This window comes from Schistocerca cancellata, chromosome 1 (genome assembly GCF_023864275.1).
Source record: "Schistocerca cancellata isolate TAMUIC-IGC-003103 chromosome 1, iqSchCanc2.1, whole genome shotgun sequence".
NCBI lineage: Eukaryota > Metazoa > Arthropoda > Insecta > Orthoptera > Acrididae > Schistocerca > Schistocerca cancellata.
The window spans coordinates 1,050,203,884-1,050,275,972 of record NC_064626.1 but is presented as its reverse complement, the minus strand read 5'-3'; the positions used below and the strand labels follow the sequence as shown (position 1 = coordinate 1,050,275,972).

At 38.6% G+C, this 72,089-nt stretch overlaps 1 protein-coding gene across 1 annotated transcript; it reads left to right on the top strand.

Annotated features, from left to right (window-relative positions):
- Window positions 1-14,900: 14,900 nt before the first annotated feature.
- Window positions 14,901-61,393, top strand: LOC126090510 (replication factor C subunit 2). Its single transcript, XM_049906992.1, has 8 exons — window positions 14,901-15,121; window positions 17,493-17,604; window positions 23,018-23,226; window positions 47,059-47,254; window positions 47,343-47,471; window positions 48,656-48,736; window positions 60,893-61,006; window positions 61,148-61,393. Exons 1-8 carry the CDS (start codon window positions 15,015-15,017, stop codon window positions 61,250-61,252), a joined length of 1,053 nt encoding a protein of 350 aa, XP_049762949.1. The 5' UTR covers window positions 14,901-15,014; the 3' UTR covers window positions 61,253-61,393.
- Window positions 61,394-72,089: the final 10,696 nt, after the last annotated feature.

Below are 72,089 nucleotides of genomic sequence, written 5' to 3'. Positions count from 1 at the left end.
CGTTGTTCTCATGCACTAGTGATAAGATATATACGAAGTGCTCCGTAATTTAAAGTGAAATTGTGTTATATAGTGAAAGCAACTTATGAAACAATACGATTCTCTCATTTACGATACCATGGATCCCAGCTCCTCTAACTCTGGAAGATTATTGTTTTAATTTTGTATGGAGAATTTAGATGGAGGCGACGATGCCTATGACAGCGCTGCTCAACAATAGATGTACATGAGTGTGTTCATCTCTTTCCCTTCATGGCCGCCAATGACAATTTCAATATTTAGGTCATATTTTCCACAACATTCAGAACCTGCAAGCTTTCTTTTCATTTAATTATGAAGTCCGATTATTTTCTTTCCTAGATGAATAAATGCATTTTAGCTGCAACCTTTTACCCAGGCCACGGGAAATGATAGTACTTAGAACGTACGTGCCTCAACCCCAATCGTACGTTCACACACAACTGTGTGTGTACCGACGTAACTATACTTATTTCCCTTACAGTATTAATTCTACTTTGAATCACTCACTCGCGAATATACGTTGCCTCTTATTTTGTGTAGTCAGTCTGGTGTTTTCCTTAATAATGTTACTTATAATATTCAGTGGCTTAGTTTCCACTATTGACCTTTGCCTCTGTCACAACTCGCTTCACGCGAAATATTTATTAGGCGATATTCATACAAATCCGCATTCCAAAATTACGACACCGGCTGACTTCAGTTTCTAACAATTTAACAGGGCAGTTACAATAGCGTCCGAGTGCCATGACCTTTGCTTCACAAAAAATAGAACAAATTTTAAGCTGAAATATGTTTTTTCATCCATTATTGTGACTATAATAAATTGTTTCCATTGCATGTTACGCCAACTGCGTACCAGTAAGAAAATTATTACCGAAATCAGTCCATAAAATTCACAAATATTTATCCTAAGAATTCGGAAAAGAAGGACGTTTTGGAACGTTAAACGTTAAACCTACTACCAAGGAAACCGACCGGCAAAAGAAAATACGTAACGTAAGAGAAACAGCACTACTACGTTTTCGGTTGATCGTCAATGTAGGATAGAATTGCATTTTTGCGACAATCACTGCTTAGCACGCATTTTTTTCAAAATTTCTTTTTCAGATGGTTTTGCAGATTTCTGTAAATATATTATACGTGTATCAGGATGGCGTATCATTTTCGTTGATTGCTCCCGTAGAAGCCACTTATCAGTCTTCTGTTTCACCAGAGTCATATTTTACTATATTGAATTTCACGAACTAGCTCAACGTCATCTGTGATTTACGTGTAGTACGAGCCGGAATAGTAGAGACGTTCGGCTGCACGCTGATTTACGAATATATACAGCTATTGTGAGATTAAAATCGCAAACCAAAACGATGGATAATTCATCCGATGAGGAATCAGTTGCTCAACCCTATGCTTAACACGGAAGTAGAAAACATTGCAGATACTGATAATGCAGTTGCAGCGACGAGTGGTACTCAGTCGCAAGCGACAGACGACAATATGTCATCTTTGGAAACTGTTCCAGATGCGCAAATGTACAAGGTCCGGTAGAGCCAGACACTATGCAGATGTTTAGAGTAATGCAGACAGATTTGATGTCACAATTTGTAACTCAGATAACAGCTCAAATGAATACACAGATAGGAAATGTCACAGCACAGATAAGCAATATCACTACACAGATAGACAATGCCACAACACAGGCAGGGAATGTAACAGCCCAAGTGACTACACAGATAGGAAATATCACAGCACAGATAAGCAATGTCACTACACAGGTAGACAATGTCACAACACAATAAGGGAGTGTAAGCACTCAAATGAACAAGCTGAACAGTGATGTAAAAAAACCCTACTGATATGCACAAAACCTGGCAACACAACTAAAAAGAGAGGTAGCAGATCAGGTAATAGAAGTAGTACATGAAGATTTAAATCCCATGAATCAGGATATTGACAATTTGAAAACCACAGTTAAGGTTGTGCCAGATCAGATACGCATGTTAACTGAAAATTTCAATGACATGAGTGTACAGCAAACCGAGTTCAATACAAAAATGCAGGAAGCAGTAAATCAAGTTGAGGACATGACAAAACAGCAAAAACAGTAGTTTGAGGACTTTCTAGAAGAAAAAGACACACACATAGACTGTACTCTAGAAACAGAGCTACAAAAAGTAATAAGTAACATAATAAAGAAAGTACGCACTACACAAAACACACTGACATAGAGCACAGGACTTACCAGGCTGGCAGAATCAAAGAGTCGAGGAACTTAAGAGGAAACTTAGGACAGTGAAAGAATGACACCAAGACGCATGAGAAGAGCTTGACAACATACTCACAGGTAAGAGCTATAGTGCAATTAGTGACTATTCTACCCCGAATGTACATAATTATGAGATGTACGGTAACCAACAACACTATGATGATAGAGAGAAACACCAGATAGCTGAACCCACTTTGTCATCATTTTTGTTAGAAGAGGGTCTTATAAAACACTGGCCATTTCAAGTGTTTATACCTGAAAAGAAGTCTGTCCATCTGGTAATTTTTATAAAGTCATTGAAAAGTGTATTGCCTAAAACTGGGTCGGAACAGCAAAAGATACAGCATGTTATGGGTTACATCCAAGGCGATGGGGCGTTATGGGCGATGCAAATATCAGAAACTTGTCAAACATTAGAATAGCTTCAAAACGCGTTTCTTTCAAGGTACTGGTCACATGGCGTTCAAGAGAGATTAAGAAAAGCCCTTTTCAACAATAGACAATATAATCCAAAATCTGAATCATTGCGAAAGTATTTTGAGAAATATTTAAAGAAGCCGAGGTTCTGGGACGAGCCAGAGACACACACTAACGTCCTACGTATTCTGAAAGCGAAACTACCGCTTAATAATCGGGAAAAGCTAGTACAAGTACCCAAAAGCAATTTGGAGTATTTTCTATCTGTCTTGGACTCTATTGACTTAATTAATGAAGATGAAAGACAGAGCCACAACAATCAAAAAAATTCCTGTAGCGGTGGTGACAACCAACCTTTGCAGCGCCAGCCGCAGTACGGCGTCAACAATGTAGCCTGCTCGGCTGAGTCACGACCAGCAATTGTCGATCCCGCCGCAGCAGCGTATAAGCCAGGCCCGAATTCTGGAGGCAATTTTAGTAATAACTGTAAGCAAAATTTTAACCCAGGATATAAAAGGAAAAGAAAATATGGTGACAGAAACCACACTGGCTACTCCAGTAGCCGGAAACGAAGTTGGAATACAAACGATAACGAGCATCAGTGGGGTAAAGCTTACAGTAATTTTCAGCCTCAATTTAGCAACAACAACACAGCTGACCCACGAAATGTGCAGTGGCAGTACCCGATTAGTAATGAACCCTACCAGTCCCAAGGGCAAAGTAACTTTACACCTAAAAACTCAGGGCAGAATCATGATCAGAGTGCACAACAGAGGAACAACATGCCAGGAGTGAATATTATAGAAGTGACAAATAAAACATCTAGAAACAGTAATAATTGGACGTTAAACTAAACGTGGTCTCATTATGCTCCCCAGTGTTGACTATGGATAGTCATGGGGGGCGATCCTTGCTACCATGGTAGTAATTTGCTAAGGTATCAAGATGAAGCATCCCATATGTTCCAAGACAACTTGTAAATTTAAATGAAAGGGTAAGACAGGCATTGGTCTCTATTACGGAACAAGCTCAGCGCCATAAGAAACACTTGGACAAACAGCTACATGGTGTTACCAGATTTGTGGTTAGAGAAAAAGTATTACTTAAGCCCCATGTGAAATCTTCTCTGGTAGCCAAGAAAACCGCTAAGTGGCAAATAAGGTATATTGGCCTGTACATTATTGTATATATTATGCATGACGGATGTTATTTACTTGCATATACTCACAATGGTAAAATCAAAGGACTCTATGCACACAGAGACTTGAGGAAATTCTACCATGTTGAAGTATCACATTTCACATCTATCTATGCACACGAGTGAAATGAGTAACCTATGGTAAAAAGAAGGAATACGATTAGGGTAAAGTAAGTATATTTTATGCAGCTACATGAATCAGAGCATTTCACTACCTTTGTTTACATTTGTCAGTGAGTGGGACACGGTACACAAGCAAGCTAGGACATACACATCAATTGATGACTAGCAATGTTAGCACAGGGTGTACTTGGAAGGTTTGACTGAATAGTTAATTATCACAGTGATATTTTAGTTTTAAGTTAATGTATGAAAGATTCTGGAGCGAACAATTAGCACAGACCTCAGAACAAAGTAGCTGTAAATTATTTTAAGCCACTTGTGCATCAAGATTGTAACATACAGAGTAAGTTACAGAAAATATTGGACTCCCTACGGTACTGCATAAGTATATGGTCATACAAGTACATCCTAAGGTACTGCATAAGTATATGGTCACACAAGTACATGTCATGTTGCGGAGACAATATTCTATTTTCTGATGTATCCACACCACTAGGCATTATCTATGAATACATCGAGCAAAGCGATATTAATTTTTTTTATCTACTGCGATGATGGAATGATTTCTGGCTGCTTATGAAAGTTTAGCGTGCTATATAACATATGTATGACAACCTAATCTAAGTAAAGTGCATCTAAAGATATAACCTATGAATAAAAACTAGTGTGGTCTTACTGAAATACAGATAATTTGTCAACTTTATATACACATTGAAGTGCAAATACACTGTTGAGGTACGATTCATAAAAGTTATCTGAGGCAAACATAACAGTGTCTCTTATAACAAAAAAAAAGAAATATGTATGAGGTAAGTTACAGGGAACTGAACAGTAGAGAAATTAGATAATTCTGAAACAAACATAATTCTTGATAGGTGGCATTCATTGAGATGCTACGAGACTTCAGCCAGAGATCAGAAGCAACTAAGTTACACTAATATAACTATGATTTACAATCGACGCTATAAAATAAGATCACTGAGAAATACACTACTTGATGTTCAATAACACCAGAGATTTTTAATAATTTGTCTTTTCTTCGATGTGAAAGTACTAAAGAATCTATGTTGACTTTAGAGGAATACAGACACTGATTTCCTCTTACGTTTATAATATTTTATCCACGCGGAGTTGAAGATATTTTGTGGAAGAAGTAAAGTAAGGAGTGACTAAGGCCATGTTCAATAAAAAAAATGTGTACATACCAGTGACACAATGAACAACACACGGACATGAAAACGTGTATAAACACAGACACAGACATAGGAAGCAGTATCACAAACATCAGCCAAGCTTCATTATCAATCTGTTGTTCGTATCACCTAGCATTTTAATTTTCTATTTATGTGTGAATTTAAGTATAATGATTTGTTTATTTATGTGTTTTTATTTCATTCTACTTTTTTATGTGTGTACCATGCATTGTTAGAATGTTGGGTAAAGTAAAGATGAAATCCCCCCCCCACACACACACACACAGTAACTCACCCGTAGTTAATGCACGGATTTTACCTCATTTGGAGACAATTTCTATAAGCACTTTTGGTGCATTCATTTTTTTGTATAGTCGTTTCGATGTATAAGTGCATTTGTAGCCCGATCCTAAGTTAGGGAAGTGCTGTTGTTCTCAAAAACGTGTTCTTTTATGCCCTGTGAGATGTAAGATAGTATTGAAAACTACAGTACCAGAGGCATATATTGTCTGAGAACACATTCAACTACCAACTTGTGGTGTGAACTATTTTGAGCAGCATGTACGCAGATAAGGTTTTGAAAGAGAATACAGGAGCAAATAACAAACTTGGGCATAAATGAATAAAACCTAGCCAGTGGTCTCATGAGCTACAATTTTTTTAATGGTAAAAATGAATGGAACAGTGTATAGTTACCCAATGACTGATTTAGTCAGTGACAAGTGAGTTTTATGCATAGAGGCAAGTGAGTATAAGTTTTATACCATGAGCCTTCTACTAAGAAATAAAGGAGACTTGGTGAATCGAGGATACTGCTACGACATGGGTGCTTGTGCATTAGGACAGTGTGCTGTTGGCAAGCTAAATAATGAAGTGTAGTACTTACCTTCGTGCAGTGAACGTAGGAGGTGCCCTGTGGTCCTTTCACGTAGCAAAGGTATATGACGAGTTGAAGACGGTGCAGTAATTTCAAAATGCTGTGAATGCTGTACAAAACACTTCATACAAATGCACTGACCGACATGCGCTGCATCGCTACCCAGTGGTGGGTGCACAGCTATTGGACTCCAAACGGTGAGCAGCATGCTGCCAGATTAATTGTTGCGTATGTGGTTACTTGTAACTGACATATAACTGACTGACGGCGTGAAGCAGGAGGACAATTTGAATTGAAAGCAAAATCTATCTTCAAATGGGCACACGCAATAGTGCAAAGAGATGTAGAGACACGATTTCTAGACCCAATAAATAAAGTTTTACCACTGCAGCTCATGATCTACATCCCATGTTCGAAATAAAAATGACACCCATGTTCATTGAACTTGAGGCAGAACAGTGCCTATTTATGTATATGTTAGTGTTATGTTAGACTAAGTACTGATATTTTTGAATTTTATTTATTACACGCTTATATTCCCCATGATGAGACAACTATGAAATCCAGAAAGGAGATATTCTGGGGCGTTATCAAATAGATCCTGGTATAAAAGAGGGAGGCAGTGGGCAGCATAAGCAACTATAAGGAAGAATTTATCACACATACCACTCCAGATACCTTTGCTAATCCTACAGCCTGGATCGACACACGAAAATGTACATCGTTCTTGTGAAACTTTTTATATTTTCAGGAAAAATATAATTGTAGAAATGTAACTTTGTTGTCAACATGCTATTAAAAATGTTATTTGTATGCAGGAACAATGACGCAACAAACCAATCATAAAGAACTGAACTATGGACTTGTATAAAATGTAATATAATATTCATATATTTGATGCAGTAAGTTTTGTATGTAGCATGTAAGTTAATGTATATTTTGTGTAGCCTAGTGTATATGATTTGTTTTCATAGCTAAGTGCCAGAGCCAGCACCAGAACTATGTAAGCAAAGTGGTGAGATATCCCCTAAAAGACAAGAGCATTGCAATTCAAGTACATGTGTAAAGGAGTGAAAGAACTACCAGTGTGTAAAGTGGTTGGGCTCATTGTCTGGAATTTAACATTTCTTTGGACAAACGTCCAAGGTGGCAATATAATGAAAATTAATAATTTTTTCATCTTGATAAATGTATAGATAATAATTCGATTCTCATATCAAAGATTAAATTGAAAACTATTTAACACAGATGGAAAAAAGAAATTTCTGCTCCTCTTTTATTGGTTTTAGTAATTTTTACCCAGACCATGGGAAATGAAAGTACTTAGAATGTATGTGCCTCAACGCTGATTGTACGTTCTCATACAACTATGTGTGTACTGATGTAACTATACTTATGATCCATTTCCCTTACAGTATTAATTCTCATTTTGAACCACTCACTCGCGAATGTATGTTCCCTCTTATTTTATGCAGTCAGTCGGGTGTATTCCTTAATAACGTTACTTATAATATTCTGCGGCTTAGTTTCCACAATTGATCTTTGCTTCTGTCGCAATGCACTTCACATGTAATATTTATTATGTGACATTCATACAAACTCTCATTCCAAAATTACGACACTGGCTGACTAAGTTTCTAACAATTTAACAGGGCGGTTAAAAGATCACCAGTTTTGTACTGAAGGGAAGTGTGGGGAGGTGGTGGATGGGGGGGGGGGGAGTAAAAATCGTTGTTGGAGACCAAGAGATGAATCCAGAAAGGAGATTCAAAGAACGTAGGTTGCAGTGGTTATTTAGAAATGAAGAGCCTTGCAGAGGATAGAATAGCATGGAGAGCTGCATCAAAGCAGTCTTCGGTCTGAAGACCAAAACAACAACAATCTTTCTGTTATGCAACCAATAACTGTGTTCTGTTGAGGATATATTTTTCTTCATGAACTGTTTAGAAACCATGATGGACATGATCTTATCGAAAACATTTAAATCTCATACTGTGGGAAAACTATGACACATGAGATATTTTCAAGGATGATTCACACTGGACATCGCCCCATGTTATGGCATTGTCATGTGAGGGCACATTCACACTGTGCGTCAAGTCACATTACATCAGTTCGTTTAGCTCTGTACCAAACAGTAAAAGTGTGGTTGTGAACTATCATCCATTGTACAAACAGTATGAGTATAGTATAGGAATTGAGGAACTAACAACGATGAATTTTATTAATGGCGAAACCAAGCTTAGTAAAGTGTGTTATTGATCATTTTTGTATGGCAATATGCTGAGAAGTGAAACAACATTTCGAAACTTCCTTATCTATTACTTTTAATACATCACAAACCACTGTATTTTATCTCCTTCATTGGAACTGAATTTTTCACTTAAAAAGTTATTTAATGAAAATTGCTTAATCAACTTGTGTTCTTATTTATATATGGTGTGGGCATCAATGAAAAAAATATCCAAGTCGCCATGGAACATTTGCAATTTACAACAAAAACAAAACAGAGTTATTATTATTCAGGCATGGGCCCAATAGGACCATTCAAGGTACAATCAGTCAGTGTCACTTTTGGTGGTTGTCCTTTCTTTTTGTCCAAATTTGATTCATCCTTTCAGAATGAAATCTCTTTCTTTCATCAGACCACAGGGTTGCAGCCTATTTTCTAATTTCCCTCTGACCAACTTTGAAGTCAAATATCTTTTGTCTGAATGTTTTTCTATCTTTAACTTGTGCCTGACTTACACTGGCTACTTTAAGAGCCTCCTTAGTTGCAGCGATCCATGTAATTGGCATATTTGTGGCCTTACTTCTGTTTTCTTAGAATTCTACTATTTGTTTTGTCAACGTAGTGGGTACCATTCTCTTTAAAGTGGTCATAAAAGTCTGCGTTTCCTCATATCACCATGTATGTCTGTGTATCTTCTATTTCCTTATTACTTCTCAGCCTATAAGTTGCTCCCTCAGTTATTTTGGTGTCTAATATTTTCCTAATAATCTCTCAATTTCTTAAGTATCCATACTTCTATTTAAAACTGAAGTTTCAGCTCAATAAAGACATTCAAGTTTGATTACAGTGCTGTAGTACGTAAGTTAACTGAATTTAGAAAGTGATTTTTATTATAAATATTTTGTGTTAATCTGAATGCAATTGCCGTTTTTTGACAGAGAACTTCGTTTGCAGCTTTTTCCAAACCTTTCTATTGTGTGTTTTCCCCCAAGTATTTAAACTGAGAAACCCTTTTTATGTTTCCATATTTCGTTTTCAAAAAAATTTGTACTTGATTGTTGCATGTCATATATTCTGTTTTTTCAAATGATATTTGTAGTCCTACTTTTTCCACAACCTATTTAAGAATTTATATTTATTTTTGACGTGTGGTGATTTTCCTAGTTAAAACTGCCAGATCATTTGCAAAGGTGAGGCAATCTACTCTAATATTACATCGATTTAAGTTGATTGATTGATCTATATTTTGACTCTACCTTTGCTCTCGCCATTCTGCAAGTAACTTTTCCAAAACATAGTTAAACAGAAATGTGGAGAGTCCATCTCTCTGTCTTAACACATCTTTATACCAAATGGTTCAGAAATTTCTCCCATGAATTTAACTTTACGTTTAGAGTCAGTTAACGTTTCCTTAATCAGTGTTACAGTTTTACTGTGTAAACCTTTTTCCTTTAAAATAATATGTCATAACAATAATATAAAAAGTTAGAAGATACAAAAGTACTCAATCCAGCACGGCGAAAATAAGTGAATTTCCGTTGTTAGGTGACAGCAGCATCGTCAAAACTACTTCCCGAGAAATCTTCTTGACCTGACATGGCCTGTTGACTGTCTACATTTACATGCAACACATCTTCTGAAAGTTCGGAAATAGTTTTATGCTGTCGTGTTTATATGTTAAGGTCTGAAGCAGATTTGGTAGCCCAGTTAAATATGGCGTTTGGAAAACATCTGATCCACTTGCTGATTCAGTCAACATAATTCTTACTTCTTCTCACTTAAATGCTACAGGTAGACAGCTTAATGCTCAGCCTAATGTTTCTGCTTGCCCTTCACTCCACAAGAAGACCACATTGGCCGAATATTCTGAAAAAAAAAGACATAATATGACAACCCAAGATGTTTCAAAACCGCCTGTGTTTATGTGGAAGCGAAACTCGGTAGCGGAATTGAAAAGCCGGTAACTAAACTGTGTTCATCGATAAACCTGATGTAAACATGTGTAAACACTACATTATATTAATATTTGTTGCATAGATCACGAATACAGCATTTTGTAATGATGTGGAATTACGAATAATAATAATAATTTTTTTTACGGTCACTACTTCATATTCGAAAATGTGGAAGGAGTTGTCTCTCAGAAATTCTTTTAATTTGTTTTTAAATGTTAGTTGGCTATCTGTCATACTTTTAATACTATTTGGCAAATGACCAAAGATTTTTGCGACAGCATAACTCATCTCTTTCTGTGCCAAAGTCAGATATGACCCAGAGTAATGAAGATCATCCTTTCTTCTAGTTTTGTAGTTGTGCTCTTCGCTAATGTTTTTGAATTGGGATGGATTATTAACAACAAATTTCATAAGTAAATACATGTATTGTGAGGGCACTGTGTATATCCCAAGTTTCTTCAGTTAAAAATGTAGAGAAAACTATATTACAGCTCAAAAACAAAAATTCTGCTGGGTAGGATGTCATACCTACAAAAGTAGTTAAAGCAGCTGCCAGGATAACAGCTCACCCAATTTGCTCAATAATTAATAAATCACTTTAAGAGGGCCAGTTTCCAGATGTCCTAAAGTATGCGAAGGTAAAACCCTTGTATTAAAAAAGACTCAAGAGAAGATATGGGGAACTACCTCCTAATCTCTATTCTTCCGATTTTTTTCAAAAATATTGGAAAAAGTGGTGGTAACACATATTAAAAAATTTATAGAGAAATCAAACATAATTTCAGATAATTAATATGGCTTTCAAAAAGACAAGGGTACAATAGAGGCCATTAATGAGTTTGTTAAAAAAAGAAGTTCCTCCTTAAACAAGTTGAGAAAAGTTGCAGGATTATTCTGTGGCTTCACAAAAGCAATTGATTGAGTAAACCATCACTTGCTCCTGTATGAAATAGAAAGATGTGGAATTGGGGGTTGTGTTTTAGAGTGATTTAGGTAATGCCTCACGAACAGAAAACAGAGGGTAGTTAAAGGGAAATGGATGATTATTTCGCAAGGCGTTCCACAAGGCTCAATTCTGGGTCCAATTTAACTTAATCACTCTCAGTTTTATTCGATGAAGATACTTCTGTCCTTGTTGAAAGGAATGATCCTGAACAAATTCCTTCAACTTTCACAAAACTGTTAGACAGTTTGGAAAACTGATACCAACAAAATGGGTTAAAATTGATTATTGGGAAAACACATTTGCTGCCATTTGAAACTAAAAACTCTAAGGTAAGACAATTCCAATTAGTTGTAGAAACCAAGAACTGAAAGAAGCGGAATGCATTAAATTTTTGGGCATACATTTGGACCAAAATCTATCCTGGTCTTCACACATAAAGGATTTAGCAAGTAAATTAAACATACTGACATTTGTAATGACGATTCTATCATACTCAACTAGTAGGGAGACAAGAAAAATAGTTAACCACAGTTACTTTGAATCAGTTATAAGGTATTATTTCTTGGGGAAGCACAAGAAAAAGACTAGAATCATAAAGTCACAAAAATCAGTTTTTAGAAATATATCTAATGCAAAACCGAACATATCCTATGGCCCACTGTCAAGAAATTTAAAAATATTAACTGCTCCATATTTGTACATTTATGAACTGCTTTGTATGGAGTGTAGCCATGTATGGAAGTGAAACATGGACGAAAAATAGTTTGGACAAGAAGAGAATAGAAGCTTTTGAAATGTGATGCTACAGAAGAATGCTGAAGATTAGATGGGTAGATCACATAACTAATGAGGAGGTATAGAACTGAACTGGGGAGAAGAGGAGTTTGGGGCACAACTTGACTAGAAGAATGGATCAGTTGGTAGGTCATGTTCTGAGGCATCAAGGGATGACCAGTTTAGTATTGGAGGGCAGGGTGGAGGATAAACATCGTAGAGAGAGACCAAGAGACTGTAATAATTATTCTCTCTTTTTACAGTAATACTGTTGCTAGGCTAAACACTGTCTCTGTGAAATTAATAATTATTGTTTCAGTAATACACATACATTGTAATTGCAGTACTGACGAGTCCCATGTATACTAAACCTTGCAACTGAACTCTGTATGTTGTGGGACAATAAAAATTCTGATTCTGAAATGTCTACATGGTAATCTCGGGTGGGCTCCAGCTATTATTCGGAATACATTCTTTTGTGCAATGAATACTGTTTCTCGTAATGATAAATTACGCCATATTATGATGTCACATGAAAACAGTGAATGAAAATAGGCACAGTAGGCTAATTTACTGATCACCAAAATTTGCAACAACTCTTATAGCATAAGTAGCTGAACCTAACTGTTTCAGTAGATCAGCAATGTGTTTCTTCCAATTCAATTTCTAATCAATGCACTTATCCAGAAAGTTTGAATACTCTACCTTAGACTCCTGTTCAAAGTCTATATTTATCAAAGTGTTATGCCATTTACTGTACAGAATTGTATACACTGTGTTTTCTCAAAATTTAGTGAGGGTCCATTTGTAGAGACCCACTTAAAAATTTTCTGAAACACCATGTATTCTTTCGCGTTTGCTTTTGATCGTCATTAGATTTCATTTCACGTGGAGCTGAAGCCAAGCTGTGTCCACTACTCTCAAGTACGATCATAATGATACTTTTATACTGTGTTACACACACAGAGACTGAACAATAATGCAGGGCAACAGCCTTACCAGTGTATTTAACTTGCACACCACTGCCTAGCTAGATGGTCTGACTAACCTGCAATGATGTGAGCAGTTGCAGTTCAGATACAAAAAGAGACAAGCAGAGAAAAAGTATAGCCTCGAATGTCATTTAATTTTTAAAGAGAATGAAATAGTATTGGGCAAAACTCCAGCACTGCCACACACTTCTTTGTTCCTGAACGAGTATTCTAATTACAAATAAGAGTAATAAAAATTCCTAACTTAAACTCAGAGTAGCTTTCCTGAGCAAGCTATGTGTGATGCAGAAGCATACTGCAGGGATTTCAGTGTATTGTTGAATACTGGAACTAGTAATTACAGTAATCTTTTAGCTCATTCCTTATCTGAATCCGAAGAGAACATTTCAGTTCTGGAACTGTCCTCTGCTTCATTGATAACGAGTCGATCTACAACAAAATCCACGAAGCCACCCAAGTGCTGCATTTTCTCTTCTTTTATGATGCAAAAGCATATTGCAGGGATTCCAGCGTATTGTTGAATGCTGGAGCTAGTAATTACAGTAATATCTTAGCTCATTCCTTATCTGAATCTGAGTAGTACTTTTCAGTTCTGGAACTGTGCTCTGCTTCGTTGATAACGAGTCGATCAACAACAGAATCCACGAAGCCACCCAGGTGCTGCATTTTCTCCTCGTCTTTTATGACATGCTGTTGTATATTCCGCCAGTGTATGGCAGTGACATGTGAAAAAGCTGCGTACGTTAGTTCCAGTACGTCTGGAGGCTTAACAGTCTCGTTATTACTTGCAACAAATCGCTTAATGTGGTTCGTGATCAGTTTTGTTGGGTTCTTATTGCAATGGTACAGTGACAAATGTGAAAATTCAGCATTTGTATGGTGTGCTCGATTCTGTGAATATGACTGTTTTTCGTGTTTCTATGACACCTCCCTGGTTCGAGCGACACTAAGGACATAGTCTAAATAAAGAGAGTTTGATTTTTAATTTTTGTCTTAAAAATTAAATTGTTTTATTTTCTTAATTTAAGGAACCTTTATTAAAAATCTTTCATAAAATATCGATAATTAAGAATTTATACTTGAAACGAAAACAGGGATTTCGCGTGCAGTATGTAATTAGAAACAAGAAGATATGTGTTATTCATAAAAAAGATGATGAATTTTACAATTTCGAGATGTAGGTATTTCAAAGTGAAGGAAAAGGGGATGAATAAAATGAAAGTGAACTTCACAGTATCATCAATTTACTACGCTACCAATTCCGCTACACTTCCTGTGTGCACTTAGCCCTTAACTGTATCAAATATAGCTCCTTGGAAAACTTCAAAGCCGATTTTTTCTATAAATTTATAAACACATTAAGAATAACTTTTTAACTATGTTCCACACACGTGTTTCACTATTGAGTAATAATCAGCCTCAGCAATTTTCATACTCAGCGTGAGAATGAGAACACAGCAGTACATAGAGTGTGACTTCACGATTTTTCAAATTAAAACTACATAGCTAAAGCGTGATTAAGAAAAACGTTGATGACCATTAATGTATTAAAATATCTTAAAGTTTCATCTAACGTAATATAGGAATACGATATTTAATACATAAAGTACGCTCGAGTTCCAAGAGCGAAACAACACCTGTGGAAGTGTGCTACAGATTCTGACCAATCATCGCGTTTGTATTTGTATACAACAGGTTTAAAATATGATGAACAGAGTTTTTTTTATAGAAGCGGATTTCAAGAATCGATTTTGAAGTGTTTATATGGCCACCCAGAAGCAGTATTGGGAATTCGTTATACGAAATCCAGTTTTGGGAGTCCCATGTAAACGGGGTGATCATGGAATGTTATGAAGGGTTGTGATGTGACGTGACGTAACGTGACGGCCACTGTGAATTGGCGTATACGGAACTTATCTGGCAACACTGGTGATACCGTCATTTGTCAGTATAAACAGATGTAGTCAACAATTAGGCGGGAGAATTTTTGGCTGTGGATTATACTTGTATCGTGAGTTCGGAATGGCAGGTGACGAAGAAAACCCTGATATAGAAATAGAAGCGTCGACATCGAAGCCAGGTCCTGCTAATAAAAGTTCTAAGGGAAAATCTGCCCACCGGTTACCATGGTATGTTCCTAGTCTGTATCACAAGAAAAACAGTGTTCAAAGGAGATAATAACTTTGTTTACTAGAAGTCAGAAGCAGTTACTTTCACTTTTTATAATTGCGTTATTCGAACTGTGTAACCTGTTTCAGCGATTTTATTGCCTGGTACATAATTTTACGTTCCCAACTCTTCCATTTTTGTAATAGAATGTGAAACCACTTCATAAATTGTGTGCATTGCTGATGGATACAGGTACTTAGTAAATTGTATTGTCGTTATTGCCGCAAAATTTTCATTAAGCCACGATGAAATATTATTGCCTTTGAACCCGACCATAATTGTACACTTTGACAGATTAAAGTGGCGTTGTTATTTGGACATGTTTGTTATTGTATGCTGCAGACGTTTGAAGAAAGCAAAATCATCGTTACTGTGGTCTACTTACAAATATCAAAATGCTCGCTATTAAAATTGCGATTCAACAAGGATAGAAAATAACGAAACTTGATTTTTTTGTGCTTTTACAGCATTTTAGGAAGAATACATGATAAAGTGTGTAGGTGTTTTGAGGGGGGTTACAAGATGCGGAATGTAGTATCCCAGCTGCCACTTCTGACAGCAACAACATCTGTAACGTAGCTGGTCGCCAAGTTGTACTGAACTTGGATGACTGATAAGGTACATCATTCCTGTGCCAATGGTCATCAGTTGTGGTGGCTTATGAGTTGTGAAATGCCAGTCTCTCATTAACTCATGACCAGATGTTTTCAGTGGTTGAGATATCAGGGAAATTTTCTGACCAGGACTACAATCAAAACTGTGTGTATGGGGATTGGTCAGGAAAGCATAGGCAACATGCGGCCGTGCATTGTAATGTTGAAAGATAATAATAGAATAGAGAGAGAGTCCGCCGCTCGTGGTCTCGCGGTAGCGTTCTCGCTTCCCGAGCACGGGGTCCCGGGTTCGATTCCCGGCGGGGTCAGGGATTTTCACCTGCCTCGAGATGACTGGGTGTTTGTGTTGTCCTCATCATTTCATCATCATCCAGGAAAGTGGCGAAATTGGACTGAGCAAAGATTGGGTAATTGTACGGGCGCTGATAACCACGCAGTTGAGCGCCCCACAAACCAAACATCATCAGAATAGAGAGACCTTGAAGATAGGCCTCAGTCGCCAGCTTACATACATCCGAAATGTAATGGCTTCTGTCTAAATTATTAGCTATGTGAACCAGAGATAATAGTGTTTTGTACACAATGGCACTCCATGCCATCACACCTTTATGATGATAGGGAATGCAGTCTGGCAATGTTCATTCTCTTTGGAGCCTCCACACATGGATATATCCATCGTGATGCTGTACACAGAACAGGGACTCATCTGAAAAGGTGAGGTGGCATCACTGCTGTGCCCAGTTTTGTCGTTGGGCACATCACTGTTTTCGTGTCTCTCTCTGCTACTGTATGAAGGAAAACCAAAACAGTGGTTGCTGTGCTGACCATCAATGATCCTCTAGATGTCATCATATTGTCTGTTTGGATATTTGTTTTGCTGCAAACAAGTGTTCCTGGCTCAAGGTAATTGACGTGGCTGCATGATCCTGCATGGGTTAGTGAATAATACATCTGCCCTTGCTTGATTCTATTTGCTTGGGACCACTGACATCCAGCATGGCAGTGATTATGGCCCTCTTGAACTCGTCAAATCCAGTTTGCATGGCAGTCTTGGAATCACAAACAGTGTAAGCAGGAACACCACAGTATGTCAAACTGCAGTCTCGATTGGCCGTGACTCCCCTTCTGTTGAACTTAGATACATGTTGGTAGATGTTTCTCTTATTTTTTGCAAGTATGACACAGTCTTCTTGCAGAAAAGGGTAGTGTTTGAATTTGAAGATAATGAAGTCACAAATTGAGTTCTCATCTTCCTTTTTTTTTTCCTGTGTAGATGTTTTTTTTTATCCAGACTGTGGATGGTGTATCCCTCCCCGGCATGCCACTTTTATGCATTGAAGTTGTGTCATCTCTCTATTTTCTTTCTCAGCTGCTGACTAGAGCCATGAAATCCTGAAAACTTGTTTTGGCACCAAATGAATCGCTCCATTTTTTCCAGTTTACAGATTTGATTTGAGAATGTACCTCATGTTAGAAATTGAGCTCCTTCTCTTTGTTGATGTGCAGTAAATGCTTTTTTGGTATGAATTATCACTTTTTAAATGAAATGAGCTAATAGTTTGATTTTTAAATTTATTTTAGTTTCTTTAATCAGTCCAGGAAGACCATTTGTAAGATTGTACACAAACTGTAACCACATGTTTTTGTTTCCTCCATGTTACTGCATGAATAATGTTTTCATTTTTCTTGTATGTTAAACAGACTTTCATGTTGGCAGGATTGAGAAGTACCGCCCAATGAAATTTGAAGATATTGTAGGAAATGAAGAGGGTGTAGCCCGCTTAGGGCAGTTCGCAAAAACTGGGGAATGTCCAAATATCATAATTGCTGTAAGTATTTAGTACATCACACAAACAGGTATGTAATTTATGAAGCACAAGAGCAGACAGTCCTATTCTTGAGACTAATGAAATATGGGCTGATTGATTTGTGCAAGAATAACCAGTGATCAATAAATGATGAGTAGTAGTATTGGGACACGCCAGAAAGTTATTCGTTGTCTTATTAGCTACTCATACATTTAGAATTAATTTAGAAGTATCTGATATTTCATTATAAAGTTTTCTAAGTAAAAGCCTGTATTCAGAAATATTATATCCAGAACCAGTAGAAGTCGTAGTTACTAACGTGGTTACATTTTAGAATTAAGTGACAACTGAAATTCATAATATAGGCTATAACATGAAGAAGGAGTTGGGTAAGATGGAACCGATCCTCCATTAGTAATTTTTATTCAACTTAGCACAGTAGCTGCATCAACAACAGTGTTTTCTTTGCAGATATGAATTAGAAAAAGGTTGATATAAACTTTAATTATGGAGAGTAATTTACTACCTGGTTAAAGGTAAGCAGTTTAGACTGAATGTGTATTATATCAGTAGGGATTAAAATTCTAAGACAAGATGCGTGCATTTTATTATGTCGGTTGTGGGAACTACAAACTAGAAGGCTGTCACAGGGTGGAGGTGGCAATATACGTAAGATTGTGGGAGACAACTGGGACAGAAATATGATGATGAGAGGAGAGCATAAAAAGTGGAAAAGAAAATAATTTATGTACACAAGAAGTACGATGACAAAAGAGTGAGATAGGTCATACCACAAGGGGCTGAGAAGAGGAAAAGGAGAAAGTAATGCCACGTTAGAGACTAGCTAATGATGAGATCCAAGTATAGACTTAAGGAATGAGCTTGTTCAATACACTGATTTATTTGCAATGTAAGCAGTATATACACTCATTCCTACTTACCAAGAGCTTAATTGCTGCCATTTGCAGGACAAAACTTTCATAGCAATTGATAGAAAATGTACGAACCCTCACTCATTGTTCTGTTTGATTGTGTATGCTTTTGGTAACATTTGTTTGTTGCACCATGGTCCAGATTCCATGTTAAACTGTGGAAGTTATGCTAAAGGCATGCTTTGATGGTTTAACGTGGAGGAGGTAAATCCTGTGTCAACTGAAGTAAAACCATAGCTACTACAAACGAATATTCTTTGTCAAGCAGCAATTAGTTGTCTTACGTATTCCGCTGTTGGTACAAGGCCTGACATGGCATTCGCAGTGAACTGCGTGTCAAAATTTTTCGAGTATGCTCAAGAAAATCACAGGTCTTTGGTGAAAAAGATTCTAAAGTACAGGGTGATTATAATTTAAGTTAAACTTTCAAACCGCTGTAGAAATAATGCCACTGGTCAGAATAACGTCAAATTGTAGCAGAATATTAGAACGCATGGCAGAATTAAAAAAAAAATAGTTACAAAATGTAGCAATAGATGGCGCTGTAAGTATCATAATTTAATAGTGCTCAACTTCAAATAACAAATGAATCATACAATGCCTAAGGTGTGTGTTTGATGTTAAACAAACTGTACTACTCAGCATACATGGGTGTACAAGTGTGATACTGTTAGTTACGTAAGCCCATATCACATTAGATGGTAAAAATTGGCTTTTAATTGTCCTGAAGCCAAAAACTGCATAAAAAGCATCACTCACATCAGTTTTTAATTGTCCTGAGGCCAAAACCTGCATAAAAAGCATCAATCAAAATCAAATCGAATTATTAAGTTCCATGTGACTGGCTCAAAACATGTTCAATATGCTGTCCACCATTTTCTGCAACAACTTGATATCGAGAAACATCATGTTTCACAACTGATCAAAGTGTTTCCGGGGTCGCATTCAAAATGTATTGCACAGTGCGTGCCTTCAGTGCAGCTAAGTTTGCAATCGGAACACAACATCTTTCGGATAGCCCCACAGCCAGAGGTCATGCGGATTAAGATCAGGTGATTGGAACGACCAGGCTGTAAGGAAATGGTGACTGATCATTCTAACATTTCCAAAATGGTGCTTCACCAACTGCTTAACTGGATTTGTAATGTGTGGAGGTGTACCATCTTGCATAAAAATGATCACATCCATGCTGTTGGAGAGCTGGAATAACCTGGTTGCGCAAAAAATACTCATAGCGCTTACCAGTGATGGTACAAGTAACAGGACCGGAAGCACTTGTCTCTTCGAAAAAATATGGCCCTGCGATAAATGATTCTGTAAACCTGCACCACACAATGACCTTTTCAGGACAACGTGGTACTGGTTGATTTATGTGTGATTTCCCATTGCTCATATTCGACAATTCTGTGTATTGATATATCCTGTCAGATGGAAGTGGGCTTCATCTGTCCACAAAATCTTCCACGTCCAATCATTGTCCACTTCATTGCGAGCAAGAAATTCTAAACTGATGGTATCTCTTGCTGGCAGGTCAACAGGAAGCAACTCGTGCACATGGGTAATTCTGAATGGATAGCAAAGAAGGATGTTTCGTAGGATTTTGCGCACCGTGCTCACGGGTATGTCCACTGTTCAGGCAATTCTCTTTGCACTACATGTTTGTCCACCACCACTCGTATCCTCTTGCATTGTTGTGGCCACTGCTTCCACTGACATTGAATCAATTCGTTTCCTCTCTCTGAGGTTGCACACCAAAAGAATCCACCTTTCCCAATTTCCGAATCATTTTCTCCAGACCTGCGGCAGTATCAGACCGACGCCTTTTTTCAAATCCTTCAGTGCCCAGGACTTCTGCAGAGCGATGTGTGCACAGTCGTCATTCTTGTAATACAGCTTTACAAGTAAAACATGATCCTGCATTGAGACAGTCATGGCGAACGACACAGACTTGAAAGGAAGAAAAGCCATTTATCCGGCATGTTTATACCAACCTCAGTGGGTCGTGCGCATGACAGGTGTTTTCATTTATGTATGCTGAGACATATAACGACATCTATTGTTCAGTTATCACACTATTTTTTCCCCATACATTTTCCCCCTTCTCCGATAATATTGTGTCGCAATTTGCCGTCATTCTGACCAGTGGTGTTATTTCTACATCATTTTCAAAGTTTAACTTTCACTATAATCGCCTTGTGTGTAAAAGGTTGAGTGTCACTGTGTATAAAGTTCGAAGCTAGCCATGCAGATTTAAGACTTGAGAAACACACACTTATGCTGGCTATGCCGGTGTTCCAGCAACTCGATGCTCAGTAAGTGAGAAGGCTGCAAGAGTTTGCGGAGGAGCAGTTAAGAACAGGTAAGTGGCAACAATGTGTATTGTTTTCAACAGGCAGTGTGGCTATTCAAACCCTCTGAAGAAATTTTGCCAATAGCGTGTGTTCCAGTTCTTGTTAATGAAAAGATCCACGAGGCATTCGCATAACAAGTGTAGAGATTGTTTCTTTAAAACAGTTGAGGCATTCATAGCACCACAATATCACATGAAACTACCAATGTGGTGGCTCACAATTCAGCGTCTTGAAAGGTACATGAAGAACACCTTCCTGGGTGCCCAGAAGAAACTGCTACCTATAAATCACTGACTAGCCTGTTTGTTGTCACAAGGAGCAAAGCCTCGTGTACCACAGAACACTCAGCAAAATTTACCATTAGTGCCCTTGAAATTGCCTGATTTGTAGTATTTTCTACTTTGTTCTTAGATCAGATGTGTATATTTGCCTTTGGTATTGCTTGCTTCTGGCTCAATAAACAGGCCTTTTATTGATGTTAAGTGTACTCACTGTGAAGCACGAAAGACTTGAAAAATCACTTCAGAACATGAAAAGAAATTAAACTGATAGTGCAGTAGCTGATTGTCTAGTCCAAGGCAGTATCAAGTCTCTTTCTTGAAATTTGTCTGATAACTTGTGAGATATTTCAACTTCAGGTTGATACTGTTCATTGCAAAAATTTGTAGGCTGAGGGGGTGGGGGCAGCTGCACATTTGTTGTTATTTAAAGTGACTGAGATATCTTTTGATTGCATTATGTAGAGATATTTGGGTGTATATTGGAGTGAATGCTGTTATATTGTGAATAAAATAATCAGTTTGGAGATTTTGCTCCCTCTCAGTTGAATCCATACAAACAGTTATTTTTCGTCTTTGAGGCTTGTCTGTGGGTAGCAGATTATCAATATTCTATATGTTAACACTTGTGGGATAGTTATTTGGAAGCAAAAGTTGTGACTGATCAAACTTTTAAAACACTACACTTACAGGCATGCTCAGTATATGGATGGACATGCATTATTTTCAATCACAAATAAGAGAAAACTGCTGCAAAAATATAAAACAAACAGGAATTCTTGGTAAAACATCATCAGACCAGCAGAATTTGCAAGTGTATCACTAGCAGAATGGCAGCAGACATATAGATTCCTCAGGTACATAAAGTAGAATGTTCCACTTTCTTGCAAATATTGAGAGACTGCAAAACTGTTAAGCGAATCACCAGGTGTGACTGTTGAACATGTGTTTCCAAGCGTATACTGATTATTTGTATGAAAAAAAAGAAAGGGGGGGGGGGGCGGCAAATCATGCAAGGAATCAGATCAGTCTGTAGTCAGAAGGATACTGGAAAATTCTGAATGGAACACAAATTATGCATGGAGTAAAGGTAGAAAGCGTAACTTCCATTTCAGTGCCATTTACAGAAATGAACTGATAATTACATACACTGTAAGATTTCAATACTTTGCTTGACATCTCTTTAAAGTTCAAAATGATAACTGGTTTTTAGCAATACAGTATAAGGATGAATCTGTAAAATAGTTTTGTTGCTGTCTCTCAGTTTCTTGTTCCGGATTACTACTTGATTTATTTGTGGAGTTCTTTTTTGTGAAGAGTACTTCCTACTTTTTTGATGATTCAGTGGTAGGATTTACAGCATCTCTGTATAATTACTTAACTGGTATAGTCAGTTCATTAATATCATCCTCATTGTAGTGCGATAAAAGTAAATTTTGACAATTTTATGCAGAGTAATTGATAGTTAGGGCCTACTGTTGTTACCAAGTCCTCAGAACTGACTGGGGCTGGACACACCAGTTTACTGTTCATGGACGATATGGTAACACATACAAACTAAACGGTTGCAAGCATGCTGGAGACAACTGGCTCAGCAGCTGCATTGCTAGAGCAATGACATCATCTTAACTTCTATGACTCAAACATCAAAAGTTGCAACTTATATAAGGTTTTTATCCATTCTCAGTTTTCTTTTTTAAATCTGATAGTACATGATTCCCAGTTTCAGGTATGGTTGTTATGTAATGTATGTTTTATGTTAATGTATAAAAATGTTTATTATCCAAATTTCAACTTTTCTGGCCCCATATTTAAACACTAATCATTGCTCTTATGATGCACACAAATTATTGTCAGTTTTTTTTCCTTTCAGGGGCCACCAGGTGTTGGCAAAACCACCACTATTTTGTGCCTTGCAAGAGTCTTACTAGGAGATGCAGTCAACTCAGCTGTTCTTGAACTGAATGCATCAAATGACAGAGGTCTGGATGTTGTTAGAAATAAGATTAAGATGTTTGCTCAGCAGAAGGTTACATTACCACCAGGCAAGCACAAAATTGTGATACTTGATGAAGCTGACAGGTAAGCCTCCTCTATACGTATATCTTGATATTCAATTTGCCTGGACTACTTTGTAGGTACAATGAAAGTTTTCGAGCCAATTAATAAAATTTGCAACTATAATACATACATTTTGAAAATATATATAAAAATCTGGCAACCTGCATCATCATCATCATCATCATCATCATCATCATCATCATCATCATCATCATCATCATCATCATCATTATTTAAGACTGATTATGCCTTTCGGCGTTCTGAACAAAGAAAATGCTTGATGCTTTTCTTATAGCTATTAATTATAGTGTCACTCAAGTTGTTGTTTATAACTCTTTTAAAATTGGCAAAGTACAGAAAATAATTGCTTTCACAAGTAAGACATTTTTGTTTCACCTGCCCCCCACCCAATCGAAAATGTTATTGCGCCATAAGTGAGTTTTTCTGCCATGCCACTGTTTTGCATGAAATGACAATAATTAACAAGGCTGAAGTGAAGTGCAGATTGTGTTGTTGTCAGGTAGAACTTATGTTAATGATGTAATGTGTTCAGTTAATGTAATTTTTGTAAGTTACGAATGTTGTGCATAACTTACTTCACAGTAAATCGGTGTTTTTGATTTAAAGTTACTGTAAATAACTAGTGTATAATGTTACATTACTTTTATATTTAACAAGAATGTATATTGTCTGCTTTTATAGTAAATAAACAGTATTGTTCAATTTGTTAGTTGCTATTTTCTGCGAATAACTGGATATTGGTGCACACATCAGAGCTGTAGAAGAAATTGAGACATGGACGTGGATGAGCCAGCTTTAGAAGAGTAATCAAAACTAGTGGTAGGGAACAAAATGAGACACACAGACCTAAACAGGGACAGACCACCTAGACGACAGTGAGGTCCTACCCAAGCAATCGCCACAACAATGCCAACATGGCCAAATGCAGCAGAAAGACAAATCCGAGACAAGACCAAAGAGAGTAACCAGGTGACAAGCAAGGTAGTTTTCAAGCAGTTCTGGCACAGCAAAGATGGAGCAGACAGTACGAAGTGCAAATGCTTAACCGACCACCTGTGCACTGTGCAGTGTCTATATACCGGGTGCGAGGAATGCTGTTGTCTGCCGTACTCACATGGCGTGACAGTGGCACTCTTGCCTTGCAAGCACAGTGCTGCACTGCTGTGGTGCCTCCTAATGGGCGTTTAAGGGCATCTTCTCTGGTGGACATTCAACCTCCGCAGTGGGCTATACCAGATTAGTGACTACAAACGTTTCAGAAAAAAGTAAATTTTATAACAGTGATTTTTATCTCGTTTTAGCTGTTAATTGCATCAGTTCTTAAAGGCAACTGGTAATACTTGGAGGATATTAGACACGTAAATGTAAGCAGAATTGTTAAGCATAGCTTAAAGTTATTGTTCAGTAAAATATTGCAACAGCCACAATGCAGATCGAGTGCGTATGCTGTTCTCAGGTGCAGGATGAGTTAGTTGCTGTTAGTAAACAGCTGGAAATTGCCCCTACTACTGTCAAGTGATTGGAAGCTGCTGCAAAGAGATGTATTGGGAGGGCTAGCAAGTCATGATAGAGGTGCCAAAGGTACCTTAAGCACTACACTCTCCTGTGGCTATCATCTCAAGTACTGGAAGTACAGGATCCATTACAACTTGGCCATTTGACTGTGAGTGGTGTGTCAATGGTAGGTGCAGGTGCCCTGCACAGGGGAGGTAGAGACCAGCGAGAATTCAGGATGTTCCACCCATCTCACTAACCAAGAAGTTTGATGTGCCATCTTCCACTGAAAGTGAGTCTGAGCTAGTGAGACCCACTTCACCTATTGAGAAACTTGTTGCATCTCATGTCAAGGGTAGGAAAACAGTAAAGGGTAGGAGTCTATTAATAATCAGCAGTTCAGCCATGGAGCAAGTAAGGGAAATGGGGAGGAACACCATGTGCACTCAGTGTGTGCGCCTGTAGGCCTGATACAACACCCTGAAGAGGCTATTCCGGCAGCCATTGAGGGGCATGGAGCAGCCAACTGTAGACTGTAGCACACATTGGAACAAATGATTCTTCTCCTATAGGCTCTTAGGTCATACATTGGTCATTCTAGTGACGGACAGAGTAGGTTGAGAATATCAGCCTTCCTCATGGGGTTTAATTGAAGCCTCCAATCTGTAGCATTGTCCCCAGAGCTAACTGTGGCCTCCTGATTCTGAGTTGAGTGGCCCCCTGATTCTGAGTTAAATGGAAGGCTTGAATCAGAGGCCACAAAGGTTTTGTGACAAGCTAGGCTGTGACTTTTTAGACTTGGGCCAACTTTAGGGTCTCCGTAAATGAGTAGTGTGTGCACTACATAGAAGAGAAGAGGCTGCTTCTCAGATAGCTGACTGCTGAGTGCACACAAGGGCTTTTTTTTTTTTTTTAATTAAAAAAAAAAACGTCAATGCTTCACAGTTGCTAAATATGTATGGGAATTGGATACACATATAAACTTCTCCCCCCCCCCCTTTCTCTCTGCCCATCTCCTCTTCTCCCCTCCCCATTCATCTCCTCCTATTCCCTCCCTATGTCCATGTGGAAGACTTGGGTTTCATTGGTAGAATACTAGGGAAATGCAATAAGTCTACAAGGAGATTGCCTACAAAACACTCATGTGACCTATCCTGGAATATTTCTCAAATGTGCAGAACTCATTCCAAATAAGACTAACAAAGGAAATTGAATTTATACAAAGGAGGTCAGTCCAAATGGTTACAGATTTGTTTGACCCATGAGAGAGAGTCACAGAAATGCTGAGAGAACTGAATCATCAAATGTGTGGAGAGATTCAAACTATCCTATGAAAACCTACATAGAAAGTTTCTAGGACCAGCTTTAAGTGATGAATTTAGGAATACATTACAACCCTTTACATATCACTCCCATAGGAATTGCAAAGACAAAATTAGATCAATTAAAGTGCACAAAGAGGCATTTAACCCTTTCAGACCTGGTGGTCACAATTGTGTACAAAAAGTTTGTTCACTAATATGTCAGGTCCGTCCAAATTAACTGTGCACATTTGTTTATGTTTCTTTTAGCCATGCTCCAGCAGCTCCTGCTCTCTTGTGAGCAGTCTGTGAACCACATAGTAAAATATACTCTCTAGTGTTGTCTCTCTGTGGGAAGCCATTACTCATTTACTTTATTGCTATAATAGTAATGTTGTGGGTTTTGTTAATGAATGTTCTGTGTGGTTTCCTTCTTTTGGAAACATTAGACATTCTTTCATTGGAATTTTCAGCAATTTCATTCAGTTCATATTTGTGTTATGTATCAATTAAGTTTAATGTACACATTGGTGTACAACAGGTCCTTAATGGTGTATATTAGGAAACGTAACCTAAAATGTGCCTCAGCTGTATTTGCGTGACTGTGTTAATTATGTGTGGTATTTTTATCAGTAATTTCAGTACCAGCAAGAAGCAGGTGAATAACTGACCTGTACATATGATTTTATTTTATTTTGCTGGCTTTTGACTTACAAATATGGATAAGGAATATCTTTCTGTGGAGAAAGATTGGGACTTGATGATGGATATAATTGAAAATGGTGACATTACTGACATTAGTTTGAGTGGAGATGAGGATGACACTGTACCACTTATTGAAAGGCAAGCTCCACAAATAGTGAAACATGTTGGAGCAGATAAAGTGGGTGTGAATGATGTGTGTAAAGACACCATATCTGAAGATGAATATGATGGAGAAGTGGTGGATACTGAAATGAACTTTTTATACAATGAAAACAACCCAGAGTTGAATAGCCTGTGTGACAACATATTGGTGACACCTAAAGAATCCATGAAATGGAAACGCAAGCCTCTAAGTACCATGGCAGAAACATACAAAGCTCCAAATTTTGAAGAATCTGTCTTGTGTTCTCCAATACAATACTTCAAAAGATTTATACCAGATGGTTTGTTCACTAGCATGGCAGCACATACTAATATTTATGCATTACAACAAGGCAAATCCTCATTCAAACAGACAACTCCTCAAGAACTAGAGGTGCTATTTGGTTTGCATATATTGACTGGCGCTTTGAAATTTCCCAGATTACGAATATATTGGGATAAAAGCCTGAAGGTAAATGTGTTTTGGGAAGACATGTCATGAGACAGATTTTTAGAATTATGAACAGATTTACACTTACTGAACAGTCTGGAGAAGCCACCTATACATAAAGATAAATTTTACAAAGTCAGGCCAATTTACACAGCCATTCGAAAAGGCTGCAGTGAACTTCCTATAGAACAGAATGTTTGTGTGGATGAAGGAATTATTCCTTTCACTGAGTAGTTTTCGGCAAAGCAGTATGTCAAGGGGAAACAAAGTCCATGGTGAATCAATGTCTTCATGTTGTGTGGAAAGAGTGGAATAGTGCATGATTTCCTTTTGTATCAAGGGACTACAAGTGAACTAAATACCGCATGATGTAAAAAATTTGAATTTGGTCCTGCTGTTTTAGGATTTTTCTGTTCCACTCTCAAAAGGTAAAGGTCATAAATTATACTTTGACAACTTCTTTTCCTCTTATCATCTGTTTCAGGTTCTGAAATCTCAAGACATCAAAGCAGCAGGCACTGTCCGTCAAAACAGATTTGGAAAGAACTTGCCTTTTTCAGATGATAAAACAATAATGAAACAAACCGGAGGTTATTGTGAAGTAGTCACTAGTGCTGATGATATTACCATGTGTAAGTGATGAGACAATAGGCCAGTTGTATTGTGTTCAAACTTTGTTTGTAAAGGCTCAGTGGATGAAGTTGAGCATTGGGACAAAACGCACCATAAATATGTGAAAGTAGAAAGACCTGAAATAGTGAGAAGATATAATCATGCAATGGGTGGTGTGGATCTATTTGATCAATTGATAAGCTATTACAGAGTTTTCATCAGATCTCGAAAGTGGCCTTTGCGTATGATTTTTCATGCTGTTGACTTTGCCATCGTGCAAAGTTGGTTGGAATACAGATGAGATGCAGCGGACCTGTCTATCCCAGAGAAGCAGCAAATGGACCTTCTTTCATTTCGTATCTGGGTAGCAGATGGATTGATATTGTGCCAGAAGAAAGTGACTGAGAAGGAGAGGGGGCATCTGTCTGATGAAGGACTGACTTCAGACATGAGAATCGTACCAAGAAAAAGAGGAGAATTACGACCAGCTACAGAGATACAGTTTGCTTCCATTGACCGTTTGCCTTTGCATGGTGTAGGAGCTCCAAGTCGCTGCAAATTTCCAAAATGTACAGGGCGTTCTAGAAGAAAATGTAAAGTACATTTGTGTCTCCAAAAGGGCAGAAATTGTTTTTTGCAGTTTCATACTAAACCTTAAAATCAATGTGTTGGCCATTGTTGAACTGTACTGTGGAATTGTTTTTATTGTTTCTTCTGCTTTAAAGTGAAATAAAGAGTGGCATACTTGATTCATACTGTTAACCTTCTTAATGTATGACATGAAGCTCGAGACCTGATGAACACAATTGTGTACATTAAATATCTAGAAAACTAGAGATCATATGAAATTTTTTCTTAGAAAAATGTTGTAAGGAGACCCACCTGAATGTAAAGATCATGTCAGAATTTTTTTTTTATAAGTGGATAGAAGGTCAGGTCTTCCCCTTCCAGGAATGTGGGTTCATCCATATCTCTCTCTCTCTCTCTCTCTCTCTCTCTCTCTGTGTGTGTGTGTGTGTGTGTGTGTGTGTGTGTGTGTGTGTGTTTACTCCAGCTTAAAAAAGGATTACTCCTAAAGGTGGCAAATTTTCTTTCTTTTTTTGTGTGCCTATCGACAACTCAATGCTTCAGCTTTTTGATAAAAAGTAAGTTCATTTTACGAAACTGTCTGCCTGTACATATGTACTTTCAGGCTGTATACGACCCGGGAAATCCGGGAAAAAACCAGGAATTTTTTCATCCGGGAGAAAAGTGGGAAAAACCTGGGAATTTTTCAGAATTCCGGGAATTTTTCATTGTATTAGCTTTCAGTTAAATTTTTGTTATTTTGACTGGTAAGAATTGATTCTCTAGTGAAGAATGTTACTGTATCCTGCTACTGAAGAATGAGTGTGCAGAAGAAATTATAAACAAGAGAGAAAAAAATAAAACTTTAGTGGCAAAGAAAATGCGCAGTTTACAGCAACAAAACACTGAGCATGCACAAGCATCTGCAAATAGCAAGAATATGTCAAAGGCCGTTGGGTGAAGACTGTGTAATTCTTCATAACAATATACTGCTTGCTATGAGCATGACGTCACAACTGTTAACATTAGGTTCGTTTGACCATTTGCCAGCGGGCTGATGCGCATGCGCAGTTGACTCGCATATGAGCAGTACCTACTCCCGCTTTCCACTACTTGAAGTGTGGCTGTTAGCTGTACCAGCAGTATCCTCTGATGCCCTGTTTCTTTTATTGTGTAATGTAAGCTCTCTTAGTGCCTTATACATACGAACATGCGGGCTTCCTACACCACTGCAGCTACGTATGCGCAATAATGCCTGTTTTCTGGTGCTCTCTGGCAACTGGTAAATCAAACCTTTTTCTAACAGTCTCCAGATAGTATTGTGGAAGGTGGTTCAAAAGCGTTACATTCAAAGTAAATTTCTTTTTATGCAAGATGAGTTATGTCGGTGTGAGAAAGTGGGATGAATTTCTAAATCACAGAGGGTTTAAAACTGAACACTTTGAGGACCAGCTACTTACAAGAATTTCGAGCCCAGGCATTTATGTTATAATTTTAAATTTACTGGCACATTTGTGTGATGTATCTTAAAATATAACACGCACAAAAAAAGATCAATATTACATGTGAAGGTTTAGCTTCTGTTGTAGCTTGTTAGTCTTAGAAACCAATATTATATGTGAAAGCTTAGCTTTTCTTGTAGCTATAGTATGTATACCGTATTAATGTAAAACGTTAACTTTTCCTCTTTTTGTGTTCGCACTACGTAACCAGTGATCTTGCCATTGGCTGACGGTAACACATGTCCTATGCTCTGAATATCTGCTGTCATCGGCTGGCGTGAGATATGATTGGCTCACAAAACGACATCGCAAGCTCGGTTTCAATGCTCCGGAAACTAACTCGCTGTGTTTCGTGCAATACGAATTTATACTTTCGTAATACGAAAATATGCAGCATATATGTTGCTGCAAATCAAAGGTCTATCCAAAACTTCTCTCCTTGTTTTTTTCATTATGTCTTTCCAAAACTTCTCTCCCCCATCTTTACTTTTCTTCCGGGAAGTTCTACGCCAGTGTATAAAACGTTAACCATTCAAAGGATTGATAAGTTTTACAGTTCCGTGGGAAAATCTATGGAAAACCTACTGTCACTTAGCCCGAGGAAAAAGCATATTTTTAAACGGGATATCCGGGAATTATTTTTCCTTGTCCCCGTATACACCCTGACTTTGCAAGCCACATACTGTGTGTTGTGGTGGTTACATGATGTACCAGCATCATTTTCCCAATTTCCTATTCCACTTGCAGATGATATGCAAGAAGGAAGATTGTCTGCATTGATCTGAATATGGCTGCTGTTGTTGTTGTTGTTGTCGTCTTTAGTCCTGAGACTGGTTTGATGCAGCTCTCCATGCTACCCTATCCTGTGCAAGCTTCTTCATCTCCCAGTACCTACTGCAACCTACATCCTTCTGAATCTGCTTAGTGTATTCATCTCTTGGTCTCCCTCTACGATTTTTGCCCTTCACGCTGCCCTCCAATACTAAATTGGTGATCCCTTGATGCCTCAGACAATGTCCTACAACCGATCCCTTCTTCTAGTCAAGTTGTACCACAAACTCTTCTCCCCAATTCTATTCATTCAGTACTTCATCATTAGTTATGTGATCTGCCAATCTAATCTTCAGCATTCTTCTGTAGCACCACATTTCGAAAGCTTCTATTCTCTTCTTGTCCAAACTATTTATCGTCTATGTTTCACTTCCATACATGGCTACACTCCATACAAATACGTTCAGAAACGACTTCCTGACACTTAAATCTATACTCGATGTTAACAAATTTCTCTTCTTCAGAAATGCTTTCCTTGCCATTGCCAGTCTGCATTTTATATCTTCTCTACTTCGACCATCATCAGTTATTTTCCTCCCCAAATAGCAAAACTCCTTTACTACTTTAAGTGTCTCATTTCCTAATCTAATTCCCTCAGCATCACCCGACTTAATTCGACTACATTCCATTATCCTCGTTTTGCTTTTGTTGATGTTCATCTTATATCCTCCTTTAAAGACACTGTCCATTCCGTTCAACTGCCCTTCCAAGTCCTTTGCTGTCTCTGACAGAATTACAATGTCATCGGTGAACCTCAAAGTTTTTATTTCTTCTCCATGGATTTTAAGGTCTTCTAATGTTCCCACTGTTCCATTAATCCCAAGTGATAAGGCCAAAGATAGATAAAAAACACCTGAGAACAATGCTTTTGTAAAAGATGACTTCCTTAGTGAATTACACTACCTTAGGATTCTTCTGATAAAGCTATCTGACAGTGTCCGGTTTCCTCATGGCTAGATTTGTGTGTTTATTCTTTAATTGCTCTGTACATATAGTCCTATTTGCTTGATGATTGTGACTGATCGCTATTCATCTAGTGAGGTGATACCTGATATGTTTGTTTTTTTTTCCACACATTACATTTATGTTCAAGGTCAGCTTGAAATTTTGCATCAAGTGTGGATCACATTATAGTAGCCTTAGTTTCATAAGAATTTACTAATAACATGATCTTCCTGTATACAATATCACTGTCTGCAAACAGCTTTAAGGAGCTGAAAATGTTGCCTGGCCCATGTCTCTGGTATATATCATAAACAGTAATTGTCTTACCACATTCACATATTCTGCTAGAAATGGAACTCTGTTCTTGACAGTAAAGATGATACCTGCCACTAGAGGGTCAATACAGCCTGGAACTATCTTAATGTGTGGTGTTACAATAATGAGTAAATAATAGAGCATGATCTCTTGACTTCCTAAAGCTTGTTGAGATTATCACTGTTTCTCGGTGTCACCTAAACCTATTGTCATAATCTTTTAAGAGTATTATAAAATTGTAAGGCAGAATTTCTGGCCAGTACTGGCCTTCAGGAGGCACAACTCAGTTCTGTTCATAGAGGCACACAAAAGGACACAACTATATCAGTTTTAAAAGCTACTGGTGCTTTGCGTGTAGAGAAGAGAGGGATAGGTTGAGGAAGATTAAAAAGGGAAAAAAAAAATTAGTCACTCAGACCAAACAAAGGCTCAACATTTGTTGGTCACTATGAGCTGAGACAGGTGCAGTACTTTTCCATTTAAATAATGCAATCTGGAGTTCCTTCACTGAAAAGCCTTGCATAAATATGCTATAATTCCTTCCATATTTCATTTCATCCTTATACGTCATGTGGGATGGTCACACACATTAATGATTCTAACAGTTAATTAGATGGCAGAATCCCAATACCCATTTTATGTGTTTCTAATTACTTCGCAGATAAGGGTTAAGTGTGTTTTGTTACTGATGTCAGCATTTTTCTAAAATATCTTCTTTCTTTTGGCTTGTGTTCTCATAATATTAAGGAAATTAATGTAATTAGACTTTTTATATCTTTAATGAAAATAATCAATTTTTGAAAATATAATGTAATTTGTTGGATAAAAGATCTACTCACCAATTGACGGCAGGGCACACATAAAAGGTGTTAAAGTTTTCAAACTTTTGGAGCCAGTTGCCCTTCTTTTGGCAGAAGAGTTGAAGGGGAAGGGAGAGGGACAGCGGAAAAGGGCTGGTCAGGTTTAGGAAAAGGCGTAGAATTCAGAAAAGTCGCACATAACTCCTGTTGGGATGAGAAGGAAAGATGCCTCCCCCCTTTAGAACTTAAACACACAAATCATCCCACCAACAGTGATGTGATCTTTGGAGTAGTTAGCTTTTGTATAGATGTGTGTGTTTATTGCAATTTTGATATGAACTTAGTGTGTCCTTCATCACTTCCCACACACCACACTGATCCAGTAGTGAAGGTGGTTCTGCCCTAAAAAATATTGCTGTTGGACAATCATTAGGTCTTCCTATTTGCATTGACGAGTCATCATTTAGAACTATTAGACAGTCTGAATCGAGTATATCACCAGGGCTCCAACTACGCAATACAAAAATCATTGCCTATGTGGACAGGAACCGGAATACAAGCATTAATCATTCCCATGGTCTATATATTCAGGAGACGGATAGATTCCAAGCCAGCTGCATGTCAGGCATCCGTCAGTGTGTTCCAAGGTTGCTCGGCAGATCCCATCGAAATGGCTGAAAGGATTTGATCAAGTCACCTTATACAACAGGTGAGATGACAGTATGTGTTTGGCAAATCTGTACTTTTATGTGGACAGGACAGCCCAGCAGTGGTTCAAAAACAACGAAGAGGAGCTCAGTAGCTGCGACAAAGAACAGGGCCCAAACTAAGTCATACATACAGAATGTTTTGGCCTTCGCAACATTGTAAATCAGAAGAAAATCTCATTTCTGATTAAAGGAGTCACAGAAGGCATGTACCAATCTCTTTAGGTAAAGGATGTCGCAGTAACGGAAGAATTCACCCAACATGAAGGAAATGAAACAGAGGAGTTGGATGAAAGGGGTATGATTGACTACCGAATGTGACCCCTATGGCAGTTGTGAAAGACCATCGTGGCTTCGCTTCCCTCATAAACCAGGTTGTAAGAGAAGATGTACATCATTTTATTGCATCCTGAACTGTTGGACCAAGTACACAAAATACAGTGGCCGTGAACGTCAACTCCATAGGTTAGGAGCTAATAGAGGATGTTCAAGAAGAGGTGTATCAATCTTTGGCATCAATTCCACCACCAGTTGAACACACCATAAGGAATGGACTTGGCTAACTATATGCTATCTAACTGCTAATGGGAAGTGACCTGATCAAGGAATGATGTCAGTATGTGATAGTCATTCATGGTCTATTTTTAGATGCTTTGAGATGTAGAATGGAGAAAAGTCAGATTAAGCAGCCCATAGTAAAACATTGTATCAACAGTGGGGATCAGTGCTCAAATAGTTTGTTACCCGTTTAATAATGGTTAATCCAGGAGGAAGTGGAGAAGATGCTGCAAAGTGACATCATTGAATCTCTATAGAGTCCTTTGGCCTCTGCTGTGGTCCTTGTGACAAAGAAGGATGGCACATGGAATTTCTACATTGACTGACAAATGAATAAATTCTCAAAAAAATTTCTATCCATTGCCATGCATTGAAGACACCTTGGACTGCTTGGACACCTTAGACTGCCTGAAAGGAGCAAAATATTTCTCAACTATGGACATTTAGACAGATTACTAGTAAATCAAAACCGATTAGGTTGACTGGGAAAAGATTCCTTTCATTACTTCTGATGGCCTCTGTGAGTTCAAAGCTATGCTATTTGGACTATGTAACTCACCAGCCACCATCAAAGATATGATGGTCAACCTGCTTAGACACTTTTAAGTGGACAACATATCTTTGGTATCTCGATGACATTATCTTTTGGAAGACATTCGAAGAACATCTAAGCCTCTTTGACAACCATGTTGATGTGTGTTCAGACTGCAGGTTTTTGCCTGGATCTGAAAAAGCTCCTCTCTCTTACTCAAGAAATAACAATTTTGGGGCATGTAGTGAGTGATGGTGGAGTCCATCCCAACCCAGAGCAAATAAGAGCAGTCACATATTTTCCGACTCCTTGTCACATTTGTGATGAGAAGTTTTCTAGGGAAATGCTTGTACTACTGATGGTTCTTAAATGACTTCTGGACTAAGGTACATCCCTTGCAAGAAGTACTGCAGGGAGTTGCCAGCTTTTCACGGAATGAGGTGCAAGAGAGCCTTCCTTTCCCTTAAGGAGGTGCTAACATCTGCTCCAGTTCTAGCATTTTATGGCAAGAATGGTGAGGCAGAACTTCACACCAATACTAATGGTTTGAGATAAGGGCAGTTCTTGTACAAACACAGGAAAGTGCTGAAAAGGTGATAGCTTATGCTTCCAGAGTTCTCTCAAAGTCTGAGATGAACTACTCTTCAACTGAAAAAGAGAGCCTTATGGTTCTTTGGGCCATCAACAAGTTCCAACTATATTTATTTGGCGAACCGTTAACTGTTGTGATGGATCACCATTCTCTATGCTGGCTGACTAGCCTGAAGGATCCACCAGGTCTGCTGGCTGGATGGATACTGAGGCTTCAAGAGTACGATGCCACAGTGGTATACAAAGTGGACGCTGACTGTCTTTTAAAGAATCCTTTGGTGGAACAGAGCGGTGTGGACAAAACATCAGTCATTGGTGGATTAAATGATATTGCTGCTGATCAGAGTGATGATCCAGCATTGCTTAAAACCATAGAATCCTTGAAGAATGAGGAACCAACCATAGTCGGCTCCCACTAATAAATGGAACGTTATAGAAGAAGTGTGAATCGATGGGGTGGAAATGGTAGCTAGTCATCCAGCTTAGCAGCCAGCAATCCTGAAGTATTTACACCACGTGACAACAACTGGTCTCATGGGATTCGTGAAGACTAGACTAAATCAGATGTAGGTATCACTGACAAGGTCTCTACCGATTCACGAAGACACTATGGGAGCCGCTATAAGGAAAGGCAACTGTGGAAGCACATGCTGCAGCTACCTCCGGAGCATCTAGTATCAAACCCACCTGCAGCAGCACCTTTCCACTGAATTGGGATCAATCTCTTAGGGAGGTTCCTGAAGTCAACAAACAAAAATCGATGGATAATAGTCTGTGCTGACTATCCTACCAGCTATGCTGTCACTAAAACTGTGGCAGTTGGTGAAACTCCAAAAGCTGCTCCATGTAAAAGATGTCATTTTGAAGCACAGTGCAAGACGTGATGATCTGTGATATTGGAAAAGTTTCCAGTAGAGACTGGTTTCGGAGATAATTTCATGTTGCGTCATCACCCACAGGATGATAACTGCTTACCATACACAGATGAATTGCCTCACAGAACTTTCTGATGAGACACTTCCAGATATGCTGTTGATGTACATTGATGTCAAACAGAGGTTGGGATACAACATTGCCCTTCGTGACATTTGCATACAACACAGTGAAGAAAGACTCTACAGGCTTCACACTAATCTTTTTGCCCCACAGTCACATGACCAAAACAATAATGGTTACACTGTTCCTATTTCAACCAGATTATACTCAGGTTGACTGTGTGAAACACTTCATCACCAGGACTGAAGAAGCAAGGCAGCTGGCTTGCATATTGAGCCTGGACACTCAGGAGCAAGGCCAGTAGCATTATAACTCCAAACACTGGCAAGTGAGATACAGCTAGGGAGATTTAGTACAGATTCTTTACACTTGTGCAGAAAGTGTGAGTAGTCCAAAAATAACTAAAGCACTGCTTTTGTCTGTATTGTATCCTTTGTTGCTTGTTGGATGTCACTTACAAAGTTGAGGATTATGATCTGCCATCAGGAAGACAAAAGCATCGAAGCATTGTCCCTGTCCTCTGTATGAAGCTCTACTGCAGTCCAGAGACCAAATCAACAATGGGAGGTTCAAGAAAACTGAAGACCCTCTAGATGATCTGGAAGCTTCGATGGGAGGGACTACCTTCACGCATCATCGTAGTGAAGAGGATGTAACAACATTATCAGACTGCGTGGGCATGCCAGTGCTGCCAGCAGAGGACCGTTGAGAAGATGTAGATCCAGGGTGCTGTAGCCAGCTCTAATGAGAACTTACAAACAGCATGTCACTTTCACTCCAAGAGGCAGAGCAATGCTGTGAACTGTGTTGCATGCAATGTAGGGTAGTGTTTGGCATTGCTGGCTGATGTACTTTTGGTCACCAACTCAAACCTGATCACCAGCAATTATTTGTTATTGAATATTTATCATTTCTGAAAGATTCTTGAAATGTCTTACGTTTGTGTGTGTGGAAAATTTTATGCATGTGAAAATAGCAGCATTCTAGACTTTCAGAAGTTTGTAAATAACAGTACTCTCCGTCCAGGAGATCAGTTCTGTTCTGGCTGTGGTATGGTGTTCGTTGTAAATGTGCTTTCAGTTCTAAGTATTGTACTTCATTGGCATCCCTGCTTTCAGATTTTGACTGGAGGGTCGTTACAGTGTGACAGTATTGTAGTCAATGAGATTTAGGGTCCAATGGGGCAAGAGGAGGAGAAGGTTATGAACAGTGTATTTGCTTCTGGACTACAGAATTCTGATGTAGTCACCTGTAGTCTTGATACATGATGGACTGTTGAATTTGTTGTGGCATCTTTCTGTCATGTAAAATTGATGATTATGATAACAAAATAGTGTTTGTTGCTGGGCAGAGATAACACACCAATATATTAAAAGGGTTGCGAACAACCAAACACATGTGGATCACTGTCTCGATGTTTTTATTTTCCTAAGTGAATCTTCCACTCTGCAGCGGAATACGTCCTGTTTTTTAAACTTTATGGCAGATTAAAACTTTGTGCTGGACTGGGTCTTGGATCCTTTACTTTCTCGGACAGTCCTCTTATTGGTTGAGATATATTGGCATGAGAGACAGCTTGCACAAGGCATGTTTTCAGGTTTGAGTCCCAACTTACACTATGTGATCAAAAGTATCTGGACATCACCAAAAACATAAGTTTTTCATATTAGGTGCATTGTGCTGCCACCTACTGCCAGGTACTCCATGTCAGTGACCTCAGTAGTCATTATACATTGTGAGAGAGCAGAATGGGACACACCGTAGAACTCACGGACTTCAAACATGGTCAGGTGATTGGATGTCACTTGTTTCATATGTCTGTAAGTTAGATTTCCACACTCCTAAACATCTCTAGGACCACTGTTTTTGATGAGATAGTGAAGTGGGAATGTGAAGGGACACATTCAGTATAAAAGGTACATGCCGACCTCGTCTGTTGAAGAGGGTAGTTATGTGTAATAGGCAGACACCTATCCAGACCATCACACAGGAATTCAAAACTGCATCAGGATCCACTGCAAGTACTATGACAGGCAGAAGGTGAGAAAACTTGGATTTTGTAGTGGAACGGCTGCTCATAAGCCACAAATCACACCGGTAAATGCCAAACGACGCCGCACTTGGTGTAAGGAGTGTAAACATTGGATGATTGAACAGTGGAAAAATGTGTGGAGTGACGAATCACGGTACACAATGTAGTGATCCAATGGCAGGGTGTGGGTATGGCACATGGCCGGTGAATGTCATCTGCCAGCATGTGTAGTGCCAACAGCAAAATTTGGAGGCGGTGGTATTACAGTGTGGTCGTTTTTTTTCACGGAGGGGGGTTGCACCCTTTGTTGTTTTGTGTAGCACTATCACAGCACAGGCCTACATTGAGGTTTTAAGCACCTTCTTGCTTTCCACTGTTGAAGAGCAATTAAAGGATGGTGATTGCATCTTTCAACACGTTGGAGTACCTGTTCATAATGCACGGCATGTGGCTGAGTGGTTACACGACAATAACATCCATGTAATGGACTGGCGTGCACATTGTCCTGACCTGAATCCTATAGAATGCCTTTGGGATGTTTTGGAACGCCAACTTCATGCCAGGCCTCACGATCTACATCAATACCTCTCCTCAGTGCATCACTCCATGACAGGGTGTATACGACCCGGGACAACCAGGAGATCCGGGAAAAACCCGGGAATTTTTTCATCCGGGAGAAACCTGGGAATTTTTTAGAATTCCGTGAAATTTTCATTGTTTTTTGCTTTCAGTTAAATTTTTGTAATTTTTACTGGCAAGAACCGATACTCTAACAAAGGATATTACTGTATACCGCTATTTCAGAATAATACTGCAACAATAAAACATGAACGAGAGAAAAAACGAAAATAAAACTGAAATTGCAAAGGAAATGCGCCATATACAGCAACAAAACACAGTGCGGCTGCCAACAGCAAAATGTGTCAAAGGCTTTCAGAAGACTGCAATGTTCCGTAACAACAAATTGCCTCCGATGAGTGCGACGTCACAACTGTTTACATTAGATTTGTTTTAGCAGTTACGAACGGGGTCATGCGCATGCACAGTTGAGTAGTACCTTCTCCTGCTTCTGGCTACAGAATGTGGCTGTTTGGCTGTGTAAGCAGTCCCAGTAAGCAACAAGATGCTACCGGAAAAAATTCTACTGAAGCGCCCAAGCTGCCATATTCTTGCATGCGCTGCAGGCCCTGAACTAGGAGAGAGATGGGGGGCAAATTCATACTATTGAGGGGGAAAAACCTTGTTTCACAAAGCGACTAGCATCCAGCGCACATAAGTCTATCGATTATTCATATGACTGTGAAACGCATCCCTGTCGGTTTTTGAACATTTTTGAACACATTCTAAGTTGATTTGTGAATGAATCTTAAGTTGATTTTTGAATGTGTGCATAGTGTATATGATGCCTCTGTCAGGGGAACCCTTGTCGCATGTAGAAACAAACTTTCCTACAGACAAAAGGGGCTAGATAAGCTGAGCGGAGTAAGGCCGAACGGATGAATGCCAACCACTGTCTGATTGTGTGGTTGATTGGGTTTGCGAATGATGAGCGTTGTTATAATTACTAGCTAAATCCATGGATTCAGACTACAGGGTGGAAATAAACGAATAATAGGTAAGAAAGATTACGTATTACCTTCTTGGTGTATCTAAGAAAATGAAATTTTGACAGAAATTTTTTGGCCAGATCGCTGTACTAGTAAGGGCCAGTTGTACAGTCCCCGGCTAGCACCGAGCGAGGTGGCGCAGTGGTTAGACACTGGTCTTGCATTCTGGAGGACGACGTTCAATCCTGCGTCCGGCCATCCTGATTTAGGTTTTCCGTGATTTCCCTAAATCGCTCCAGGCAAATGCCGGGATGGTTCCTTTCAAAGGGCACGGCCAACTTCCTTCCCCCGTCCTTCCCTAATCTGATGAGACTCATGACCTCACTGTCTGGTCTCCTTCCCCAAACCAACCAACCAACCCGGCTAGCAGCCGCTTTAAATTCTATTCTGGAAGAAGCGCGGAAAACGTGTTGTACGAACATGTAGCAACACCTAACCAGAGAATAATCGCGGGATAACTAAACTGGTGATTCTGGCGGAGTTAGTGGAGTTAACCTGCGAATAAGCTTTGACATTGGCAGGAATAGTTACAGAATTAGTGATAACAAGACTGTTTGTTAGAACGAGGAAGGAGAAGAAACGGGGACATCACATAAATTATGGAACAATATGACGATTCCAAGTTTGTATAAAAATTTCGTACTACTACTTTTCGATCTCATAATTGAGAAACTGGAGCGTGTGAATGAAGTGTGAAACTATTTCCTAACGTAAGGCTTTTTGCTTGTAGTAGGCCTAAAAGTAATTTGATATTGGTACTTTGTGAATTACATTCTGTCGTTACAAAAAAGACCGTTTGTGCCAAAACAGTCTCGTTTATTTGGTGTGTATTACAATTTTTGCAGTATCAGAAAGGCCTATTTTGTTGTATCTAGCAGAGTGTGACAAAATAGACGTAATCAGATCGGGAAACCACACCAGTCTTGGGTCCTATTTGCATTAACAGCTTTTTTAGTATTAGACAATGACGTTTCGACTTTTCACATTAGCAAAACATTTGACGAACTTTGATGAGGTAATAGATCCTTTCGCAGAAAGGAAAGCATGCCATGTAAAGCTGTAGCAATATTAGAGAGAGAAAAAATTCTAGGAGCTAAGGATTGAAGAAATGTGTATCGTCTTGCTTGTCTCATGTCTTTCTGGGTTTATGTATCCTATATTTAATTTTATGTCATAAAAAGCAGCAAGTTGTTAGCTGATAGGGAATAAAGAGTGCAAATTTTCTGAAGAGGGACAGGATGTTAAATCGGCCAGTTGTAAGCAAGAGTGGCACCACAGGACATTTTAATTTCCACTGTCCTGAATATGGTTTGATGGCATCCATTACAAAATATACACGTTTCAATTCCACAGAGCAAAGTACAGTTACGTGCGATAGAAGAATGCTGTGTGAGGAGGCGAGACACTGCCCTTTGGCACACTTACGACCAAATAACGTGTTACATTTCCTCGAACACACGTTTTATGCATCAGACTCTTCAGAAAGATGTGTGCTACAAAATGAACGTATTTTTGAAAATTCAATTTTTTAAAATTTTTGACGTCCTATCTCAAACGCTCGAGGGAGTGGCGGGGTATTGCACCAGTTCGGAAATATCGTAGATCCGGGGCTGATGCGCAGAGCGGTCTGAATTACAGTGGGTAGTCTCCACATCACCCGTGTTTACATTTAGTGATTTTGCTGTTTCCTCTTCGTTTACTGCTCTCACATCAAATGAAAACAAAACAGATTTCTGATTTCCACCTTTCTGACAGTCAAGCATTAATTGCCTTGCATGTGCACGTTTTTAACTTCTGATTCATTCCATGTCAAATCAACACACCTATTTTACCTCACCCTCTTAGATTTTTTGAAAGTTGGTATACTTATAGTGGGCACTGAGACTAAGAAAAATACCAAATTTCAATTTTTACCTCAAACCATTCCTGAAATATGGTCATGTAAACTTTTCAAAAACTGGGCAAAAATGTGTGAACGGACTTTTTTTAAATTGCCCTAGGAGCTGCCCTAATTGAGCTAGAGAACAGGGAAAGGTGTCATTTTGCAGCATGTTTCATGCTCTTTCCAGTGATAGACAAAAAAACATAGCTTGTAATTAATAACCTTTTTCAAAATGGTAATTAATATTTTGATTTAATTTTTTTACAAAAAGTACATAATTGAAAATTTTCAAAATATTTCCATAACTACTTCATACTGTTGTAAATCACGTGGCAAAATATAAATGTGGGATGATGATGGGTTCATTGTTAAAAAAAATTATTCCGGGCTCTTGTTTTGACCTTTAAGAAACAGTAATTTCTTTAAAATATACTGAAAGGTAAGTAAAAAATGTATTAGAAATATCAAAACATCACCTTATTAAACCAAAACTAATCAGCATATTTTATAATTAAGTTTATTGCTAATTTTAATTTCATACAACTTCAGAACAGTATATTAACCTATATAACAAAAACAAGAAATTGAGCATTTAACTACGAACTGAAATAAAGTGTGAATAAGTACAAGTATTTACATAACAGTTCTGGTCCATGATGTTTGAAATGGAACTATTAAACAAATTAAATACGTAATGCTTGTTTTTGAGTAACAGGTATCGGTACATAGCTAAATTTAATACAATAGGTACTAACAATAATTTTGAAACAACTTTCTATAAAATATACATTAACACTAACCTGAGACAAAAATTAAGTTTTGAGTTGAAAGCAGTTTCCCAATAAATTGTCTTGGAACTTCACATATTATATTTTAATAAAGCTGACTGGGTTTGGTTTACATCACTTTCATTAAGAATGTATGTTCTCCCTGTCGGAGTAAATGGATTCACTTTTGTGAGAACAGCCACAACTGACACCCACAGGACATCTGCATGTGCAGGATAAGAGAATGACGTAGCTGGTCCACATGAATGAAGAAAAGTTATTTTCACTTCATCAAGTTCTTCGTTTTTTTCTAAAATGTACCCAAGCCACCAGTTTCTGCCATATACAGTGGTGACATAGCCTGATACATCTTGTAACTTCAGTTTGTCTGGTGATGTAGTTACTTCCCTCTCCCAACTCTGCATATCACCTGAGAAGTATTTGACTATTAATTTTGATGTAGTGTTGGGAATGAAAGCGTGAAATTGCTGTGTTCCTTTGATTGTCAATGCCTCTTCAAGTCGGCTTTTTTAAGAATATTTCGGAAGCAGCGTAGTCTTCTTGAGTGGAATATGCAAAAGCAACATTTGTGATATTATCTACTGCCCACTCAAATAGATCTCGTGCAGTTTGGATCTGATTTTGGTATTGCCTTTGCAAACTTGCACAAGCTGGCAGTCTCTTTATTGAACCCCCTACTCCATCACAAGGCCCTTTCCCACATGCTGTGGCTGAAAAGTGCCACTCAGCTTTTATGTTGAAGTCTTCCTCATGAAGACAAAGGTTCAGGACGTTTTTCTTATTTTTATACTGAGCGGCAGAACCGTCAGAATAATAGTATATCTTTTTTTGGAATCTTTTGAAATTTGTTAGATATGAAATTAGCTTATTTTGAAAGGTGTAAACTGCAGTTGTATTGTGCTCCAGGCAATCAGAAACAATGAAAAAGCTCATATGCTCAATTTTGTCTTCCTGTTTGTAATAATATAACAAAACGACGAATGGTAATCTGTTGTCTTGTCCAGTGGAAACTCTGAGCTTCATCCTGTAGAACAATACTATAATTTTCTGAAAAATCACATATGACAACAAATTCAGATTCCATAAGGTTTTCTCTTGTGGAGTTAAGGAATGTTCGTTGTTGCTTGGCAATGAAGTAGTGCCGAATCAAAGTAGACATCTTACTACAAAATAAATCTATGAATTCTTCAGAAGTTTTTCTGAACAATTTCCAGATTACATCGGTCAGCTGACATCCACTGTCGGAACTGAACTTTTTTCATAAAAAGAGTCTTTTAAAATTTCACATATGACAGTTTCTCCTGGGCAGTATTCACAGTTTCCCATGTTGCAATCAACTGATGATGGGTTGCAGAGCACTGATGTACTACCTTAAAGGTCAGTTTGGTCAAACTAGGGCCATTAGTGAAAAACAAGAGTCTGGAATAATTTTTTTTAACAATGAACCCATCATCATCCCACATTTATATTTTGCCACGTGATTTACAACAGTATGAAGTAGTTATGGAAATATTTTGAAAATTTTCAATTATGTACTTTTTGTAAAAAAAATTAAACCAAAATATTAATTACCATTTTGAAAAAGGTTATTAATTACAAGCTATGTTTTTTGGTCTATCATTGGAAAGAGCATGAAAAATGCTGCAAAATGACACCTTTCCCAGTTCTCTAGCTCAATTAGGGCAGCTCCTAGGGCAGTTTAAAAAAAGTCCGTTCACACATTTTTGCCCAGTTTTTGAAAAGTTTACATGACCATATTTCAGGAATGGTTTGAAGTAAAAATTGAAATTTGGTATTTTTCTTAGTTTCAGCACCCACTATAAATATACCAACTTTCAGCAAAATCTAAGAGGGTGAGGTAAAATTTTTATTTAAAGTGTGTTGATTTGACATGGAATGACTCTTCTAGCACGTATGACATTATGCCATAATAAAGAACCAAACATGAGATAACACAGTACTGGTGCTCCAAGAAAATTTACATCCCGAAAACTACATTGAAAAGCTTAATATCAGGTCATGGCCTACTTAACTGGGAATATGGACATACAAATGTGCACTTTAAATGTGCACATTTTAGTATGGGTCTCGAAATTCCTATGCTCTTGGAGTATCCTCTGATGTCTTGTTTCTTCTATGACATAATGTACGATCTTTTGATGTTTTACACGTTCGAACATACGGGCTCCCTGCGACATCGTCAGGTCGCGGGAAAATATTCCGAATGGTGGTTTGAAAAGCGTTACCATCAAAGTACCATTATGGCAGTTACAACGGAGCTACGTGCGATAATGTACGATGAATTTCTTAAATCACAGAGCGTTTGACTTTCATTTAAAAATCAACTCATCGATGATTAGCCATTTAGATGAATTTTGAGCCCGGAAGATCAGACATTTAAGTCGTTATTAAAAATTTTACAATCATATTTATGTGATATATTTTAAATTGTAATACGCACATAAAAGACCAACATTGTATGTGAAAGCTTAGCTTCTCTTGCAGCGTATTAATCTTACAGGCCTATATTATATGTGAAAGCTTTGCATTTCGTGTAGCAACACTATGTCTATTAATTTAAACCATTAACTTTTTCTGTTTGTGTGTTTGCGCTACTTAACAGTGATGTTGCTATTGGCTGACTACATCACGTGTCCTAAGCTGTGGATACCCGCTGTTATCTGCTGGCGAAATCACTTGGCTTACAAAAGCGCATCACAGTCTCTATTTCAATGCTTCGGAAAGTAACATACGGTGTTTGGTGGAACTCAAATTTATACTGTCGTAATACAAAAATATGCAGCGTACATGTTGCTGCACATCAAAGATCTTTCCAAAACGCGTTTTTCCCCTGTGTTTAGTTTTATAAAGCACTGGGAAATTATACTCCCGTGTATAAAACCATAATGATTCAAAGGTTAACAGGGAAAAAGTATGTTTTCACCCGGGAGAAAGTGTATTTTTAACCGGGAAATCCGGGAATTTTTTTTCCTTGTCCACGTATACACCCTGCATGAAGAATGGGCTACCATTCCCCAAGAAACCTTCCAACACCTGGTTTAACGTATGCCTGTGAGAGTGGAAGCTATCATCAAGGCCAAGGGTGGTCCAACACCATATTGAATTCCAGCATAACCAATGAAGGGCACCATGAACTTGTACGTCATTTTCAGCCAGATGTCCGGATACTTTTCATCACATGGTGTAGGTTAGGATATTTTTTTGAGGAGTTGAGTGTAGATGTGGCCACATTGGTAGATTCCAGAAGGAAGATTCGGGTAAAAGGCCTGCCGATGCACCCACCCAGCACTTTTCCAGTTCTGACATGTGAATGTAGGACAACCTGTGGAATTAGTCATATCACATACACTAACTCTGCTGTAACTTCTGTACAGTGTTTTACACGGGCACCATCGCAAACCAGGTGCTCATCCAATGAATGCACACTGCGAAACTGTGACCAAGAACAAAGCTGACCCACCCAGTGACAGAACATGTTGAGCACAACATGCAAGTCATTACATCACAACCTGTGCCATCTGGACCTAGACACACCAACACATCACCAAACCAGCCTGTCTGAATTATGTAAATTGTAATTTTTTAAAATATTTGCATCCACTTTCTTAAACTGTAAGTAAAATTTTGTTGTGCTCCGTATGGACAAAAAGTTGGAGGTGCCTCCCCAGTTGTAACTATAATACTATAATTATAAGTTAATGAATCTTGTTTCATAATGCAAACCAGTAAATCTGGCCTCGTCTCCATCAGCATGGCACAAACTTTGATCTGTGTCACTCAGTGCAAATAGTTTTTTTTATCCAGTGTATGATAGCTTTCTGGAATGCAAATATATATCAATAACTGAACTATGATTTCACAGAAAGATTAATTTTAATTTTGTGTTTTCAGTACAGAATCTGCACCCACTGTACAGTATTATTAAGTGTTTCACAGTATAAATGTTTTTCTTTTTTTTAACCTTTAGAAAGTGGTGGCATCAACTAACTTTGCTTTCTTAAATACGTAAACCATCAATATCTTGCATTCCAGCCACATGCCTGACTGCCATACTGTGTTTGAATTAGTCCCTACATACTAGTAAGTTTTAGAGCTTCTCCCAAAACTTCATCACCACATGTGATTTGCTGCAGACAGTAACATTGTTTAGCATTAAAAAGAGTCACTTGTCTAGAGTATAATATTTTCATTCATGTTAGATTAAAAAATAAAAAGTTTACTACAGTGAATAGTCCCTCACAGTACCACCCATTCCTCTGGATAGAAAGCTAGCACTATGGTGTATTTCGAAAAGCAAAGAGACCAGGAAGGTAAAATGTTTATATATAATCAAGACAAAATAGTCTTTCATAAAATGTAGAATCATTTTATAATATGCACATTATTCATAAAAAGTGAGGGACTGATGTTCATGGCAACTCAACATTAAAAAGTAGTAACTTCCTCTGTTACAGTATGACAGAAGGTGCTCAGCAGGCTCTGAGGCGTACAATGGAGTTGTACAGTAAAACAACACGATTTGCATTAGCATGTAACAACAGTGAAAAAATCATAGAACCAATACAGTCTCGGTGTGCTGTGTTGCGATTTGGCAAACTTAATGATGCTCAGATTCTTGCCAAAGTTATTGAGGTTTGCCAGAAGGAAGGGGTAAGAAACATCTTCCACAATTTACATGAGATTGTTGTTAAGTAATTGTACATGTGAATAGTACTTTTTGTGTGTGTGTTTTTTCTAGGTCTCCTACACAGATGATGGACTGGAGGCAATTGTGTTCACAGCACAGGGAGACATGCGTCAAGCATTTAACAACTTGCAGTCAACATTTAATGGATTTGGACATGTCAGCAGTGAAAATGTTTTCAAGTTAGGTATTTTATTGTACTCTCACTACAGAGTCATTAATGTATTTTCGTACAAAATATGTATTTAGGTGCGCGCACACACAAGCCACTGTACAGTGCGTGACAGAGAATACTTCATACTGATTCTAGCAGTTTTGTGTCCTATTCCATTTACATACAGAGTAAGTGGATAATTATTCTCTATATGCCCCTGCACACCATAATCTCTCTTATCTTATTATCATGATCCTTATGTGATATATGCAGGGGCTTGAGAAAGTAAATTGCATGTCATCCCATGCTAAGACAATTACCCTACAGGAGTAGCTTATTGTCAGAAGAGAGCACATGTTTTGGATTTCCTGCAGGCATGGTTCTGCTGTTGTACAAGTGTGGAAGTGATTTGGTGTGGCAACTGGATATGTACTCCATAGCTGAAGTGTGCAGGACAGTAAGATTCTTGCGGGCAAAGCATCTAAATGCACCTAGATTCATGGTGAAATTCCGAATGTCACAGCCAGCCATAGTGAAATGGTGCCAACAGTTTGATCAAGGCTGCACAGACAGTGATGCTAATGAGGAAGGAACATCTTTCAGTGTGGGATTTCCATCTTTCCGCCAACCTGAAAGAATTTCTTCGGGAGGGGTTCCAATGATGACATTCACACAGCTATTCTTCGATGGCTCTGCTACCGAGAAGCGATTTCTCTTGTCAAGTAATTGGTTGCTTAGTAGAATGTTCCAACCATTGTTTATACAGATTGTTCAAAAGATATTGTACTGTATCTGTGTCACTTTGAAGTATAGTGCAACATTCAATAAAAGTTACTTGACCTGCGCGCGTGCGCATTTTAAGGACGAAGACTATGGCTGAAAGCTATATGTGAGTATTTTTCTATTGTGCCTCTCTGGAACATGATGTGTCTTCGTTATGGTAAGCAGCAATCTGTCTTTCCCTACATTGTTGATATTCCTACCTGGAGTTTCCACTGTAATATCAACACTATAGCAGATTTGGTTATAGGATTACTCTGTATTCTGTTTGGTAATTTGTTTATGGTGAGATATTTTCAAATCATTATATTGCATTTTCAGTCATTTATGCTGCACAAGACAACTATGCTAAAAATATAAACTGCTACTGATTTAGAGGTGACACCAGAATGTAGAGATCTTAATGTTCTGACAAATTATTATGTTTTTTTAGGTATGTGATGAACCACATCCATTACTTATTAAAGAAATGCTGCAGCACTGCATGGATGGAAATGTGGAGAAAGCGTACAAGGTATGCTAAAACTTTATTTCATTGAAGACAAATTAAAATATTGAAATTTATTAGAAAGTTAGTAATGACTGTAAAATTGCAGCTGACTGCTTTATTAACGTTTTAAATGAAGATGGTCATAAATTTATCAAAACAGAGAAAGTTAGTCGATTCACAATTGTGTCCATCATAGTGATCTGTCTATATATAATTATACAAGTATTACACAACAAAGCCAAGGGTTGTTCCAGCACATGCAAAGTAGTGTGTGCTGTTATTTCAGCATTTTGGCTTAGACAGTGGTACAGAAAATGTGTCACCATTGAATCTGACAACTTAAGATAGAACTGCTGGAAGAAAAGAGTAAACATTTCTCAAATGTTAAATGCTAAGATGATGATAAGTCCTTTGTAGTATACAGATAGCCAAATAAATAAAAATTTAGTGGTATAGAGCAATAAATTGGCACATAAATAGTCAGGAAAAATTCTCATTTGCAATAAATGTGAATTCTGCATCAAAATGTGAAAACTGAAAATTACCTACTAAATGCTGCTCCATAGTGAATTGCATACAGATGAACTAGTTTGTCAGAGATTGTTTAAAATATCCTCATTTTCACCACATACAAGGACTGTTCAAAAAGTAAGGTGACTTCGAATGTGCGGGCAATGTACATTCAATTGTCGACCCTCCCCCTTCCCAATGCTTGTCCCAAACATATGTTCACAGTTTCAAGTGTACACATACTTTGTTTGTTTTTGACAGATAGAAAGGTTAGATGGGTTTCAGTGTGCTCACCGATTTTCGATTATTATAAAAAAAATGAAGCAAAGAAAAATGGAATCAAGTGCTCTAAAACACTTGAAATGTAGACAGTGGCATATGGTGAGTCTGCTCTAAGTAAGAAAGAAAAAAAAGTTTACAAGTGGTACAAGCTCTTCCAAGATGGCTGAGAAGATTCCAGTGACAAACCTTGCTCTGGATGCCCCAGCACATCAACAACAGTTGATAACGTCAAAGCTGTGAAGAAAATTGTCTTGGAAAATCACCAAATTACCGTAAGAGAAGTTGCAGATACTGTTGGCATATCAGTTGACTCATGTCATACAATTTTTTCGAATGTCTTGGGCATGAGATGTGTGTCAGCGAAGTTTGTTCCAAAACTTCTCAATTTTGATTGGAAGAACCATCGCATGAGCATTGCTCAGGAGCTGTTGAATTGGGTTTACGGTTATGACTTATGACGTCGAAACCAAAGGCCTAGTTGTCCCAATGGGAGTATCCGAGAGCACGAAGACCAAAAAAAGCCTGCAAAGTTCGATCAAATGTCAAAGTGTTGCTCACTTGTATTTATTTATATTTTTTTTTTCCTCTCTCCAATTACCATGGTGTCCGCATCATGAATTTTTGTCTCAAGGTCGTACGAGCAATAAGGAGTATAACCTTGATATTGTGTTCAGTTTGCAAGAAGCAATATGCAAAAAACATCCAGAATTGTAGAAAAACAATTCATGGCTTTTGCATCACTACAATGCAAGTGTTCATTCATCATTGCTGGAGGGAGATCTTTTGGCCAAAAAGAACCTGACAATCGTGCCTCAGCCACCATATTTGCCAGATTTGGGCTCCTGTGACTTTTTCCAGTTGCCAGAACTGAAGATACCTAAGAAACTACAAAGATTTTAAACGACTGAGGAAATAAAAACTGCATTGCTGGAAGTACTCAAGGCTGTACCAAAAAGTGCTTATGAGCAAGTACTTTGAGGATTGGAAGAAGCGTTGGCACTAGTGTATTGTATCAGAGGGGGATTACTTTGAAGGCGAAAACATGAATATTCATGAATAAATAAATATTTTTTCATAAAAATATAAAATCACTGTACTTCTTAAACACACCTCATAAATATAAAAAATGTAACAAATTTACAGCTACTTCTGTGTTTCACATCATTGGGCAAAGCCTAATGATGTGTGAGACAATACGATGTCATACAAATGCACTCAATGCTCTGGTGTCACACCAATTGTGGATGATTGAAAGGTCTGCATAATATACATGCCATGCAATGCAACTTAGAACTCAGCCATGAGACTTAGTATCTTAGAACACAGAAAAACACGTTTGTCGGCTAGCTGAAGTTCAAAAGTTGGTATAATGTGGACACTGTGACAGTTTTAGGTGGCATATGTTTTGAACTGAGGTTGCATCATACACCGGTAGATGTTGCACTTGAATTACCTCACTTACAACACTGGGAACGTAAGCAAGCAATTGCATGTTAGCCATTACTGAATATTGTGTGGTGTGTGTTGCTTATTATTTTTCCTCCTCTTTTTGAAATGAGTGAAGACACTAACATTGTTCCATCATGGAGTTAGATTATGGCCCTCATCACACTAGAAGGGATCGGCGACCCCCTATGATCATGTGTCGGCCCTGCTTTCATAGAAAGCACAGATGGCTGGCTAACCTGTGACTGATAAGTGGGGCTTGTTTTCTTTGTGCCACTCCTTTCTCTTCCGGCAGTCATACACTGAGGTGACAAAAGCTGTGGGATACCTCCTAATACCATGTCGGACCACCTTTTGCCTGACTTAGTGCAGCAACTCAACGTGGCAGGACTCAACAAATTGTCGGAGGTCTCCTGAGAAATACTGAGCTACGCTGCCTCCACAGCCATCCATAATTGTGAAAGTGTTGCCTGAACTGTTCTGGACCAGTGGCAATTTCATCATTGTGTGGTAACATGAAGTCCATGAATGGCTGCAAATGGTCTCCAAGTAGCCAAGCATAACAATTTACGGCAATGATAAGTACAGTCAGACCCGAGAACCCAGTCCAGTCCATGCAAACACTGCCCACACCATTATAGAGTCAACACCAGCTTGCACAGTGCCTGTTAACAACTCAGGTTCATTGCTTCATGGGGTCTGCACCACACTCAAACCCTACCGTTAGCGCTTACCAACTGAAATTGGGACTCATCTGACAGGCCATAGTTTTCCAGTCTTCAGGGGTCCAACTGGTATGGTCACAAGCCCAGGAGAGGTGCTGCAGGCTGTGTGGTCTTAGCAAAGGCACTCCTACCGGTCATCTGCTCCTGTAGCTCATTAACTCCAAATTTCACCTCAGTGCTCTAACAGATATGTTAGTCATACATCCCACATTGATTTCTGCAGGTATTACAAGCAGTGTTGCTTGTCTGTTAGCACTGACTACTCTATGCAAATGCCGCTGCTCTCGGTCATTAACTGAAGGCCATTGGCCACTGCATTGTCTGCGAGACAAAATTCTTTAAATTTTGTATTCTTGGCATATTCTTGATACTGTTAACCTTGGAATATTGAATTCCCTAACAATTTTCAAAGTGGAATGTCCAGTGCATCTAGCTCCAACTACCATTCAGAGTCTGTTAATCCCCGTTGTGTGGCCATAATCACATTAGAAATCTTTTCACATAAATCATGCGAGTACAAATGACAGCTCTCCAATATACTGCCCTTTCATACGTGTGTGTGCGATACTGCAGCCATCTGTATATGTGAATATCACAATTCCATGACTTTTGTCACCTCAGTGTGATTCTAGTTTGTTTGTGCACACAGCTGGCTACCAGTTCAAAATCCACACTCTGCACTGTAGGGACCGGAAGAAGAAAAAAAAAAAGTCAACATATGTCGACCGCACCGAGAGTCTCCCCGTAACACTCAGTCATTTTCACTTCTATTTGATTGCTAAGTATCTTTTTGTTTCCATGTGTAGTATTGTAAGGAAGGGACGCACAGCTATGAATGCCCACAACAGTTCGAAATCAGTATTCTGCTGATTTTGTAACAATCAAATTATGCATGAGAAGAAAAATAATGTTGAGAAATAAGTTAAATCAGAGAAGCAATCTGTTTGCTGGCAGGAAAATGGTGCTGCATCCCAAGAGAAACAATCATTTGTTGCAAGCTTTAGTAGAGGTGAAGAAGAAAACAAACTCTGACCATTTCTGAAAAAAACTGTTGGAAATTTTGGCAAAAGCAAACATTAAAGCCAAAATTTTCCCCAATCACCACATTTTTTAAAGTCAGTTTCGAAGCTTGGAAGACTCGGTTTTCTGGCACCCAGCGTAACATTTTATATTAGTATGTCTAATCATTTTACAAACAAATAAAAAAGAAAACAATTTTCCCCAAAACAGATGATGCATTTTCAAGTCTCTACACATAAAGAGTAGTTTATGACAGCAAGTGAGTTACTGGTGGAAAGTCTACTTTTAAATATTTTATTGAAGATCTGCATAAGATTTCACATAGATGAATGTTAAGGGAAACAAATTGGAAAAAAGATTATTTTAAGATATTACATTTATAAAACTTTCTTGATGAGTGACCAATTGTGAACAGAGACATTTTCGGAAATTGGACTTACAGAAGAAAGGAGCGAGCAACAGTGATGTTCACGTAATAAATTAACAACTAAAACAATGGTGTATAAGGAAATTCCTGGGGGACAAAGTCGTGTTTTGGTTTTGTTTGTGGTATTGGTTCATTTGGATTCACTGCTGTCAAAATAAGGGCCCATCCCAACTGAAGTAAGTAATGAGAAAAATGTAGTGTCACATAATTTCAGTTATTAAGGCATATGTAAGTTTTATAGAGTGGTCTTTTACAAAACTCGATAAGCTTTTGACCTGTTATTGTAAACTTTTTTTATCACTGGTGTTCTTTGTTTTACCCCAAGAATAGGCTTGAAATAAAAGCAAGTATTTAAAATGTAAACCAGAAAATATTTGAATCAGTAATTTCAGAAACCCCATAAGCCCACTTTTTTTCTGCCGTTAATGGTCAATGGGGTTGAAATACGGTGTATCTAGGAATCATGCTTGTGTTGAAAAACTGCAGTGGCTTAAGAAAAAATAGTAGTCAGCTGTTCATATGGTCTCTGCCTCAGTTCACAGATATCACAGAACTGTACCTCAACACTGTTAGTGTGTTGGGTAGTAAAAATATATATATTCTCATTGCTGTAGAGTTTTTTAATAATTAATCCCGGTTAAGTGTTGAAAGCTTGCCAGAGAAGAAATAAAACTGAAAAATTTCTCATGAGAGACCAAATATCAAAGCTTTGGTATTATAAAGAAAAATCTCCAGAAATATGATAGCATGCATGTTGGAAAATAAAATGAAGCCATAATCAAACAATTGTACATTTAGTTTCAAGTGCTGAAATTTAAATCCCTGCATGTTTTGAAATTTGATATTTGGTGGAAAGACTACTGCAAGAAGATAACTTGACCCATAGAATTGCTGGAAAGGACAATTGCTGTTCAACAGAAAGTTAAATTTCAATTAGTAAATACCAGTACATGGAAATTCATTAAGATTACCAGCAAAAGGAACTTCTTGATTCTTACAAGTTTTGATAGCGTAGTATATCCCTCTTCTAAAAGATACAGTAACATCAAAACATCAAGCTTGCCACCTCTTTTCGATATCCTTCTGGGACTGCTACACTGCAAAAAAAAAAAAAAAAAAAGGGGGGGGGGGGAGTGTCAGAGAGTGTGAAGAAGATAGTTCAGTATATACTGCAAATTCTATGAAAATCTCATCCAATGGCCCAATACTGGCATTGACAATGACAGTGCAGGCAATTCTTTTTCTTTGTTTATTACTCGTATTACCTTTGGATTATTCGTCTTGTTGTAAATTTTCAATATATTGCTTATAACATCTTATTTATGTTTAATAGTCTCATAAAAGTGTTGAAAATTGCCGCTGTTTTGTAATAATTCAGTGTTTTTCATTTGGTAATGACATTTTGAGTTCTCTCCACTGAATTTTATTTTTAAAAACTGCAATTGCAAGCAAGTTCAAAATATGATAGTACCAGTATGTCTATATGAATATGTATGTGTGGGTAGAAGGGGGGGGGGGGGGGGGGTTAGAATTTGATCCGTAAAATGAAGGATTTTAGTCATTTCTGCAATCATTCTGTCTGTGCTGTGAGACTCCTCTACAATATTTCATGAGATTTAATTTGACTGTATTTCGAATTTTTAATGGGTTATTTCATCTGCAAGCATCATGCAGCACATGGTATTTTCCTTTCCCTTTGTGTAAAATCAAAACAATTAACCCTCGAACATAACAGGATGTACTTTGTACACATGTGGAGAATAGCTGTCTTTCTGTTACCAAAATCACTGTTTAATTAAACAGTGATAAAATACACTTACATTACATCAGCTAAAGTATTGTTTAATTAAACAATAATAAAATGAACTTTCATTATATCAACCGCTTGTAGTCATGGGCTTGCAATTGAAAAAAAAAGAATGGGGGGAAAAAAAACCAATGGAACAGTACAAAACTCTGGCAACATCATGCAGTTGCGTAGTGTTGTATCGCACGTGTTGTCTGCATGTGTTTAGAAACAATCACCCCATCAAATATTTCCTGCCAGCACCAGAGTTGCTGTGTTTTATACGTGTCTGTTTTGGCCTTTACTTTTTTTGTATCTTTCAGGCTGGCATGAGTTTGTGCGTAGACACGGGATAACTCTGATGCTTTGTTGCCTGCATGTTAAGTTATTTTCAGTTGTGAGCTCGGAACGATTGAATAAGCCTTGTACTCTTCTCCGTCTCCTGTGACTGTAATCAATAAAGCTAATGTTAATATAGTAAAGGGAGTTTTTGTGTAGTGTGGTTCCATTGTATTATGTACAAGTATCTTCTAATGGTTGAACAACAGACTGCCCAGCTTTTAACAACAAAGTGGTGACCCCGACATGATTTACCTCATAGTATTATTGGGTTGCAGAGCGCTTACTCAAGAGATGTTCAAAATGACTGACATTAACCGCTCCGTGTCATGATTGGCTGTAGGACTACCACTCTCTGGCCACACAATCCAGCTTTGCAGTTTGCGCAGGTGGAGGCCAGCTTTTTCTATTCTGGAATTTCGTCAGACGCTACAAAGTTTGCGCTGTTAGTAAGCCAATTAGATCATGAGTATGCCGCAGAAGTGCAACATGTAATTACCTCACCGCCAGAAGCTAACTCCTACAACCGGCTTAAAACAGAATTGATCTGACGAATGTCAGCACCTCAGGAAGAACAAATCCGTCAAATTCTCACTGTGGAAAGTATTGGAGACAGACAGCCTTCTTGCAGCTCCTAAGAAACAGAGTAAATGTGGGAACCATTCCAAACAGCTTACTGCGCTCAATATGGAGCAGTTGCTTGCTACCGCCTGACAAAGCAATTATATTGTCACGGTCTGACACACCCTTGGACATAGTAGCGGAGTTTGCAGATAAAATCTAGGAGGCAATGACGTCAGTTCCTGTCAATCACTGAACAGTGCGGTAGCATGACTTAGTGTTTCGCACGCAAATTATGAGGGCTTATCATGCAAAGTAGGTCTATTGACGCAGAAGATCGGCAAACTTCTCAAATTGACCCAGAGTCGATATCGCCGACGCTCGCGCAGCAAGTCAAAAACAACCTCATCCACAACTGAACCTGAGCAGCTAGGTATCTGCTGGTATCGAAATTGAGGGAGCAAGTGCGCAGATGCACAACCTACTGCACTTACCCAAATGGCAGCGGCAGTCGGAAGTAGGTGCCTGCTCAGATTGCCGATCAGTGTCTCTGTGGCTGCTTGTTAGAGATTGGTGGTCTGGCTGGAAATACTAAATAGACACTGGGTCCAATTTGTCCATTTACCCATGGACCATATTGCACAGGAAGTAACCACCCACTTTATTCTGTCTGACCGCTGCTAATAACTCGGTCATAACAATGTACGGCAGTCTGTGCTTCGAACTAAACCTGGGCCTACAAAAAGCCTTCACGTGGGATTTTACCATTGCAGATGTTGCTGAACGTATCATCAGAGCCGATTTTCTTGCCCATTATAATCTACTGCCAGACATGAAGTATTCCTGCCTAGTTGACAACACCACAGGTTTAACAGTGTTCTGATTTTGGTGGAATGTAATCGTACGTACTGCTAAACTAAGACAGGTGGTGGATGGTGAGTACATAGAGCTGCTGAATGGATTTCCGGCTCTGATACTATCTTTCGGAGCACCTAAGGAGGTAAGGCGCGACACTGTCTGCTAAATAGACACTACCGATGGTCCTCTCGTCTTGCAAACCGTGATGTTTGGCTCCATATCATCTTAAAATCGCAAAAGCAGAGTTTGACGTTATGATTCATGAAGGTGTAATGCGGCCTTCAAACAAACAGCCCCTGGTCCTCACCGCAACATTTGGACCCAAAAAACGATGGTGCATGGCAGACTTATGTTGACTACAGAGCTTTGAATGCCACAACAGTACCGGACAAATACACTGTGCCATTGTTACCTGACTCTGAACTGTGCATTGAGTGGTGCAGCTATTTTTAGCATCCTGGACTGTGCAAAACCGTACACACAGATCCCTATAGCTGAACAGAGAAGTTCCCAAGACAGGGATTGTCATTCCTTTTGGCATGTTTGAGAGCAAATGCATGACTTTTGGATTCAGGAATGCTGCTAAAACATGGCAACACTTCATTGATTTAGTCCTACAGGGCCTAACTTTTGCTTTCACTTACTGGACAGTATTTCAGTTTGTCATCAGCAGAGCAACAGCAATAGCAGCAGTATTTAATGGAAGTGTTTAAGCGATTGGAACATTATGGCAGAGTCCTGAACACTTCCAAATGTATGTCTGGCCACCCGCAAGTGGATTTTCTATGTTTAGAAAACAGCAGGATCGCTACCACTGCCAGTGAAGGTGGAAGCCATCTTAAGGATTTCACACCCCAAGTGTGGCCAAGGAATTGCGTTGATTCCTCGTTGCTGACCGGTGTGGTCGAGGGGTTCTAGGCGCTTCGGTCTGGAACCGCGCGACCCTATGGTCGCAGGTTCAAATCCTGCCTCGGGCATGGATGTGTGTGATGTCCTTAGGTTAGTTAGGTTTAAGTAGTTCTAAGTTCTAGGGTACTGATGACCTCAGATGTTAAGTCCCATAGTGCTCAGAGCCATTTAAACCATTTGATTCCTCGGTATGTTAAGTTTTTATCCCTCTCACTTGCCACACTCTGCAGAGTTACAGGAACCATTAATTGCAGCACTCACCGGCCCATAGAACAAGGGTGTCTTGACTCTTGAGTGGACCAAGGCCCTTCCCATGATAATACTCGGCCTCAGATCTAGACGGTGCTTCAGTGGAACTGGTGTATGGTGAGACGTTGAGGCTTCCAGGAGAATTCGTGAAAACAAATGCTGTGTCACAACCAAGGGATGATCAATCGGAATTTCTACGCCAGCTGCAAGAGCATGTGACCCAAATCTGCCCACACCATCCCCATAGACACGGTACAGCTACCACCTTCGTGCATCAAGACTTGAAAACCTGTTCACACATCGTGTTATGCACGAAAGGCATCAGACCATCATTGCAGTCGCCATACTCAGGACAATTGAATTTCAATTAATGGAAAGGCAAATGCTGTTTCTGTAGACAGACTAAACCGGCTTATGTCTTTGAAGAAGTGACAGTGCCAGAGCTTCCAAGACTATGGCCTCACCCAGCAGCTGCCTCATAACTGCCGCCATTGCAGATTACAATGGCAGCGTACCTATCAACAAATACCTCAAGAACTGGTCACCGCATCAACTTTCAGCATGCTATTTGCAATAATGCTCTACTTCCATCGTGGGGGCTGATGTGGTGACATCGTGTAGTTACATAGTGTTGTATTGCACGTGTCGTCTACATGTGTTTAGAAACAATTGTATTGTCAAACATTTCGCGCCAACCATCAGGGGCACTGTGTTTTGTATATAAGTGTTTTGGTTTTGTCATTCTTTGATTGTGCTTTTTATTTTTTTGTGTCTTCTGTGCTGTTAGCAAGTTCTTGCGCAGTTACGAGATAACTCTGATGATGTTTAGTTGCCTGCATGTTTAAATTATTTTTAATTGCAAGCTCGGAATCATCGAACAAGCAGTGTTTTCTTCACGGTTTCCTATGGCTGTTATCAATGAAGTTAACATCAATATTGTTCGAGGGAGTTTTTGTGTACCATGATTCCGTCCTATTACATACATACAGATACTAGTGGTCAAGTGACAATCTGCCCAGCTTGTACCGACAAAGACCTGGTCTTATTTGTGGTTAGTGCACTTTACATGTAGGCACGTTCACCCAAGGAGAAAACATTTTATATACTTTTTTAAATTTTTTTTCCTTTTATACTAAGAGATTTTATTTCATCAACATTTTATTTATACAAGGAAATTCTTTGAAGCCCTTAGTCTTAATTTTGGTGAGTCTTTAGTTCAGCCCGTTGTGCAGATTAATTATTTCTTATATTCTTTTTTGTAACTTCCTATTACCTTTGTCACATGGAAAGAAACCTGTGTTTTAGCCAAATAAGCATCTGCAATCTGTCAAGTGTGGTGATAGCTGCATTAATATTAATTTCGGTAATTTCCAAGAATGATTGTCTATCGAACACTTGGGTGAGTAATGATATTTATTGAACTTGTGTCTCGATGTCGAACACAACTCTGGTGGTGCAAGTTATGGATACTGTTTACAGCATTCACTAGGGCAATGACAAAAGACGAACTTTACAAAGTTTCAATTCATTACAAATGAAAGTAGTAACTTTAGTTACTTTACTACCATCTTCATCCAACAAGAAACTAAAATGATGCTCATCTCGAAGGATAATGTGGAACTGTCGAATCATGTGTTCTTTCTTATAGACGTTCTCTTCTGACACTGCACACAATACAGTTGCAAAGAAAAATTACATCCGCACCTCACAGTGTCAAGTCCACAACATTCTACACAGTTCCTGCTATACTCATTTGGGAGCAATTCTAAGAGCCAACAAAGTTCCAAACAACTTTCGGTACTACATAACCAATGAATTAGATTGCTCCATATGTGACTATCGGCATTTGAAATTGCAATGCTTTCACTCATTGCTGTTCACAACTGAAAAATGATAAATTATGTTCCCCTGGCAATGCACTAAACACTTTCCATAACTTGTGCCACCAGAGTTGTGTGGTCAACATCGAGTCACACGTTTGATATATATTGTTAGGGACCAGGGCGTCCATAGGCAACCAGTCTCAGAAATTACCTTTATTTCTTTTATTATTGCTTTCAGCAGATAGTTTCTTCACAGGAATCAATTCTCCAAAGGCAGAATTAGGTCCCTTCCTGCGTTGACACAAAATGCCTACTGTTCAAGAACATTTTTGCATCTCATTTTGGATTCATTTCTGCTACTGACCTCACTAATTACATTAGCTTAAATGCTGTACTTGAGTCTGTATAAGAAAATCCCTAACAATTGCAGTGGTCTGGGTGCAGCAGCTTTTCACACATACCTCTACCAATCACGTTCCACAATTTTGTAAACATCTCTATGGCAGTGCCACATTGTTGTCACAGCTCTATAGCCAGATGTTGTTTTCACCTGCAGCCATTTGCTCTTTGCAGTTTAAAGCTGGCAACAGTGCTGTAGGCTGTCAGACACCTTCTTATGCTGACGCTTCTAGGCAAATTACTTTTCTGTAAACCGATGCTAGATGGAGCAAGATATATGCTGTAAGCTTGACTCATTTTCAACCATCAGTTGAGATGAGTTTTTCTTCCACTGTCCATGCTGTTGTGGAAGAGCATCTTCACTCAGAAATGGATAGCAAGAGTTTAAAATAATAGCTTGGGGATAAATGTATTTTAGGGCTGTTGCTTGTGAAGTTTACCATCCTCAGTAATGCTCCATGTCACTGAACAAACAGTAATGATCTCAGTCACTGAATAATAAACTGTACTGTGCAACATCCTTTCATACAATTATGGCTTCCTAAGATTAGAATGATAATAGGCAGATGTAAGGGAACCATTTTTTTCCTTCATTAAGAAATGCAATACTTTTCCAGCATATTCAGTACATTAATAGCAAGAATTTTATGACTCTCCTCTGACATCCGTCCGTTGATTTAGCTAGAAGTCTGTAATACAGTTATAGATGTTATGTTGGTAGTATGTCCTGTTCTTGTGCTTGAAGCAACATGTCAGTTACCTTGGTGATTGTTTTCTTATGTAGATCATGACACCACGTCCCTCATCTTCAGACTTAAACATCAAAATTTTATTTCATTGTAACAGATAATAGCGCACTTGTGGAAGCTTGGATATGCAGCAGAAGATATTGTATCAAATACATTCCGTGTATGCAAGAACATACCAATGCCAGAAAGCTTAAGAATTAAATTTATAAAGGTATGTAGCATCTTGCAAATGTTTACAGATTTAGTTTTAATTTGAAAGTGGATAATATTTTTTTCCGTTGAATGTTTCATGTTTCACTGTTAAACTTAGATAAATTAATATAAATAATATTGGTTTCATTCTTATTTCCAGGAAATTGGTACCATTCATGTGAGGATAGTGGAGGGGGTGGCTTCTCTGCTCCAACTTAGTGGAATGTTAGCACGTTTGTGTCAAGTTGCAAGGGATGAAGAGTAACTTTAAGATGTGTGTTATCATTGTAACATTGTGTATTTCTACGCTGTTTTGTATTAAACATATTAAGAGTATTTTGATCTCAAAGCAACAATTTTTTACTATGTCAAACTTGTAGAAAATAATGAGGATTTCTTTTCTTCATGCCTGTGAGTCTTAATTACCTTCCTCCTTTCTCTTTATTGCTGTGTGTAACCTAGGGGCTTTGTGCCAGCAACAAGTAAGCAGACAGCTCATGTATCCAGATGAGTAGGAGGTAATGTTATTCTCCTACTACTTATGCCACTTTACCTTTGGGAAAGTTGTGATAAATGGAAAATAAGTGTAGAGTAAAAGAGTATCTGATTATCAAATCTGATTGAATGGTTTTTGAAGCCAGGGGGTATTTATATAAGTAGCTTTATGGAATTAAACTACCTTTACACTTGTATTTTATAATGAATGGATATTGAAATATCAACTAAATCATGGACAAAAAGGCAGTCAACAAGTGTATAGCTTTTAATGTTAGAAAGCTGTAACCAGAAGAGAAGAAAAACCCTCCAGTGTGGAAACAGTAAAAGAAAATTACAATAGGAAACTAGTCACATACAGCTGATTGTCATGTTCACATTGAACGCAGCTCAATAACCACAGTACAGCTGGTATATGATGTGGCTCTACTCTTTATAAGATAAGTTAGACTTGTGACAAAACTATAATAAGATGTGGTGTCTCGTAGCTAGGTTGTCCATAGGGTAGGAACTCAAGTAGTGGGGTCAAGCACCCATCTGTTTTGACCTAAGATGTCTTGTGTGATGTGTTGAGCTTATATTGCAAAGGATGTAAGTGGCTTGTTCTTAAATGTTATCTGCAATTTTCTTAGTAACTAGTGTAAGCTATGATGTTCGCTAACTATGCTGCTTATTCGAAATATGTTGCAAGGCACAAGAGTGTGGTTAGGGTTGAACAGGGAGTGCAGCTGAATTGTTGGTAGAGAAACTAGTAACTATTTTAACATACACAGGGTGCTCAGAAACAGACTGGAAAGCTTCTAAGGGTGTTTACGGTATGCTGTGCTGAGAAATAATTGTTTAAAAAATTGGGTTCGTTACACCATTTCCAAGTTAATTAGCATTGAAGTTAGTCTGTCAGGCTGTTGCGCACACACACACACATTCAAGTGGCCCACTGGATAGGTGTTCTCATGGCATAGATGACAGCGCACGAGACTTCTCAGCCTTTGGCTCGTGTTCGACACTTACTACCATCCCATGTACAATTTTTGTATCCCTGTCTTGTTTTGTTTTAGGAAACCAATTGATGAACATGTTTGGCTACACCATCTCTGATGGGCCACTTGAATTTGCATGTGCAACGGCCTGATTGGCTAACTCGGAAACGATGCAGCATATCAAATTTTTTCCTTAACAGTTACTGCACAGCTCAACCTACCCAGCAATATCCTTACAAGGTGTTTCAGCAGGTGTATGCAATGTAAATTTTGCAATGTGTAGTTGGAGTCAGCTCAGTGATTATTAATGACAAAGTTCTTCATGTGACGCCCTTTGCTGACAGAAAGTAACAGATAGGGTTGATAGAAGAGATAGAGAAGATCCAACAGAGAGCAGCGCGCTTCATTACAGGATCATTTAGTAATCGCGAAAGTGTTACGGAGATGATAGATAAACTCCAGTGGAAGACTCTGCAGGAGAGACGCTCAGTAACTCGGTACGGACTTTTGTTGAAGTTTTGAGAACATGCCTTCATCGAGGAGTCAAGCAGTATATTTCCTACGTATATCTTGCGAAGAGACCATGAGGATAAAATCAGAGAGATTAGAGCCCACACAGAGGCATACTGACAATCCTTCTTTCCACGAACAATAAGAGACTGGAATAGAAGGGAGAATCAATAGAGGTACTCAAGGTACCCTCCGCCACACACTGTCAGGTGGCTTGCGGAGTATGGAAGTAGATGTAGATGTAGAAAGTGGGTTTTGTTTCCTGTTCCAGGCAAAGTGATTTTTAAAGCGGAATTTTATGTGCCCATTGGTTTGAGTGGTCCCAAATTAGTCTAGTGCAATTTTTGTTGTTGTAATGTACGAACAGGGAGAGTAAACCATGAAAATAACTAGTACAGATGGTAGCAGTCAACACAGGTCTGTGTGGTGCTGTTGCTGCTGAAGTACTGGATATTCTTCGGGGTTTACTGACCCTCTTAATAAACATAAAGAAAAAAAAATCACTAAACTAATTTTTGACAGCTCCATTGGATGGGCATGTAAAATTGCATTTTAAAAATAATTTTGCCCGTAACGCGAAACATACTTTACACCGACACTGGGCATTGCATGAAAGACATGATAAGCAGTATTTCTTTGGGCTGACTGCAGGTACACATAGCAAAAACTAATGTGGAAGTTTATTCTTAAACACTGGAGAAAATATGCCTCCGAGGGTAAGGTTAGGCAGGAACATAATAGCTCAATTTAAATTGTTGTGAGTGGATCGATTAATGATTATAACAATCGTGTTGTTTTTACAATTATTTCACTTCTGTAATGTGGCAAATCTGTTGAGGCTAAGATTAGCCATGAATCTAAGTGTATAACTCAAATGGTCGTCAGATAAAAAAGTAGTGACATTGTCATGTTGAATGACCGGCAGAAACCTGATTATTCAACATGGCAGCACCTTGCCGGGAAAGACTGAAGAATTAAATTAAGTAGTGATGTTATTTACAGTTTAGGTGTGTTCAAATATTTGACTGTTTTTGTTTTTGTATCTTGCTCCTCCCAAAATATAATATCGTGGGGCCACTGTGTATGGCTTATAGCAGAGATGCTGGGTTGCAGGTGGCACAACAAAAAGACTATCACAGTATAAGCTTTCAGCCATTGAGGCCTTTGTCGAAAACACACACACACATATGTGCGACTGCAGCTTCTGGCCACACTCAGTGTGGCTTCGGCAGAGAGAGGCTGCAGTCTCGCGCGCGCATTGTGTGTGTGTGTGTGTGTGTGTGTGTGTGTGTGTGTGTGTGTTTATTCTAGAGGAATTCATGTGTGTGACTTCAATATTTTTGTGGCTTTGGGATAATCTTAACTTAATTAATAGTTTTAAAGTTTGTCCCCACCCAAAACCCCCTCATTCTCACAGTTGTCATTTTAATTTCATATTGTTAGTGTCCCCCCCACCCCCCACAACTGTCTACCTTGTGGTCGCCATATTGAAGAATGTAATGTGCCTGTTATGAAATGTTATCTATGGTTGTCTTAATCGTTTGTGTAAGCTCTGCTTTATACTTGAAGTATGACGTCATGGGTCAAAGTAAATGGGTGAAATTGGATCCTGCTCCATTCCCAAGTGATGGAAGAAGGATTAACGTAGGAATGGACTAGGATATTGCTTAGGTTGGGCAGACAGTGGAACACTACAGCTGATGGTGACAGAATTTTTGGTAGCAAACCACTCATCTCAGTGCCTAATGAGAGATAACTGAATACATGCTTCAAAATGTGTGTGAGTTTTTCAAGTTGTGGATGATTAGAGTAGTACTCAGCAATCATTTGTTCACAGTGCAGTAGCTTTGTTGATGTCATAGGTAGAGATTGTTCAGGAATTTTCATTTATGTACCAGCTGTAAAGCGATTGCCAAGATTACTGGTATATGTGGATAACTCCCATTTCCCTCTTGATATGTCAACCCAAAAGGTGACAGGACTGTATTCATTGGGAACTCCAATGCTTGGTGGGCAGTAGAGTGAAGAAGTGGGCAGGAATGTCAGTAAAATACTAGGGAGTAACTGTCAGGCGTGTTGTAAAGTGGAATGGCAACTTGTAGAAAAAGCTACTGCAGTTCAGTGGAAGAAGCTAATTGAAATGTAATGAATTTGCCCATCTGTCTGGAAACCTTAAAAAGCAGGATGAACAGAGAAGGGAGTATTTTAGCACAGAGAATATTAACCCTTGCATATCAGAAAGATAAATTATTGAAAATTACAGCACTCCATTGTTTGACTAATGGTACATGAACTTCTTGATATGTTCAAGAAAGAATAGATAGTCTCAGTTGTAGAACAGTTTTTTATTTATTTGTGATGTGTTTGACTCACACCTGAGCATCATGAGACATCTGGGAGGGGGGAGTTTCCTCAGTACAAATTTATGAACCAGAAATCAGCTATAAATCTACATTTCAGTCAAATAAAGTAATTGGGAAACCATGACCTGAGTTCTGAGTATAGTGTAACCAAAGACAAACTCACCAGGTAAAAAACTCGAGGCCCACTGGCAAGCATTCAGAAAGTCTCGCAATCACCAAAAATAGCAAGTCATCCAATAAAATTTACGGGAGACATCTGCCAGGTGAAACCACTCGAGGACCACTGGCAAGCGTACAGAATGTCCCGCATGTCATCCAATAAAATATACAGGACACATCCATGTACAGAAATAAATAAGAATATGTTTCAAGGCAAAGAGCAGAAAGTGGAACAAACATGCCAAGAGACATCGGCTCACAGAGTATGTGAGTGATATAAGGGATAAAATCGTACAATAGTCATACGTTTTCTGTATTTACACGTGCTTGCCCTTATCACAATGCAGGGTATGTTTACAACATAGGCCAGGGGTATAAAGTGCCCTTATTGACACTGTACTAGGTGGCACTGCCATGATAAACTTAGATCCATTATATAAGGTAAAAACAAGGAAGTACAGTAAACAATATCTGTGTATGAACCGAAGCCACATGTGCATTAACATCTATTTAAAAAGTAACATCATAGCCTCGAAGTAGCCCTGATTATGAAAGGTCAGTATTTCGTTGAGCAGGCCTGGGCTCTTAAAATAGACTCACTTCGAAATTTGAAATTCTTCATGGATGTTCATCTTCTTTCCTTTTGTACAACTTGCAGAATATTGAGATCATTTGGTGGTGGGCGATGGCGAGAAGTTTTTAAATGTTGTGCGAAGGGAGAATATTTTTAAAGTGCCCTTTTTTTTTTTTGTTGAAAGATGCTCATTGAATTTGGCCAAAGTAGAGTGTGTTACAATCAAGACACTTGATTTTGTGCACTCGCAATCCCAAGAAGGAGAAACATATAGGTTTCTCGTCTTGAGGAAGCAGGAACTGTGTTCCCACATTTCTAGAGAACACAATTTTTGCCCTAGTATTCCTAAACAGTTTTTCAAGTCATAACAAAAAGTATTGATGCGATATTAATTAACTGTGGGAGCACCCATAGTAAACCCCCAGAATAAGTCTTTGTTATTGATAGTAATAATACCCACATAGTACTAGAAACAGGTAGATAGCTGAAAACAGTAGTGAAGAAGGAAATTGTGAATTCTGATTGATAGGCTTGATGCTAGTAGTTCTGGCATATTGATTCTCATAAAAAAAAAAGAAAAAGAACTTGATAAGATGTTGAGAGTGTATTAAAGACTATGAATGGAAAATCTGGGTGAAGGTAAATGTCAAAAGTGGGTCAGACATGGAGGTCAGGTCTTTGTGGACCACCTGCCTCAGGAGTTGCAGTAGCAGAATGCGTGAAAGAAAAGCTGATAGTTATCATGAGTAATGTGAAATTGTTTGGAACATCTTTGTGAATATTCTCTCCAACTGTTAGGGCAGATGAAAGCAACATATTAGATCTTCTAGTTAACTAATAGCACTGATATTTTGATGTAGAGGAGGGAATAGATGACCGTACAGCTGTTGTAGCAGAAATGACTACAGATGTTAAAAGCAATGTCAAGAAAGATGGGTAAATATTCTTGCCAAATAACTCTGACATGTCAGTTAAAAATTATTTGTATAGTCAGCATGAAACACTAATCTCAGAGATGAAGATTTAGAATATCAATAAGATTCAGTAGTGTTGTATTGTAAGCTTTAGCTGTGGATCTCAAGGAAAGTTGTGAGCAATGGGAAAAATGTGCCATCGTACAATAATTACATTTGAAAATTTCTGCAAAGCGTAGTGAAGCTTCATCACACATTTCAACAAAGTCAAAGCCCTTCTCACAAACAACTAGACAAAACCAAACTGGGCATATGTAGAACAATTTAAGAAGCTCTTAGTGAATTCAAAAGTGAAATTTTGCCAATGAATATGAGAAAAATCCTAAGAAATTTTGGTCTTACATAAATTCAGTGAAGGGATCATAATCATCTGCAGAGTCACTCAGTGAACATTTGGGCACTAAAACGAGAAAGGCAGAAGACCGAAATTAGTTTTCCAAAATTGTTTAAGTCTTGGGTGTGACTGCAATAAACTTCCTCCTTCCAATCATGCCATGAACATTGGTAATCTGGTTGTTGAGAAGTAATGAGAGAATAAAAGAACTGCTAAAATCGCTCGGTGAAGAAAAAGTAAATTGGGACTGTACATTTCCACACAAATTATGTAAAAGAAATTGCTCCTCTTCTACCTGCTAACTGTTGTAGGTTGCTGCGGCAACCAAGGCATTCCCAGTTTCAAGCAAGGTTACTGGACAGAAGCATACTGCTATAGGCTTATATTAATGGTGCCAGTGACTGCTAGAATTAGAGAACTGTGTACCGAGATATTTTTGGAGAATGAAAGACACCTGTATTAAGAATCGACACATTTTCGAAAACAGCAGTTTTATGAAACTCTTGTTCACTGGTTGTTCATGAAATCTAGAGAGGAGTAGACAGTGTTGCCCAGGTTGATTCTGGGTTCCTTGACATCTATAAGGCATTTGACACAGTTCTGCAGTGCCACTTAGTGGATAAAATACAATATAACAGAATATCAGACTAGCTACTACAAGAACAGTGTTGTAAATCGCAGAGTGATTTACTGTTAAAATTCCTTATCTCAGTGGGGTACTTAGGTGCTTCAGTGATACAGGTGGTCACATGGTAGGTGCAGCCTTGTCGAAGGAGCATCTGTAGGGAGGCTAGATTAACACATGGTCTCTAAAGAGGTCCAACAACCTTTTCAGTAATTCCAGGGGCAACAGTTTATGTGATTGACTAATCCGGCATTGTAACATTAGCTAACATGGCCCCACTACTCTGGTACTATGGATAGTGGATGACTGAAAGCTAAGGAAACTACAGTCATTATTTCCCAAGAACATGCAGCTCTAGGGTATGTTTAATGATGACATTCATTCAGTATTTCAGAGGTAAAATAGACCCCCCATTCAGATCTCTTGGTGCAGCTACCCTGGAGGGTAGCATCAGGAAAAAGCAAATCGGGCTTTCTGGCCATACTGACCCTATGGCTTACCTTGGAAGATAGCCGGCCGCTGTGGGCGAGCGGTTCTGGGCACTTCAGTCTGGAACCGTGCTGCTGCTACGGTCACAGGTTTGAATCCTGCCTCGGGTATGGATGTGTGTATTGTCCTTAGGTTAGTTAGGTTTAAGTAATTCTAAGTCTAGGACCCTGATGACCTCAGATGTTAAATCCCATAGTGCTTAGAGCCGTTTACCTCAGAAGATAGTCTGAAGAAAGGCAAAGCAGCATTTGTAGATTTAGAGAAAGATTTTAACAATGTTGACAGGATTACATCTTTGAAATTCTGAAGGTAACAGCACTTAAATACAGAGAGTATAAAGTCACCTACAACTTGGGCAAAAATCAGACTGCATTTGTAAGACTTGAACTACAAAAAGAGAAGTAATAGTTAAAAGGGACTGACACAGGCGTGTAGCTTATCCCTGGTGTTACTCGGTACATGAAGCAAGCATTAAAGAAAATAAAAGAGAAATTCAGAATGGTAATTAAAATTCATACAGAAGAAAAAATCGACATAATTGTGTTACAAATAGGAAAGGACTTCAAGACTGCAGAATGTTTGGTTTCTTGCAGAGAGTTTATATAATATAAACATAAACAGGGGTAATGCAATGTAGACTAGTTAAATCAGGTGATACTGAGTCAATTAGATTAGTAAATGAGACACTAATTGTACTAGAATAGTTTGAACACATTCATGTTGATTATTAGACCATGTCATTGTGAAACATTAAATGACTAAAATACTGACGTTTCATCCGACTTTGCAGTGGTCCTCTTCATGGTGACTGACTGCTGGATTCTGGTGAAGGTCTTCACCCATACATATGTAGCTCTGTACTCTACAAGCCACTGTGAAGTATGTGGCAGAGGATAGTTCCCACTGTAATAATTATTAGATATTTATCTTCATTCCATTTGCATATAGAGTGCAGGAAGAATAGCTTTTTAAATGCTCTTTGGACAGTCTAATTAATCTAACCTTGACCTCACAATTCACAAGAGTGTGAGATTCAGTAATTTTGTAAGTTGGCTTTCTTGGGATAGTTTGCACCATCTTCAAGTGTGTATCAGTTCAGTGTCTTCTGCACATCCTTGACTCTCTCCCATGGGTTAAAAAACCCTCTGACCATTTGTACTGCTGTTCTCTGTATACATTCAATGTCAACAATCAGTCATACTTGGTACGTATCCCACACACTTGAGTAATACTTAGGTGGGTCATGAGTGATCTATAAGCAATCTCCTATGCAGACTGCTTGCATTCCCTGATAATCTACCAATGAACTGCAGTCTACCCTCTGTTTTACCTGCAACAGAGCCAATGTGATCATTGCACTTCATATCCTTACAATGAATTGACAGATTCCAATTGCAACATGTACTGTAGTCATAAGATACTACATCTTTCAAGATTATATGCTGTGTCCTTCCTAAAAAGAAATCCTCTGTCCAGTCAAATTTCAATTGATACCCTATAAGACCATACTTTTGATAATAGGTGTAGGTGAGGTATGGAGTAAAATGTTTATCACAAATCAAGAAATACTGCATCTACCTGACTGCCTTGCTCCACAACTTAAGGGTATGTAATGTAAGAAAAGGAAGAGTTAAGTTTCATATGATAAATGGTTTTTAGAATCCATGCTGGTTGTCGTGGAGGAGGTCATTCTGTTCATAATACCTCATTACATTTGAGCTCATAATGTGCTCTAAGGTTCCACAATGAACGGATCTCAAGGATAATGGACAATAGTTTTGTAAGTTACTTCTGCCACTCTTCGTGTTGATTGGTATGATCTGCGCTTTCTTCCAACTATTGGGCACCGTGTCTTTTTCAAGATATCTGCAGTAGATTATAGTTCAGAGGGGCCAACTCACCCGAAGATTTGATATAGAATCTTCTAGTAATTTCATTGGGCCCCGGAACTTTCTTCAGTTTTAATGATTTCACTGTTTCTCAACACCACTGATATTAATCAAATGAAAGTATATGGTTCCTGAGACCTCTTCAAGTCTCAAGACATCTATGATGTATATATACAGATGGAAAAGATGAGTAAAAATTTGTACCAAGGCCAGGATTCAAATCTGGGTTTCCTGCTGATTAGGCAGATGCACTAACCATTATACCACCCTGGCACAGTGGCTTTGTGCAACTGCATGCCTCTCTCCACAACCCAAGTTCCCATTTACACCTCAGCCCACTTTGTATTCCCCCGAAACTCAAACAGCATTGCAGAGGCTATCCAACTGTATTGGAATAACGCCTCAGCATCGAACAAATTAGGGGATCTTGCCTGAAACCCAGTGAGCAGGAGACCTGGCTTTGAATCCAGCCATTGGTACAAATTTTCATCTGTTGCTACAATCTGCATATATACATCATAAATTTTGAGACTGGAAGTGGTCTCTGGAATTGTGTAGTTTCATTTGATTAAAGCACCTCTGCCTGGATTGTGAATGGGAATTTGGATTGAGGAAGGAAGCAGCTAGGGTAGTCTGTGTAGTTGTGCAAAGTCACTGTGCTGGGGTTGTGTAGTGATTAGCGCATCTGCCTAGTGAGTAGGAGACCCGTTTTCGTGTAAATTTTTATTTATCACGTCAGTCTAGATATGTACAGCATTGACTGCAATACCTATATGACTCATCTTTGTGGCAATGTCAGAATTAAACTGGGGCAATACTCCTGGATTTTCATTTGTAAAGGAACATTTGAAAACTTGAGTTCAGCATTTCTGCATTTGCTTTGATACCCTCAGTTCTGTGCCTGTCTCATCCAAGTGTGTCTGGACACTAGCTTGGGCATCACTGGCAGGCTTTACACATGATCATAATTTCTTTGGGTTTTGTGTGAGATCATTCGATAATCTGCTGTGGTATTCGTTACAGCCTCCACACATTGCTTTCTTGACATTTCATTTAGTATCACTTATCTGTAGCCGTATGCTTAGTTTTACATCTGTTATGCAGTGTTCTCTGTTTCTTTACAGTAACTTCTGCTTGTTACTACTAACCCAACTGACCCATCATGAGTGGGATTCCAGGCACTCTCTTAAAATGCATCTAGTAATGCATTGTAGAATGTCTTTTTACACCCACCACTTGCCCAACTCTAATTTTCCCCAATTGACTGTTGCATGATTAAAATCTCCTCCAATGATGATAGCATGATTGCGGAATGTATGTGCTAGTGAACACCAGTTTTCTCTAAAGTTTTTGGTTACATCTGGAGGTGAGTGGTGGTTGATGGAAGGATCAGATTATGAGTTTATGGCCACCCTGTTTTGCCCGTTCGGTCTTTCACACAATTTCAATTTCCATCTAGACAGCTCCGATTTCTTGTCTACTGCAACAGACACACCACCTCCCTTTATCATTAGCCTATCTTTTCAATGTCCACTTAAATTTTCCCCAAATATCTCACTGCTGTTGATTTTGGGTTTGTCAGGTTTCTGTACCTAATATAATGTGAGCTCCACAGTTTTTAGGAGGGGGAGGGGGGGCATGTTGCGTGTTGTGCTTGCGTGCGTGTGTGGGTGTGCATATTTTGTCTATTTTCAACGGAGGCCTTGTTGG

Bases quoted from the DNA above. Each gene is read 5' to 3' on its own strand.
- LOC126090510 (XM_049906992.1), top strand. From the start codon at position 15,015: ATGGCAGGTGACGAAGAAAACCCTGATATAGAAATAGAAGCGTCGACA. The intron at 47,255-47,342 runs GTAAGAAACATC...TGTTTTTTCTAG, and splicing joins AGGTTTGCCAGAAGGAAGGG to GTCTCCTACACAGATGATGG. The intron at 47,472-48,655 runs TTAGGTATTTTA...ATGTTTTTTTAG, and splicing joins GCAGTGAAAATGTTTTCAAG to GTATGTGATGAACCACATCC.